General features: G+C 36.5%; 2 protein-coding genes and 2 non-coding genes across 4 annotated transcripts; 1 reads left to right on the forward strand and 3 right to left on the reverse strand.

Annotated features, from left to right (window-relative positions):
• Positions 1–12,162: 12,162 nt before the first annotated feature.
• Positions 12,163–12,266, reverse strand: LOC112760309 (small nucleolar RNA R71). The gene has a single exon (XR_003180756.1). It is a non-coding gene; the product is annotated as a small nucleolar RNA R71 (small nucleolar RNA).
• A 6,673-nt stretch (positions 12,267–18,939) lies between these two features.
• On the reverse strand, positions 18,940–19,047 carry LOC112760455 (small nucleolar RNA R71). The gene has a single exon (XR_003180894.1). It is a non-coding gene; the product is annotated as a small nucleolar RNA R71 (small nucleolar RNA).
• Positions 19,048–35,414: 16,367 nt separating this feature from the next.
• Positions 35,415–38,446, forward strand: LOC112754476 (growth-regulating factor 3). Its single transcript, XM_025802128.3, has 4 exons — positions 35,415–36,037; positions 36,353–36,535; positions 36,770–37,067; positions 37,778–38,446. The coding sequence occupies exons 1-4, from the start codon at positions 35,806–35,808 to the stop codon at positions 38,280–38,282; spliced, it is 1,218 nt and encodes a 405-aa protein (XP_025657913.1). The 5' UTR covers positions 35,415–35,805; the 3' UTR covers positions 38,283–38,446.
• Positions 38,447–38,790: 344 nt separating this feature from the next.
• On the reverse strand, positions 38,791–55,190 carry LOC112754475 (1,4-alpha-glucan-branching enzyme 1, chloroplastic/amyloplastic). Its single transcript, XM_025802127.3, has 22 exons — positions 54,724–55,190; positions 53,074–53,228; positions 52,045–52,319; positions 50,892–50,990; positions 49,917–49,959; positions 49,149–49,208; positions 48,767–48,847; positions 47,412–47,528; positions 45,877–45,960; positions 45,195–45,316; positions 44,894–45,013; positions 44,606–44,735; positions 44,395–44,505; positions 43,619–43,747; positions 43,265–43,368; positions 42,442–42,586; positions 41,923–42,070; positions 41,702–41,802; positions 41,498–41,575; positions 41,071–41,226; positions 39,673–39,747; positions 38,791–39,532 (listed from the first exon to the last, which is right to left on the reverse strand). The coding sequence occupies exons 1-22, from the start codon at positions 54,848–54,850 to the stop codon at positions 39,320–39,322; spliced, it is 2,673 nt and encodes an 890-aa protein (XP_025657912.1). The 5' UTR covers positions 54,851–55,190; the 3' UTR covers positions 38,791–39,319.
• Between the last annotated feature and the right edge of the window lie 16,899 nt (positions 55,191–72,089).

The raw sequence follows: 72,089 nt of genomic DNA on the forward strand, positions 1-72,089 counted from the left end.
ACTAACGTTGGGATGGCTAAGAATGGCCACGTTAGAAGCCACGTTAACCTAGTTAACGTGGACTCTAACGTGAGGTCTAGGGGCACATTGGAACGTTAGTGACAATGTTGAGTGTCACTAACGTTCTCGAAGTTTGGCAAGGCCACGTTAGAAGCCACGTTAACCTAGTTAACGTTGGCTTTAACGTGAAGCGAAAAGGGGCACACTGGAACGTTAGTGACAATGTTGAGTGTCACTAACGTTCTTGAAGGTTGGCAAGGCCACGTTAGAAGCCACGTTAACCTAGTTAACGTGGGCTCTAACGTGAGGCAAAGGGGTGCATTGGAACGTTAGTGAAAATGTTAAGTGCCACTAACGTTCTCGAACTTATACTTTCACTAAATGTTAACACCTCTAACGCCCTGAGCTAAAGTCTCTGCCCACTTAGCACTTTCTCTCTGCAAGTAAAGCCAAGCCCAAATGAAGAAAAGAACTGCTTCAAACTCAAGATCCAAAGGCCCAAGACTTGAAGAGCAAACTAGAAGCTGAGAAGAGTAGTATATATAGGAGTAGCTTTGAATTGTAAAAGAAGTTCTGGGAAGCTGGGAAAAAGAGAACTACTCTCTGAATTTTACCTTCTCTGCAATTTCTAGTTCTATGATGTATTCTCCATCTTTGTTTTCATTTTCAAGAGCTATGAACAACTAAACCCCTTTCATTGGGTTGGGGAGCTCTGTTGTAATTTGATGGATCAATACTAATTTTCATTATTCTTCTTCTATCTTTTCTCTTGATTTTACTTGAAAGCTTTCGATCTTCATCCAATTGAGTAGTTATCTTGGAAGAGAAGCTGTTCAAAACTTGGATCTCTTTTGAACCTTGAAAGAGGAATGAAGGGATCAAGCTAGAAATGCTTTCTCATGCTGGACCAAATTGGGTTTGGATGGGTATGTGACTATAACCCTCTCAATACTTGATTTGGGAAATGCATGTGGTATAATCAGTGACCATACTTCATCTCTTCTCATGAGCAATTGACCAAGGAATTGGCTATTGATCAAGATTTGAGAGATTGAATTGCAAGAAATTGTAATTCAATCACTTAAGATTGCCAAGGAGATCAATGAGTGCATTGATTGAGGAAGAGATGAAAATGAACTTGATCCGGAGAATTGCAATATCTCCTAAGCCCAATGAACCCCATCTCTGATCTTACCCATTCTCTCTAATTTCTGCCATTTACTTTTATGAGCAAATCCCCCATTCCCATTTACAATTCTGCAATTTATTTTCAGTCATTTACTTTCAATCCTTTAATTCTAGCATTTACTTTTCTGTTATTTATATTCCCGCCATTTTATTTTCTGCAACTCTCAACCCAAATTTTGGATTCGCTCAACTAGAACATTCTTCTAATTAAAGTTGCTTGATCAATCAATCCCTGTGGGATTCGACCTCACTCTATTGTGAGTTTTTACTTGACGACAAATTCGGTACACTTGCCGAAGGGAGATTTGTTGTGAGACAAGTTTTCCGTGCATCATTGGGATAAAGGTGTATTTTTGTATTTTTATTGAAAATCTTAGGAATTGGGCACATACTCATGTATTAAATATGTAAAACCATATGCATTGATAAGTTTGTATATACTTTAGTGAAAAAAATGAAAAAAAAATAAAAAGAAAAAAATATATTAAAAAAAGAGAAAAAGAAAAGCAATAAAAAGGAGACAAAAATGTCCCAAAGCAAAGTAATAATAACAATGCATATAGAATGTGAATTAAAGAGAATGCATGAGTATGTGAAAAAAAAAAGTGAGAATCATGGGTAGTTAGGTGGTGTATTAGAATTGTATAGGTTGTTATATGTGTTTGGTGAGAGTTTAGGTTATTCAAAGATGCAAATTTCAATGTATGCATGCATGAATAATTGTTGATTGTTAGATAAAAAATAAATCTTGGAAAGCGTGATTAAAGGAGAATTGAGTGAATCGACCCTATACACTTGAATGACTAGAGCAGATACACTTCCGGTGAGGGTTCGATACTCAATTCCTTGTTCCCGGTTTTCATGAGCTTTCTTCTTGCAAGTCTATTTGAACTTCATTTTAATATTTGAATTGGTGAAATTCATGAATCATCATACTATATTAGCCCTATATATTCATATGTGTTCTTGGAGATTGATTTACTTTTAATCAAGTAGGTAGAAGCATTTTGCATTTAGTTGCATGCATGTAGATAGGTGCATATAGTTTAATTGCATTGAATAAATGTTCATACACCATTTCTTGCCTTTCTTGGTTTAGCATGAGGACATTCTTAGTTTAAGTATGGGGAGGTTTGATAAACCCCAATTTTGTAGTTTATCTTGTGTTAAATTCAGGGGATTTTATCAACTTATCTCACATTTATTCAATGAAATAACATGGTTTTGTGAATTTTTTCTAATTTGTGCTTAAGAGTAAAAACAGGCTTTTTAGGCCTTAAAATTGATAAATTTAATTCACTTTAATTCCATTCGATGCCTTGATATATTTGTTAAGTGATTTCAGGTTTAGAAGGCAAAGATTGGGTTGAAAAAATGAAAAAAAAGTATGCAAAAATGGAGAATTCATGAAGAAAAGAGATTTTGGTAATCTGTCCAGCGACGCGTGTTCGTGGCCCACGCTCAATCGTCAAGGCGACGCGTACGCGTGACCGATGCGTACGCGTGATAAGGAAAGTTGCCAGTGACGCGTACGCGTGACTCATGCATACGCGTGACAAGCGGCACGTTACCTCATTAAAGGCAATACGCTGGGGACGATTTCTGAGCTAAAGAAGGCCCAAATCCAACTCATTTCTGATGTTTTTGAACCCAAGAATTGTAAGGGAATAGGGGGAGTAGTCATAGTATAGTTTTCATCATGTTTTAGGTTAGAATTCTAGAGAGAGAAGCTCTCTCTTCTCTCTAGAATTTAGGATAGTTTAGGTCAAATTTTCTTAGATCCAACTTTTAATTCTTGTTTTTAGTTCAACTCTCTTCATATTTTATTATTCTATTGTCTTAATCCTCTTAGTTTCTCTTGTTAATTTCTTTCTATTTCCATATTTACTTTTATGAACTCTTGTAGATTTTGATTCTCTTTTAATGCAATTTTATGTTTCCATGTCTTTTTATGTTTATCTTAGTTGCTATTGTTGATTTCTTGCTTTTGTTAGTTATAACTTTTATTAATTCTTGCATTTTATGATGTTTACTTTTATTGCACTCTATGTGTTTGATAAAATGTTTCCACTAGTATTAGAGTAGTTTTCTATACTCTTGGCGTAGGCTAAGGGAATTGGGTGACCTTGAGTCATTGGGTCTAGTTGAATTGGTGATTTGAGAATCCTTAGTGGTCAATTTGATACCCATTAACACTAGCCTACTACTAAGTCCGTTAGTAGCTAGGTTGGGACTTATGGTTTGATGTTGATCAAGCCTATTTGACTTACTTCAAGCATAGAAGTAGACTTGATTTGTTGGTCCCTCATAATTGTCAATATATGGTTTGTAGACAAGGATGGTGATCTCAATTTTCATGCCTTATCCCAGAGTTCTTTTCCTTTTCTTTGTTAGTTAATTGTCATTTACTTTCTTATTATTTACTTTTCTTGTCAATTGCCAAATCAAACCCCCTTGTTCCTTCATAGCCAATAATAGAGCACTTCATTGCAATTTCTTGTGAGACGACCCGAGGTTTAAATACTTCGGTTTATTTTTATTGGGGTTTATACTTGTGATAACCATTATTAAACTTTGATGGAGAATTATTAGTTGGTTTGGAACTATGCTAAAAACGAAGAAATTCTTTTTCTATTGAGAAATTCTAGACCAACAATAATTCGCATATCAAGTTTTTGGCGCTGTTGCCAGAGAATTGCAATGGTGTTATATTATTGGCTATTGTGAATATGTGAATATTGTGAATATGTTTACCTTTTGCTTGTTTATTAGTTTTTGTTAGGTTTAGGGCTTTGTTACTTACTTTTGTTAGCTTTTGTTTTTATTTGCCACTATGAATTCTCACCCTTTTAGCTATGAGTGTGGTCGCAATTATGTTGTAGGGAATGGGAATCACAATGACAACATGCATCAAGGATGGAACAATCAAATATAGGAGGAGCCTCAAGGAATTGATCAACTTTCTTGCAACAACCTCCCCAAATGTATTATGAGCAAGAACCATACCATGATGCATTCCAATCCAATAGCTATAGTGGACCTCCTTATGGTTATCAACCACAACCACCATGTGCCTATGAGCCCTCTCCTCAATATAGCCCTCAACCACCATACTCACAAGTCTCATACCACCAAACACCTCCATATGATCCCAATCCATATCCACCATACCAACAACCATATGAGTCATACACACCATCATAGAACCACCCCAATTCCACCATTAATACCTTCAAGAACCACCACCTTTATGCCATTATCAAGATGAACCACCTCTCATGTATGAGAACTTTCAACCACATAATGAATTCTTCTTTCCACCACAACCCTCCATGAAAGAATATTCAAATCCATTGGTCCAAGAGCAACATGATCCTACTTATGTTAGTCAAGTAGAACAAGAGCCAATGGATCGTTTCAAGGAAGCAATGGATCAACTTCAAGCAATCATCCATCAAAAGGAGCAAGAGGAAGCCCAAAGGACGAACAAAGCTATCGAGGCTAACCTTGCCAAAATTAAAGCCAACTTGGACTCATGGGATTCATACCATAGACAAAGCATCTCCACGGATGAATGTGAGAAATCAACCGAAGAGTGGAGTATGAAGGAGATTTTAGAATCCCAACATGAGGACAAGGAGATGGGATATGTATTGCAACAAGTGGAGGAGGAAGAGATCTTTGAAGAAGAAGAAGTGGTTGAAGACCTAGGTGAAGTTGAACAAGAGGTGAAATTCAAACTTGAGAACACTTCCACACTAAGTGATGTTATTGATTGATTTTATGGAAGTTGTTCAACCTTCTTCCATTGAGCATGAAGATGATGTTGAGGAGGATAATGTGTAACCTCCTAGGCATATTGTGGATGATGAAAGATTGGAAGAGGTTGAGCAAGCGACAAGTCATACCGTTGAAGATAATTCCACACCAACTAATGTGCTATTTCAGATTGTTAAACCTTCCTCATTGTGTTGTGAAATTGATGTTGAGAAGGTTAAACCACAACCTCTAACACATGACTTGAACAATGAGAAATGTATAGAAGAAGTTGGTGAACAAGGAATTGGAATTGAAGAAGCTTACCAAGAGGTGGAGGTAATCAAAGAATAGCACAAGGGAGTGGAACTTGCAAGACCATTGGAGACATGATGATGACCAATTGCACGGATTTGGATTTTCACACTAAAAGTAGAATTTGTCCGTTGTAAGTATAGTCCAAACCCAACAATTGAGAATCAATCAAATAATAAAGTCAATACAAAATAACCGAGAGTATTTAGCTCCCGGTTCGTTCCTCCCTAGGAGTTGCAATTAAGTGTAATGTTATTGTCTATGAAGGAGGAGAGCATGGGGAATTGGGAGTTATGAATGCAAGAGAGCAAGGCAATGTAAATAGCAAGAAAGTAAATGAACATGCAAGGAATGTAAATGGCAACTCTTGGCGAGAATTGGGTAATCTAGACTTCCTATCCTAGTTGTGGACCACAAACATGGCAATTGTGTGGAAGTAATACAAACTAGTCAATCCTCCTTGAGAGTTAGTCAAAAGGTATAATTGATCTCAATCCATAAGTCCTAGTCAACTCACTAATTACTTAGTGAAAGACTAGCGTCAATAGAAACCAAATCAATTAACCATTCTCACACAATGCGGAATGGACATCCACAACTCAATTCCACCCAAACATCCAATTTCTCAACCAAGAGTGTGAAAATTAAACATGCAAGAATTTAAACATCAAAGCAATAAAAGTCAACACAATAAAAGTCAAAGCAATTAAATACAAGTAAAGGAAACTTAAAATGCAAGAAACCTCTTGGCAAGTAATTGAAGGCTAAGGCTACCTATCCTAATCATTGACCACAAACATATGATGATTATGAAGAGTTAATCCTACTTAGTCAACCTTACATCGAAGATAAGTCAAATAGGCATAGTTAATTTCAATCCCTAAGTCCTATGTCAACACTAAGGGGTCACATAGAGTCAAGAAAAACCAAATCAACTAACTATTCTAATATATCAAACAAGAATGGACATCAATGACTCAAGGATCACCAAAGTCAACAATTTCAAGCCAAGAGTGGAGAAAAACTAAGTGAAAATTAAGCCAAGCATTTTATCAAACACTTGGTGTGCATGAAAATAAAATAATATTAAAATGCAATAAAGTAAATTCTAAAGCTACCAAAACAAGAAAATGACAATGACAACTAAAGAAAACAATAAATGACATGGAAACATAAAATTGCATTAATTAGAATTAAAATGACAAAAGTATTCATAACATGAAAATGAAATAAAAGAGAAAACAACAAAAGAGATGAAGAAGATAAGGACAAGAAATCATAGAAACATAAATGAAACTGCACTAAAACAAGAATTAAAGTGCTGAAATTAAAAGAAAACTAAGCTAAAAACCCTAATTCTAGAGAGAGGGGGAAGCTTCTCTCTCTAGAAACTAAGAAAAAACATCATAAAAACTAAACCTAATTTCCCCCCTCCCCCCTGTTTCCACTTGAATTGGGGTTGAAATAGCTTCAGAAATGAGTTGGACTGGGTTTTAGAGGCCCAGAATTTGCCCCCAACGATTTGCAATTAATGAGCTGACGTAACTCGGGTCACGCGTATGCGTGGGTCATGCGTACGCGTCATTTGCACAAAAATCCATCCACACATATGCGTGGGTCACGCGTACACGTCGCTCACAAATGTTCATTGTGCGTACGCACACGTGCTGAAACTTCCAAACTCCATTTCTTCATGGTTTCTTCCCTTTTGCATGCTCTTTCCTCACTTCTTCAACCCATGCTTGCCTTGAAAACCTGAAATCACTTAGCAAACACATCAAGGCATCATACGGAATTAAAGTGGATAAAATTTAGCAATTATAAGGCCTAAAAAGTATGTTTTCACTTTCAAGCACAATTTAGGAAGAAATCATGAAACTATGCTATTTCAATGAATAAGTGCAAGAAGAGTTGATGAAATCCACCCAAATAGAGCAAATAAATATCATCAAATGTGGATTCATCAAGACGTCCCTTCCTAAGTCACCATCCAATACAACATTCAAGTGGGTAAAACTCTTATCCCTAAGCTTTACTTTCCCACTCAAATATGGTTTGCTTGAGACGGATGGGCAACTTAGAGCTCTTTGTGGAGTTAAGAGCAAGAGAGAATTGGTTAATGGGTGAAAATGCCAATCAAGGTTCCTTATGGTTGGAAACTCAAAGTCTAAGTGCAATGGTTGGTTTAGGGTCTAGGAAGATGCTTTGGTGTTTACTTGAAAATTTGGATCACTTGCCACCCAAATGGAATTGTCTTGATCAACTTGAAGATGGGTGTAGAAATAAGATTTGGGATATAGGAATATGTGAAGATCAACTTTGGGAGCCCTTAGCTTGTGTGGAACTTCATCAAAGCTTGGTGCTATTGATTTTGAATTTTGGAGCTTATTAGAAGTCCAAGCATTGGTGGAAGTTCAAGGAAGAGTACAAGCACAAGCCACCTTGACAAAGAGCCTCTCTATAAGTCCAACTTAAGGACAATAAATAAAAGTGCTAGGTGGGAGACACCCCACCATGGTAAACTCTTTCCATTCTCTTGTATATATATATAATGAATGAATTGAGTTGCCATTGTAGGTAGTTTTTCTTATTTTCTATACTCTTGTACAAATTGCTTTGATTGCTAGGTTGCTTATTAGATTCATATTTTGATTAGAATAGTTATTTTTGAATTGCATCTTGCTTGAAGTACAATTTTTGTTTGCATTGTCTTTGAAAAAAATTTCAAAAACTAAAAGATTTTTAGTTAGATTTGAATTTTGGTTAGTTTAGAGTGTTTACAGGTTAGGAGAGTGTTTAATTCTATTTTAGGCTTCTTTAAAAAAAGGGGGGGAGCTCCACGCGTGAGCGTGGACGACGCGCACGCGTCGTATGCTGATGTTGGAACTCCTGGTACAAAAACTAGAGAGTTGTGCTGGAGTTGTGCAGTTTTTGTGCGAAGAGCACAATTTACGACCACGCGTACGCGTGGGGGACGCTTACGCGTCACTTGCCCTTCCTGCTTTTCACGCGCACACGTGGCCCTTGCGCGCGCATTGCTTTCGCGCTCTGTTTCTGCCCTCTTTTTTTTTCTTTTCTTTTCTCCTTTTTCTTCTTTCTTCTTTCTTCTCTCTCCTTTCTTCTTCTATTTTCTTTCCTTCTCCCATTTCTTTTATTTCTCTTCTTTTTACTTCTCTCAACATTTTTTTTTCAATCATTTTTCTCCACTTCTCCTTCTCCCTCTTTTTAAATTTTCACTTCTTATTTTTCTCATCTTTTATTTTCTTTTGTTCATCACATTTGCATACTTTCATTCATTACATTTTAACTTGGTTTTGTAGGTTGTTTTTATTTTATTTTCCAAGTTTGCTATTTCTTTCATTGGTGTTGAATGTTCTTACTTAACTGTTGAATATTTCTTAGATCATTTTGGTGCTTCTTGACTTATTTGATATTGATTGGGTGGTAAAATTTTTGGGTCAATGCTTAATTTTTTATAATGTGCATTGATATGAACTCATATTGTCTTTCATGACCCACTCTTTCCTATTTGAACTTGATACTTCTGAGTGTTCTCTTCATGCTATTTACTTATGCTTAAACTTTACTCTTGCATCAAGTGTTAGTTGATAGGCCCTTTGCTTATATTGCTCTCTTACTTACATATTGTAGCTACCATGTAGTTGAGAACCTGATGCCAGGGCATTTTGGCCAGTTTCACTGACCTTTTCTTTACTATTTTTAGGGTAGTTTCATGCATTTCCTTAGGAAATAAGCTCGTTTTGGGTAGATATTCACTTACATCTTGATTCAAGCATACATTGTGCACTTTACATGATTTCATGAGGATTTTGCATGAATTTAAGGACAAATTGGATGTTGCATTTCCCATGACTTGGACTAGAACTTTGATGCACTTTATTGCTTGATTTCAGGACAAAGGAAGCAAAGAAGAACCACATTATTGGCTACATTAGTTACACTAACGTTAACACTAACGTGGAATGGGAGTAACTTGCAAAGTTAATGAGAAAAGTAATTGCCAATAACGCTCTCGAAGCCATCATTGCCCACGTTAAGAGTCACGTTAACTAAGTTAACGTGAACTCTAACGTGGAAGAAAGGAAATGGAGCCAACGTTAGTGACACTTAACATTATCACTAACGTTGGACCAAGCTCATAAGTGGCCACGTTAGTTGCCACGTTAACTTAGTTAACGTGGCCTCTAACGTTAAGAAGTAAAGGGGGACGCCAACGTTAGTGTCATTCAACTTTCTCACTAACGTTGGCCAAGTCACAAGAAGCCATGTTAACTCCCACGTTAACCTAGTTAACGTGGAAGCTAACGTGAGAAAACTAGGTGGTCGACAACGTTAGTGACACCAAACATTGTCACTAACGTTGGAAGGAGCCAACACAAGCCACAATGAGCCACATTAACTCCCACGTTAACTTAGTTAACGTGGAAGCTAACGTGAAGAGAGGGATGATGAGCCAACGTTAGTGACATTCAATTTTGTCACTAACGTTGGAGATGGCTAGCACAGCCACGTTAGAAGCCACGTTAACCTAGTTAACGTGGACTCTAACATGGGAGCTAAGGGGTACATTAGAACGTTAATGACAATGTTAAGTGTCACTAATGTTCTCGAAGGTTGGCAAGCCTACGTTAAAAGAGCCACGTTAACTAAGTTAACGTGGACTCCAACGATGGGAAGGGGAAGGCTTCTCAACGTTATTGGGAAAGTTGAGTCCCAATAACGTGCGCGAAGGACAAAGAGGCAACGTTAGTGGCAACGTTTGTGCCACTAACGTTGAGGTTAACGTGGCTCTTACTTGGGTGAGGAACGTTAGTGAAAAAGTTGAATGTCATTAACGTTCTCGAACCCATATTTTCACTGAACGTTAACACCACTAACGCCCTGAGCTAAAGTCTCTGCCCACTTCACAATTTCTCTCTGCAAGTAAAGCCAAGCCCAATGAAGAAGATAACTGCTTCAAACTCAAGATCCAAAAGCCCAGACCCAAAACTTGAAGAGCCAACTAGAAGAGTAGTATATATAGGAGTAGCTTTAAATTATTTACAGAGTTGGAAATTATAGGGAGCCTCTGGGCATAGAACTACTCTCTATATTTACTTCCTCTGCACTTCTAGTTTTCATTATGTATTCTCCATCTTTGTTTTTATTTTCCAGAGCTATGAATAACTAAACCCTTTTCATTGGGTTAGGGAACTCTGTTGTAATTTGATGGATCAATACTAGTTTTCATTATTCTTCTTCTATCTTTTCTCTTGATTTTACTTGAAAGCTTTCGATCTTCATCCAATTGGGTAGTTATCTTGGAAAAGAAGCTATTCATACTTGGATCTCTTCTGAACCTTGAAAGAGGAATGAAGAGATCATGCTAGAAATGCTTTCTCATGCTGGACCAAATTGGGTTTGGATGGATATGTGACTATAATCCTCTCAACACTTGATTTGGGAAATGCATGTGGTATAATCAGTGACCATACTTCATCTCTTCTCATGAGCAATTGACCAAAGAATTGGCTATTGATCAAGATTTGAGAGATTGAATTACAAGAAATTGTAATTCGATCACTTAAGATTGCCAAGGAGATCAATGAGTGCATTGATTGAGGAAGAGATGAAAATGAAATTGATCCGGAGAATGCAACATCTCCTGAGCCAATGAACTCCCCATTCCTGATCTTACCCATTCTCTTTAATTTCAGTCATTTACTTTTATGAGCAATTTTCCCATTCCCATTTAAGATTCTGCAATTTACTTTCCGTCATTTACATTCAGCTTTTTATTTCTAGCATTTACTTTGCTATTATTTACTTTCCCGCCATTTAATTTTCTGCAATTCTCAACTCAAATTCTGATTAGCTCAACTAGAATATTCCTCTAATTAAAGTTGCTTGATCAATCAATCCTTGTGGGATTCGACCTCACTCTATTGTGAGTTTTTACTTGACGACAAATTCGGTACACTTGCCGAAGAAAATTTGTTATGAGACAAGTTTTTCGTGCATCAAGTTTATGGCACCGTTGCCGGGGATTGATTGTGCATCAACAATGATTAAATTGGAGGATAACTAGATTGAGCATTTTATTTTTGTTTGATTCAATTTTCTAGTTGAGTCATTTACTTTCTGTTTTAGTTAATTTCTTCCCTTCCCCCACTTTTTCTTTGTTATTTACCATTCATTTCACTAACCCACTAACTGTTTGAGATATTGCATCACTCACACTAATAGTAATTCTGACAGATATACTTTCTGCACCTATTCCCTTTGCTTGTACTTGTTGGTTGTATGACAGGGAGAAGAAGCGGGGCTTCAACTTCCTTTGATTCTGAACTTGAGAGAACCTTCCTTAGACTAAGGAGGGAGGCAAGAGAAAAATGTGTAGTTGGTGCTGAAGAAGAGGAGGAACACTTTGAGGAATACTTTGAACCAAACATAGAAGAAAACATGGAAAACCATCATGAAGAAGAGACTCACAACCATGGCGGAAGAGGTCGAGCAAATCATGCTGGGGAGGATAGAAGAGTTCTAGGCTCTTACATCAATCCAAACCCAGGAAACTGTGGAAGTAGCATTCAAAAGCTAACCATCTATGCCAACAATTTTGAACTAAAACTACAGCTTATCACCCTTGTTCAGAACAACTGTTTGTTCGGAGGAAGTGTCCAAGAAGACCCCAATCAGCATCTAACCACCTTCCTGAGAATATGTGACACAATGAAGTCTAATGGTGTTCATCCTGATGCCTATAGACTGCTCTTATTTTCATTCTCACTCAAGGATAAGGCAGCCAAGTGGCTGGAGTCTTTCCCAAAGGAGAGCTTGACAACTTGGGAAGATGTGGTGAACAAATTCTTAGCAAGATTTTACCCCCCTCAACGAATCAATAGGCTGAGAGCTGAGGTCCAAACTTTCAGGCAACAAGATGGTGAGACTCTGTATGAAGCATGGGAGAGGTTTAAGGACCTAACAAGGAGGTGTCCACCTGACATGTTCAATGAATGGGTGCAGCTGCACATTTTCTATGAAGGGCTCTCTTATGAGTCAAAGAAGGCCGTAGACCATTCATCCGGAAGTTCTTTGAACAAGAAGAAGACTATTGAGGAGGCCATAGATGTCATTGAAACTGTAGAAGAGAATGACTACTTCTATGCTTTCGAAAGAGGGAACACTAGAGGAGTGATGGAGCTAAACAATGTAGATGCTCTGCTGGCTCAGAACAAGCTCATTACCCAGCAGCTGGCTGACCTCACCAAGAAGATGGAGAGGAACCAAGTACCAGTAATCACCACTTCATCAACAAACCAGGAAGGAGTGAATGAAGAAACAGAGGGTAGACAGGAGCAAGCCAACTACATTGGGAATTCACCTAGGCAAAACCATGATCCATACTCCAAGACCTACAACCCTGGATGGAGGAATCACCCAAACTTTGGGTGGAGAAATCAACAAGACCAAAGCCTTGATCAAAGACGCCCAAATCCCAACAATGCAAGCCACCAACACTTCACATCTAGACCATATCAACACCCCAATAACAACACCTCTCCACATCCACATCAAAACCAAAATAACTTACCTCATCCTTCCACCTCTAATCATGATCTACAATCGTTTGATGATAGACTCTCAAGGATTGAGAATCTACTTGAAGGCATAGGAAAGGAGATTCAAGACAACAAGGTGTTCAAGGAGGAAGTGCGAGCCAGTTTCAAGAATCAGGGAGACACAATCAAGAGGTTGGAATCTCAAGTTGGGTATCTCTCTGAGCAAATTCCCAAACCCACAGATGGATTTCCAAGTGACACAGAGAAGAATCCGAGAGGTGAAACAAAGAAAGTAAGATGGGAAGATTGCAAGATGGTCACTATAAGTGATAAGGAGACTAAGGACAAGCCAAGCAAGCTGTCAGAACAACCTGAAGATACCTCAGTAGAGAAGAAGAAAAAAGATCATCAAGAACCAGAAATCTCACAACAGAAGCTGCTGAGACTCTATGCACCTTTTCCCCAACTGCTCAATGGTGTTGTGGAGAAGAGAATATACTCAAGGTTTCTAGATTTTTTTGCATCTCTGCATGTCAACATACCATTCATCAAGACTATTCAACAAATGCCTGCATACATCAAGTATATGAAGGAGCTGCTTCCCAGGAAAAGCTCACTCAAGGGAGGCCAAACTATAGTGATGAACAAGGAGTGCAATTCCCTCATTCAACCACAGTTGCCTACAAAAAAAAAAGATCCAGGGAGTTTTTATGTCCCCTGTGCCATAGGAGAAATAATGTTTGATAGAGCACTCTGTGATTTAGGAGCAAGCATCAACTTAATGCCCTTATCCCTGGTGAAGAGGCTGCAGATCAATGAGATATTGCCCACAGATGTAGTCATCAGCCTGGCTGACAAAACTCAAAAACAAGCAATAGGGGTGGTGGAAAACATGTTGTTAAAGGTTAGGAAATACTTTCTTCCCACAGACTTTGTCATCTTGGACATGGAAGAGAGTCACACTCACCCAATCATATTGGGAAGACCATTCCTAGTTACAGCCAGAGCACTCATAGATGTGGAGCGAGGGGAGCTAATATTGAGGATCCATGATGAACGACTCAGCTTTAACGTCTTCAAACTCTCACAAGAAACAGACCAAGAAAACAAAGAACCAAGCAATGATCATAATGAGATGCTGACAGAGGAAGCAAGCACTGAAGCACAACCAGCCCATCTGGGAAAGCCCTTGGTTGATGAACAAGGAAATAAGCAGTTGTCACAACTCAAGGAAAAGCTGGAGGAACCTAAACCACCAGAGACATGTGAAGACAACAACAAAATTCCCATAGAAGAAGAAGTCACCAAGAGCAAGGCAACATCAAAAGGGACAAAGAAGAAGGTACTAAGGGGGTGGAGGAATAAGAAGATCCCTACAGAAGACTTCTCTCCAAGAGATAAAGTGATCTCAGCTTACTTCCCAGATATCCCCCTAATCTCCCCACTGTACCATCTCAATTACCTAAGGTCTTCACTATCAACAGAGTTCTCTCCTTGGAACATGTAGAGATCATTGATACAACCAATGGATATAAGTTCAAGGCAAGAGGGGAGGACTTGAAGCATTATCAACCTCCCTGATGAAGGAGAAACGTCAAGCTAGTGACGCTAAAGAAGCGCTTCATGGGAGGCAACCCATGTTTTATGAGCTTTTACTAGTGAATAAGTCAATATTCATGAATTCCAACCCAAACTTGACAAACACTTGGTGAAATCCTTATATTGCAGTATATAGTGAAGAATAAGTTTGGTGTTCAAAGCGTGCCAAGAAACCATGAATGCAACTGAGAGCATGCTAGTCTTGGAGCTTTGAACAGAACTTTTCATCACAGTGCTCCAAACTAAGTTTGGTGTCACCCCATGGTGCCACCAATGTGCATATAAGGATACACAGTTAGTTAGTTAGTTGGAGTTCATGAATAAACAAAATCTTTTCTTCTTTTTATTATTCTAGCCGAAAAGTTTAAATTGTTTTTTTTTATGATGATTAATTCTTCCTTTTCTTCTTTTATCTTTTTAGGAAAAGGAGAGGCACTGATGAGCGGATAATTTATACGCTTTTTGGCATTGTTTTTAGTATGTTTTTAGTAGAATCTAGTTACTTTTAGGGATGTTTTCATTAGTTTTTATGTTAAATTCACATTTCTGGACTTTACTATGAGTTTGTGTATTTTTCTGTGATTTCAGGTATTTTCTGGCTGAAATTGCGGGACTTGAGCAAAAATCAGATTCAGAGGTTGAAGAAGGACTGCTGATGCTGTTGGATTCTGACCTCCCTGGACTCAAAATGGCTTTTCTGGAGCTACAAAACTCAAAATGGCGTGCTTCCAATTGCGTTGGAAATTCGACATCCAGGGCTTTCCAGCAATATATAATAGTTCATACTTTGGCCAAGTTTAGATGACGTAAAAGGGTGTTGAACGCCAGTTCTACGCTGCTGTCTGGAGTTAAACGCCAGAAACACGTCACAAGCCAGAGTTGAACGCCAGAAATACGTTACAAACTGGCGTTCAACTCCAAGAATGACCTCTGCACGTGTAACACTCAAGCTCAGCCCAAGCACACACCAAGTGGGCCCCGGAAGTGCATTTAGGCATCAATTACTTACTTCTGTAAACCCCAGTAGCTAGTTTATTATAAATAGGACTTTTTACTATTGTATTAGACATCTTTGGAAGATCCGGGATTGTATTTTTGATCCTGTGATCTTGTTTTGGGGGCTGGCCATTCGGCCATGCCTGGACCTTTCATTTATGTATTTTCATACGGTAGAGTTTCTACACTCCATAGATTAAGGTGTGGAGCTCTGCTGTTCCTCAAAGATTAATGCAAAGTACTACTGTTTTTCTATTTAATTCAACTTATTCCGCTTCTAAGATATTCATTCGCACTTCAACCTGAATGTGATGAACGTGACAATCATCATCATTCCCTATGAACGCGTGCCTGACAACCACTTCCGTTCTACCTTAGATTGAATGAGTATCTCTTGGATCTCTTAATCAGAATCTTCGTGGTATAAGCTAGATTGATGGCGGCATTCATGAGAGTCCGGAAAGTCTAAACCTTGTCTGTGGTATTCCGAGTAGGACTCTGGGATTGAATGACTGTGACAAACTTCAAACTCGCGAGTGCTGGGCGTAGTGACAGACGCAAAAGGAGGGTGAATCCTATTCCAGTATGATCGAGAACCTCAGATGATTAGCCGTGCTGTGACAGAGCATTTGGACCATTTTCACAAGAGGATGGGATGCAGCCATTGGCAAGGGTGATGCCTCCATACGATTAGCCATGCAGTGACAGCGCATCGGACCATTTTCCAGAGAGGATTAAAAGTAGCCATTGACAACGGTGCTGTCCTTACATAAAGCCAGCCATTGAAAGGAGTAAGACTGATTGGATGAAGATAGCAGGAAAGCAGAGGTTCAGAGGAACGAAAGCATCTTTATACACTTATCTGAAATTTTCACCAATGATATACATAAGTGTTTCTATCCTTACTTTATGTTTATTTTGTTATTAAATTTCGAAAACTCCATAACTATTTTATATCCGCCTGACTGAGATTTACAAGGTGACCATAGCTTGCTTCATACCAACAATCTCTGTGGGATCGACCCTTACTCACGTAAGGTTTATTACTTGGATGACCCAGTGCACTTACTGGTTAGTTGTATCAAAGTTGTGAATGAAAAACGATTTATTAAGACGTGCGTACAGAGTTTCTGGCACCGTTACCTGAGATCACAATTTCGTGCACCAAGTTTTTGGCGCCGTTGCCGGGGATTGTTCAAGTTTGGACAACTGACGGTTCATCTTGTTGCTCAGATTAGGTAATTTTCTTTTTGTTTTGTTTTCAAAAATTTCTCCTTTGTTTTCGAAAAAAAATTTAAAATAAAAATGTTTTCAAAAATATATTTTTCTTCAGAATTTTTAAGAATGAATTCTAGTGTTTCATGAAACATGTTGAAGCCTGGCTGGCTGTAAAGCCATGTCTAATTCTTTTGAATAGGGTATGTCAGGCGTGTCATGTCTAAGTTACATACTAAAGCTTGGCTGGCTATTAAGCCATGCCTGACCCTTTGATTGGAGCTTTAGACTAAAGAGCATAAGATTCCTGGAATTCATATTAAAAATTTTGGAATCCTTATTTTTCTTTTTCAAAATAATTTTCGAAAAAAAAATTTAAAAGAAAATACAAAAAAAAATCATAAAATCATAAAAATCAAAAATATTTCATGTTTCTTGTTTGATTCTTGAGTCAAGTTGAAAGTTTGGTGTCAATTGCATATTCATCTTGTATTTTTCGAAAAATTCATGCATTCATAGTGTTCTTCATGATCTTCAAGTTATTCTTGGTAAATCTTCTTGTTTGTTCTTGATGTTTTCTTGTTTTGCATCTTTTCTTGTTTTACATGTGCATTTTTGCATTCATAGTGTCTGAACATGAAAGATCTCTAAGTTTGGTGTCTTGCATGTTTTCTTTGCATCAAAAATTTTTCAAAAATATGTTCTTGATGTTCATCATGATCTTCATAGTGTTCTTGGTGTTCATCTTGACATTCATAGCATTCTTGCATGCATTCATTGTTTTGATCTAAAATTTCCATGCATTGAGCATTTTTAGTATTTTTCTCTCTCATCATAAAAATTTAAAAATCAAAAAAAAAATATCTTCCCCTTTTTCTTCTCATAAATTCGAAAATTTGAGTTGACTTTTTAAAATTTAGTTGTTTTTTATGAGTCAAATCAAATTTTCAATTTAAAAATCTTATCTTTTTCAAAATCTTTTTCAAAAATCAAATCTTTTTCATTTTTCTTATTTATTTTCGAAAATTATAAAAATCTTTTTCAAAAATCTTTTTCTTATCTTTATCTCCTAATTTTCGAAAATAACATCATCAATTAATGTTTTGATTCAAAAATTTCAAGTTTGTTACTTTCTTGTTAAGAAAGATTCAAACTTTGAGTTCTAGAATCATATCTTGTGATTTTTTGTGAATCAAGTCATTAATTGTGATTTTAAAAATCAAATCTTTTTCAAAACTAATTTCAATCATATCTTTTCAAAAATATCTCCTTATCTTATCTTTTTCAAAATTTGATTTTAAAATATCTTTTCTAACTTCTTATCTTCTTATCTTTTTAAAAAACTGATTTTCAAAATTTGTTTCAACTAACTAACTAACTTTTTGTTTGTTTTTTATCTTTTTCAAAACTACCTAACTAACTCTCTCTCTCTAATTTTCGAAAATATCTTCCCTCTTTTTCAAAATTTCTTTTTAATTAACTAATTATTTTAATCTTATTCCTAATTTTCGAAAAAAATTACTAACCTTTTTCAAAAACTATTTTCGAAAATCACTAACTCTTTTTCAAAAATTATTTTCGAAAATTCTCTCTCTCTCTTATCTCCTTCTATTTATTTATTCATCTACTAACACTTCATCTCACCCAAATTCGAACCCCCTCTTCCATCTGTGTTAGAATTTTTTCTTCTTCTTTTTTTCTACTCACACAGGGACCTCTATACTGTGGTAAAAAGGACCCCTATTATTATTATTTTTCTGTCCCTCTTTTTCATATGAGCAGGAGCAAGGACAAGAACATTCTTGTTGAAGCAGATCCAGAACCTGAAAGGACTCTGAAGAGGAAACTAAGAGAAGCTAAATTACAACAATCCAGCAAGCACCTTTCAGAAATTTTCGAATAGGAAGAGGAGATGGCAGCCGAAAATAATAATAATGCAAGGAGGATGCTTGGTGACTTTACTGCACCTAATTCCAATTTACATGGAAGAAGCATCTCCATTCTTGCCATTGGAGCAAACAATTTTGAGCTTAAACCTCAATTAGTTTCTCTGATGCAGCAGAACTGCAAGTTTCATGGACCTCCATCTGAAGATCCCTTTCAGTTCTTAACTAAATTCTTGCAGATATGTGATACTGTTAAGACTAATGGAGTAGATCCTGAAGTCTACAGGCTCATGCTTTTCCCTTTTGCTGTAAGAGACAGAGGTAGAGTATGGTTGGAATCTCAACCTAAGGATAGTCTGAAATCTTGGGATAAGCTGGTCAAGGCTTTCTTAGCCAAGTTCTTTCCTCCTCAAAAGCTGAGTAAGCTTAGAGTGGATGTTCAAACCTTCAGACAGAAAGAAGGTGAATCCCTCTATGAAGCTTGAGAGAGATACAAAGGACTGACCAAAAAGTGTCCTTCTGACATGCTTTCAGAATGGACCATCCTAGACATATTCTATGATGGTCTGTCTGAATTAGCCAAAATGTCATTGGATACCTCTGCAGGTGGATCCATTCACCTAAAAAAAATGCCTGCAGAAGCTCAAGAACTCATCGACATGGTTGCTAATAACCAGTTCATGTACACTTCTGAAAGGAATCCTGTGAATATTAGGACGCCTATGAAGAAGGGAGTTCTTGAAATTGATACTCTGAATGCTATATTGGCTCAGAATAAAATATTGACTCAGCAAGTCAATATGATTTCTCAAAGTCTGAATGGAATGCAAGCTGCATCCAACAGTACTCAAGAGGCATCTTCTGAAGAAGAAGCTTATGATCCTGAGAACCCTGCAATAGCAGAGGTAAATTACATGGGTGAACCTTATGAAAACACCTATAACTCATCATGGAGAAATCACCCAAATCTCTCATGGAAGGATCAACAAAAGCCTCAACAAGGCTTTAATAATGGTGAAAGAAACAGGTTTAACAATAGTAAACCTTTTCCATCATCCACTCAGCAACAGACAGAGAACTCTGAACAAAATACCTCTAATTTAGCAAACTTAGTCTCTGATCTATCTAAGGCCACTGTGAGTTTCATGAATGAAACAAGGTCATCCATTAGAAATTTGGAGGCACAAGTGGGCCAGCTGAGTAAAAGGATCACTGAACTCCCTCCTAGTACTCTCCCAAGCAATACAGAAGAAAATCCAAAAGGAGAGTGCAAGGCCATTGAATTAATCACCATGGCCGAACCTGTGAAGGAAGGAGAGGACGTGAATCCCAAGGAGGAAGACCTCCTGGGACGTCCAGTGATCAATAAGGAGCTTCCCTTTGAGGAACCAAAGGGATCTGAGACTCATCTAGAGACCATAGAGATTCCATTGAACCTCCTTATGCCATTCATGAGCTCTGATGAGTATTCCTCTTCTGAAGAGAATGAGGATGTTACTGAAGAGCAGGCTGCCAAGTTTCTTGGTGCAATCATGAAGCTGAATGCCAAATTATTTGGTATTGAGACTTGGGAAGATGAACCTCTCTTGTTCACCAATGAACTAAGTGATCTGGATCAACTGACATTGCCTCAGAAGAAACAGGATCCTGGAAAGTTCGTAATACCTTGTACCATAGGCAACATGATCTTTGAAAAGGCTCTGTGTGACCTTGGTTCAGGGATAAATCTCATGTCCCTCTCTGTAATAGAGAAACTGGGAATCTATGGGGTACAAGCTGCTAAAATCTCATTAGAGATGGCAGACAATTCAAGAAAACAGGCTTATGGACAAGTAGAGGACGTGTTAGTAAAGGTTGAAGGCCTTTACATCACTGCTGATTTCATAGTCTTGGATACTGGGAAGAATGAGGATGAATTCATCATCCTTGGAAGACCCTTCCTAGCCACAGCAAGAGCTGTGATTGATGTTGATAGAGGTGAATTAGTCCTTCAATTGAATGGGGACTCCCTTGTGTTTACAACTCAAGGTTATCCTTCTGTAAACATGGAAAAGAGGCACAATAAGCTTCTCTCAAAACAGAGTCAACCAGAGCCCCCACAGTCAAACTCTAAGTTTGGTGTTGGAAGGCCACAACCAAACTCTAAGTTTGGTGTTGAACTCCCATATCCAAACTCTAAGTTTGGTGTTGGGGAGTCTCAACAATGCTCTGAACATCTGTGAGGCTCCATGAGAGCCCACTGTCAAACTATTGACATTAAAGAAGCGCTTGTTGGGAGGCAACCCAATTTTTATTTATCTAATTTTTATTTTCATTGTTTTTCATGTTTTATTAGGTTCATGATCATGTGGAGTCACAAAATAAATATAAAAATTGAAAACGGAATCAAAAACAGCAGAAGAAAAATCACACCCTGGAGGAAGACCTTACTGGCGTTTAAATGCCAGTAAGAAGCATCTGGCTGGCGTTCAACGCCAGAACAGAGCATGGTTCTGGCGCTGAATGCCCAAAATGGGCAGCATCTGGTTGTTTGAACGCCAGAATTGCACCCTGGAGAAGAGCTGGCGCTGAACGCCCAGAACAAGCATGGTTCTGGCGTTCAACGCCAGAAATGGGCAACAAATGCGCGTTCAACGCCCAGAACAAGCACCAATCTGGCGCTGAACGCCCAGAGTTGTGTGCAAGGGCATTTTGCATGCCTAATTTGGTGCAAGGGTTTAAATCCTTGAACACCTCAGGATCTGTGGACCCCACAGGATCCCCACCTACCTCCACTCACTTCTTCTCACCCCTCTTTCACACAATCCCATAAACACTCTTCCCCAAAACTCTTCACCAATCACCTCAATCTCTCTTCCCTGTCACCACTTCACCACTCACATCCATCCACTCTTCCCCATAAACCTACCTCATAAACTCCACCTACCTTCAAAATTTAAAATTAATTTACCACCCAAAATTGACCCTTATGGCCGAACCTTACCCCCCTCCCTTCCCTATATATAGCCCTCCATTCTTCCTCATTTTCACACAACACAACCCTTTTTTTCCCTTCTTGGCCGAAACACATCTCCCCCATCTCCTCCATATCTTCTTCTTCTTCTATTCTTTCTTCTTTTGCTCGAGGGCGAGCAACATTCTAAGTTTGGTGTGGTAAAAGCATAGCTTTTTTATTTTTCCATAACCATTAATGGCACCTAAGGCCAGAGAAACCTCAAGAAAGAGGAAAGGGAAGACAAGTGCTTCCACCTCTGAGCCATGGGAGATGGAAAGATTCATCTCACAAGCCCATCACTAAGAAAAGGATAGAGCAAGTAAGAGAGCCCATTCATGGAGCTCAAGAGGCGCATGAAGCTCATCACCATGAGATCCCGGAGATGCCTCAAATGCATTTTCCTCCACAAAACTATTGGGAGCAAATCAACACCTCCCTGGGAGAATTAAGTTCCAACATGGGACAACTAAGGGTGGAACATCAAGAGCACTCCATCATCCTTCATGAAATAAGAGAAGATCAAAAAGCAATGAGGGAGGAGCAACAAAGACAAGGAAGAGACATAGAAGAGCTCAAGGACATCATTGGTTCCTCAAGAAGGAAACGTCACCATCACTAAGGTGGACTCATTCCTTGTTCTTACATTCTCTGTTTTTCGTTTTCTCTATGTTAAGTGCTTATCTATGTTTGTGTCTTCATTACATGATCATTAGTATTTAGTAACTTTGTCTTAAAGCTATGAATGTCCTATGAATCCATCACCTCTCTTAAATGAAAAATGTTTTAATTCAAAAGAACAAGAAGTACATGAGTTTCGAATTTATCCTTGAACTTAGTTTAATTATATTGATGTGGTGACAATGCTTCTTGTTTTCTGAATGAATGCTTGAACAGTGCATATGTCTTTTGAAGTTGTTGTTCATGAATGTTAAATATGTTGGCTCTTTAAAGAATGATGATAAGGAGACATGTTATTTGATAATCTGAAAAATCATAAAAATGATTCTTGAAGCAAGAAAAAGCAGCAAAGAACAAAGCTTGCAGAAAAAAAAAATATATATATATATAGGCAAAAAAAAAAGAAGAAAAAGCAAGTAGAAAAAGCCAAAAGCTCTTAAAACCAAGAGGCAAGAGCAAAAAGCCAATAACCCTTAAAACCAAAAGGCAAGGGTAAATAAAAAGGATCCCAAGGCTTTGAGCATCAGTGGATAGGAGGGCCTAAAGGAATAAAATCCTAGCCTAAGCGGCTAAACCAAGCTGTCCCTAACCATGTGCTTGTGGCGTGAAGGTGTCAAGTGAAAACTTGAGACTGAGCGGTTAAAGTCAAGGTCCAAAGCAAAAAAAGAGTGTGCTTAAGAAACCTGGACACCTCTAATTGGGGACTTTAGCAAAGCTGAGTCACAATCTGAAAAGGTTCACCCAATTATGTGTCTGTGGCATTTATGTATCCGGTGGTAATACTGGAAAACAAAGTGCTTAGGGCCACGGCCAAGACTCATAAAATAGCTGTGTTCAAGAATCATCATACTGAACTAGGAGAATCAATAACACTATCTGAACTCTGAGTTCCTATAGATGCCAATCATTCTGAACCTCAATGGATAAAGTGAGATGCCAAAACTATTCAAGAGGCAAAAAGCTACAAGTCCCGCTCATTTAATTGGAGCTATGTTTCATTGATAGTTTGGAATTTATAGTATATTCTCTTCTTTTTATCCTATTTGATTTTCAGTTGCTTGGGGACAAGCAAAAATTTAAGTTTGGTATTGTGATGAGCAGATAATTTATACGCTTTTTGGCATTGTTTTTAGTATGTTTTTAGTAGAATCTAGTTACTTTTAGGGATGTTTTCATTAGTTTTTATGTTAAATTCATATTTCTGGACTTTACTATGAGTTTGTGTGTTTTTCTCTGATTTCAGGTATTTTCTGGCTGAAATTGAGGGACTTGAGCAAAAATCAGATTCAGAGGTTGAAGAAGGACTGCTGATGCTGTTGGATTCTGACCTCCCTGCACTCAAAATGGCTTTTCTGGAGCTACAGAACTCAAAATGGCATGCTTCCAATTGCGTTAAAAAGTCGACATACAGGGCTTTCCATAAATATATAATAGTCCATACTTTGGCCAAGTTTAGATGACGTAAAAGGGCGTTGAACGCCAGTTCTATGCTGCTGTCTGGAGTTAAACGCCAGAAACACGTCACAAGCCAGAGTTGAACGCCAGAAATACGTTACAAACTGGCGTTCAACTCCAAGAATGACCTCTGCACGTATAACACTCAAGCTCAGCCCAAGCACACACCAAGTGGGCCCCGGAAGTGGATTTAGGCATCAATTACTTACTTTTGTAAACCCTAGTAGCTAGTTTATTATAAATAGGACTTTTTACTATTGTATTAGACATCTTTGGAAGATCCGGGATTGTATTTTTGATCCTGTGATCTCGTTTTGGGGGCTGGCCATTCGGCCATGCCTGGACCTTTCACTTATGTATTTTCATACGGTAGAGTTTCTACACTCCATAGATTAAGGTGTGGAGCTCTACTGTTCCTCAAAGATTAATGCAAAGTACTACTGTTTTTCTATTCAATTCAACTTATTCCGCTTCTAAGATATTCATTCGCACTTCAACCTGAATGTGATGAACGTGACAATCATCATCATTCCCTATGAACGCGTGCCTGACAACCACTTCCGTTCTACCTTAGATTGAATGAGTATCTCTTGGATCTCTTAATCAGAATCTTCGTGGTATAAGCTAGATTGATGGCAGCATTCATGAGAGTCCGAAAAGTCTAAACCTTGTCTGTGGTATTCCGAGTAGGATTCTGGGATTGAATGACTGTGACGAACTTCAAACTCGCGAGTGCTGGGCGTAGTGACAGACGCAAAAGGAGGGTGAATCCTATTCCAGTATGATCGAGAACCTCAGATGATTAGCCGTGCTGTGACAGAGCATTTGGACCATTTTCACAAGAGAATGGGATGCAGCCATTGGCAAGGGTGATGCCTCCAGACGATTATCCATGCAGTGACAGCGCATCGGACCATTTTCCAGAGAGGATTAAAAGTATCCATTGACAACGGTGATGTCCTTACATAAAGCCAGCCATGGAAAGGAGTAAGACTGATTGGATGAAGATAGTAGGAAAGCAGAGGTTCAGAGGAACGAAAGCATCTCTATACACTTATCTGAAATTTTCACCAATGATATACATAAGTGTTTCTATCCTTACTTTATGTTTATTTTGTTATTAAATTTCGAAAACTCCATAACTATTTTATATCCGCCTGACTGAGATTTACAAGGTGACCATAGCTTTCTTCATACCAACAATCTCCGTGGGATCGACCCTTACTCACGTAAGGTTTATTACTTGGACGACCCAGTGCACTTGCTGGTTAGTTGTATCGAAGTTGTGAATGAAAAATGATTTATTAAGACGTGCGTACAGAGTTTCTGGCGCCGTTACCTGAGATCACAATTTCGTGCACCAGGCACATTGAAGGAGATTGATTGGACAACTAAATGAGAAGGGTTCGGCCACTTCATGATGAGAAACTACACACTTATTCTAAAAAGGGAAGGCATTGGAAAATGTTGCCATGCAACATTGAAAAGGATGGGACCCTTGAAGACCGAGCAATCTCCATCATAAAGTGATGATCCTTGTCCTTTCTCCATGCACAACCCCAACCGTCCATCAAACAACCACTCCATCAATCCACACCCTCCGTTCACTCACAACCTCTCTATCTAAGTGATCCTTGTTCATACCCCACTCTGCACACCTCTCCATTTCGATTTCCCCTTCACTCCCTTCATTGCACTCAACCCTAAACAACCAAAAGTCTCCACACCATTGCCAACTTCACACATTAACCCTCATTCATGGCATCTTCGAGCTCTAAAAGAAGGAAGGGAAAGGAACCTATGGAGTAACACCCGTATGATGAAAAGAGATTTAGAAGCTTGCACCATGCATTGCAATACGGGTGGATGGTGGATAAGGAGATCATTTATGAGCTGGGATTTCAAGTTAGGAAAACTGAGTGTCCCGAAATCACAAAGAAAGTAGAAAAGAGAAGATGGAAGCTCCTCACTGATCCGGTCATTAAGGTGAATGCAAATCTTATAAGAGAGTTTTATGCAAATGCGGTCCGATATGATAAGGCAGATGAGTCATATACAAGCTTTGTGAGAGGAAAGATTGTGGGATTTGGTCCCATGAGTGTCATGAAGGCATTAAAACTGCGGTCCATACCGTTTGAAGAAGAGAGTTATCATTCAAGAATGGACAATAACCCTAATCATGACCAGATTGTGCAAGACATTTGTGTACCAGGAGCTGACTGGGAAAGATATGCAGATAGGAGACCAAGGTTCATCAAGAGAGCAGATCTCACTCCGGAAGCAAATGGGTGGTTCGAAATTGTAAGGAGGTCCATCCTCCCAGCAGCGAACAACTCGGAAGTGAATCTCAAGAGAGCCACACTGGTACACTGTATACTCAAAGGAGGAAAAATCAAGGTTCATGAACTCATAGCAGAAGGCATTAGAAAAATGGCAGAGAAAAGCGACTCAAGAGGAACGTTAGGTTACCCCAGCACTATTTACCGACTGTGCAAGAAAGCTGGGGTGGTGTTTGAAGATGAGGACCCCATATGGATAAAAGAGGGCATTCCAATAACTGTTGGACGAATGCATGCTACCGCATCCCCCCTACCTCAACGAAAGCAAAGGAAGAGGACAGCCCCTCAAGTAGTGGAAGGACAAGTCTTAGAGGGGCAAGCACCAGCCACCTTGGATATGCACGAATTACAGGAAGCCATTGATGGACTATCTCGACAATATTTGGAAAGCCAAGGAGCACAGAGAGAGCTTCAAATACAGATGATGGGGCAGCAAGAAGAGTCGCTCTCAAGATGGATGACTCAACAAGGGGAGTGGCAAAAGCAAATGATGGATCAGCAACTGAGTCAAGGGCAACGATGGGGTGAAACATTCCACAGGATGGAACAAAGGAAAAACGAGCAACAAGAATCCATCCAGAGGCTAATCAACATCCAAGCACATCAAGGTGCACATATACATGAGATGCATCAAAGACAGATAGAACAGGCAGAACTATTGGACGAGCAAAGGGCATTCGCAGAACGAGTTTACCTGAGCGAGACTGGGCATCATATAAATACTCAAGCCAGGCTCGGTTACTTGGTAGGACAACTACCTATATTGCATCCAGGAATCACAAGGTATGAAGAAATGAGGGATGAATTAGCACGAGAAGAAAGACAAAAGGTGGAAGAGAGTCATGAATCAGTGAGGAAGGCACTTGAGGATTGGAAGCAAGCAAGATTGGCACGGATGCGAGGGAATGCAAGAGGACACAAAGAAGACAAACAAGGAGAAAAGCATGGGCATCCACAAGAGTAAATGGTGGTGACGTTCCTTCTTTGGTCCATCTTCTTCCATGCTTTGAATAAGGAAGATCTTGTATGAAATAGAACTTGCTTCCATGTTATGTTTGAACCTTTTTAAATTCTGTCTTTTAAGTTTTTGTGTTGAAGAGGTCTCTGTGTGCTAGTCTTTATGTCACGGCATCCTCTCTTTACTTACTTGTATGCTTGTCCCTTTGAATCAAATGAAAAAGATAATGAGTGTTTTTAAAGACCAGAAAAGAGTTCATACTATGGAGTAAGTTCATGAGTTTATGGTATAGTCATAAGTTAGCTAAGTTGGTTCAACCACAAGGTGGGAGGACAACTATCTGTCATGAATACTATGCTTGAGACACACCCCATGAGACTAGCTAAATAAGAAGATCCTAATAAGAAAAAGGGAAAGAACAATAAAGGTTGAAAAATAAAAGAAAAAGAGTAAGCAATAAGGCTAGGCACCAATGGTTTTAATCTTGAGGCATGTGTCTGTGGTGCTCCTGTGTGAGGGATCTACTTGGATGAATAAGCTCTTAGGGGTGCCTTATCACTTGGTAACTTGGGTTAACTAACTCGGGATTATCAGCTGAAAGTCCACTATCAAGAGTAACTCTCACTACAGAGCATTTAGTAACCCAAAGAGGTGCTGGACACTAAGGTCTCAAGAAAAGAAAATAAATAAACTATATGTCGGTGGTGTGTATGTATGGGGGAGAGACTTGAGCAAGTAAGTCCTTAGGGGTGCTTCAACACCTAGCACCTTGAACCAACTGGTTCGGGAGTGTTGGCTGAAAGCTTATTTTAAAGAGTTGTCCCCTTACAGAGCACTTAGCTTAAGAACAAAAATAAGCCCTGAAATAATAACAAAAGGATCAATGAATAAAAGTCTCATGGGATGCAACCACAGTGAGTATTCTAGGACATGATAAAGGTCTGAAAGCCAGGAAAGAACCTAAGTTGCTATACATGAAACCACCATAAAACCAGGGACATGACTTCCAAAAGAATGACTCATTTCTCTTGGCATTCCATTCATCATTCTCTTGTTCCAATACTAACTTAGGGACAAGCAAGCTTTAAGTTTGGTGTTGTGATGCTAGGACATTTTGGCCAGTTTCACTGACCTTTTCTTTACTATTTTTAGGGTAGTTTCATGCATTTTCTTAGGAAATAAGCTCGTTTTGGGTAGATATTCACTTACATCTTGATTCAAGCATACATTGTGCACTTTACATGATTTCATGAGGATTTTGCATGAATTTAAGGAAAAATTAGATGTTGCATTTCCCATGACTTGGACTAAAACTTTGATGCACTTTATTGCTTGATTTCAGGACAAAGGAAGCAAAGAAGAACCACATTAGTGGCTATGTTAGTTACACTAACGTTAACACTAACGTGGAATGGGAGTAACTTGCAAAGTTAATGAGAAAAGTAATTGCCAATAACGCTCTCGAAGCCATCATTGCCCACGTTAAGAGTCACGTTAACTAAGTTAACGTGAACTCTAACGTGGAAGAATGGAAATGGAGCCAACGTTAGTGACACTTAACATTATCACTAACGTTGGACCAAGCTCATAAGTGGCCACGTTAGTTGCCACGTTAACTTAGTTAACGTGGCCTCTAACGTTAAGAAGTAAAAGGGGACGCCAACGTTAGTGTCATTCAACTTTCTCACTAACGTTGGCCAAGTCACAAGAAGCCACGTTAACCTAGTTAACGTGGAAGCTAACGTGAGGAAACTAGGTGGTCGACAACGTTAGTGACACCAAACATTGTCACTAACGTTGGGATGAACACACACTATCCCCAAGAAGCCACGTTAACTCCCACGTTAACCTAGTTAACGTGGAAGTTAACGTGAAGAAGAAAGGTTGTCGACAACGTTAGTGACACCAAACATTGTCACTAACGTTGGAAGGAGCCAACACAAGCCACAATGAGCCACGTTAACTCCCACGTTAACTTAGTTAACGTGGAAGCTAACGTGAGGAGAGGGATGATGAGCCAACGTTAGTGACATTCAACTTTGTCACTAACGTTGGAGATGGCTAGCACAGCCACGTTAGAAGCCACGTTAACCTAGTTAACATGGACTCTAACGTGGGAGCTAAGGGGCACATTGGAACGTTAGTGACAATGTTAAGTGTCACTAACGTTCTCGAAGGTTGGCAAGCCTACGTTAAAAGAGCCACGTTAACTAAGTTAACGTGGACTCTAACGATGGGAAGGGGGAGGCTTCTCAACGTTATTGGGAAAGTTGAGTCCCAATAACGTGCGCGAAGGACAAAGAGGCAACGTTAGTGGCAACGTTTGTGCCACTAACGTTGAGGTTAACGTGGCTCTTACTTGGGTGAGGAACGTTAGTGAAAAAGTTGAATGTCACTAACGTTCTCGAACCCATATTTTCACTTAACGTTAACACCACTAACGCCCTGAGCTAAAGTCTCTGCCCACTTCACACTTTCTCTCTGCAAGTAAAGCCAAGCCCAATGAAGAAGATAACTGCTTCAAACTCAAGATCCAAAAGCCCAGACACAAAACTTGAAGAGCCAACTAGAAGAGTAGAAGAGTAGTATATATAGGAGTAGCTTTGAATTATTTACAGAGTTGAAAATTATAGGGAGCCTCTGGGCATAGAACTACTCTCTGTATTTACTTCCTCTGCACTTCTAGTTTTCATTATGTATTCTCCATCTTGGTTTTCATTTTCCAGAGCTATGAACAACTAAACCCCTTTCATTGGGTTAGGGAGCTCTGTTGTAATTTGATGGATCAATACTAGTTTTCATTATTCTTCTTCTATCTTTTCTCTTGATTTTACTTGAAAGCTTTCGATCTTCATCCAATTGGGTAGTTATCTTGGAAAAGAAGCTATTCATACTTGGATCTCTTCTGAACCTTGAAAGAGGAATGAAAAGATCATGCTAGAAATGCTTTCTCATGCTGGACCAAATTGGGTTTGGATGGATATGTGACTATAATCCTCTCAACACTTGATTCGGGAAATGCATGTGGTATAATCAGTGACCATACTTCATCTCTTCTCATGAGCAATTGACCAAGGAATTGGCTATTGATCAAGATTTGAGAGATTGAATTACAAGAAATTGTAATTCGATCAATTAAGATTGCCAAGGAGATCAATGAGTGCATTGATTGAGGAAGAGATGAAAATGAAATTGATCGGGAGAATGCAACATCTCCTGAGCCCAATGAACTCCCCATTCCTGATCTTACCCATTCTCTTTAATTTTAGTCATTTACTTTTATGAGCAATTTCCCCATTCCCATTTAAGATTCTGCAATTTACTTTCCGTCATTTACATTCAGCTTTTTATTTCTAGCATTTACTTTGCTGTTATTTACTTTCCCGCCATTTAATTTTCTGCAATTCTCAACTCAAATTCTGATTAGCTCAACTAGAACATTTCTCTAATTAAAGTTGCTTGATCAATCAATCCTTGTGGGATTCGACCTCACTCTATTGTGAGTTTTTACTTGACGACAAATTCGGTACACTTGCCGAAGGAAATTTGTTATGAGACAAGTTTTCCGTGCATCAGAACCCTACTCTTATTTGGCATTTTCCCCCACCTATGTTCTATTTGCTTTGATATCTTTGTTATGGGCTTAATGTTCTTTCCTTTTCTCTCCTTTCAGGCTGGCCACCAAGAGGAGAATGGAAAAGCGTCTAAATGGGGTAACAAGCAAGTCTCTCTGCACAACCTTTTGAAGGAGCTCATCAGTTGTAGCAACCAATCCACCTTGCTCTTCCCTGCATGCACCGAGGACGGTGCAATCTTTAAGTGTGGGGAGGTCGAGGACCGACCTCCGTGGGTAACTACTCCCTTTTTTCAACACCAATTCTTAATTTTCTTTGTTAGTTAGTTGTTGCATTGCATGATAGGTTGCATGATAGTTAGAGTTTGTATATATTCCACCACTTCTTTCTTGCTAGGTCTACTTGGTTAAAGTGATGATTTCTTGTCTAAGAAAACTGTTTTAGGGCACCCTACCAATTTGAATAAAAAATTTTTGTGTTGAACTCGCTTGAAGGAATTAATTTTGGAACATGATTTTTGAGCTAAGATCACATAAGCATGTGAGTTTTGAGCCCAATTGTGTGGTTACATCATATAACCACTTATTTCCATTCTTGTGTGCATTATTCTCTTTCTATGATTGCAATCTTTGATTTGTTTTATTCTTTATGTCCATTATTTTGTGTATGAATGCATTTATATGATTGAGGCCGTTATTTCATTGAGCTCACTTACCCAAATAGCCTTACCTTTTATCTACCATTGTTAGCCAATTTTGAGCCTATGTTAAATCCCCTTTTTGTTCTTTAATTTAGCACATCACTGCCTTAAGTGAAAAACAATAAATGTCCTTAATTTGGATCTTTGATTAACTTAGGTTAGTGAGAGTGTTTAACATTTAAGTGTGAGAAATTTGGGAATATTGGTAGAGGTAAAAGTGTGTTCTTATACTTTTATCGAAGATATTGGGAATTGGGTATATACTCATGCATTAAATATGTAAAACCATATGCATTGATACGTTTGTATATACTTTAGTGAAAAAAAATGATAACGATAAAGAAAAAAAAATATATTAAAAAAAGAGAAAAAGAAAAGCAATAAAAAGGAGACAAAAATGTCCCAAAGCAAAGTAATAATAACAATGCATATAGAATGTGAATTAAAAAGAATGCATGAGTATGTGAAAAAAAAAGTGAGAATCATGGATATTTAGGTGGTGTATTAGAATTGTATAGGTTGTTATATGTGTTTGGTGAGAGCTTAGATTAATCAAAGATGCAAATTTCAAACTCATTTAGCCATATATATATCCTTACCTTTACTCTAACCCCATTACAACCTATGAATAAGTCCTCATGATAAACGTTTGCATGCATTGAATAATTGTTGATTGTTAGATGAAAAACAAATCTTGGAAAGCATGATTATAGGAGAATTGAGTGAATCAACCTTATACACTTGAGCGACTAGAGCGGATACACTTCCGAGGAGGGTTCGATGCTCAATTCCTTGTTTCCGACTTTAATTGGCGCCGACGATATTAAAGAAGCCATGTTTATTGTCTTTGTACTTTTGTGTACTCCTATAAACTGTTGGAGACGATGATAATTACTTAAAAATTTAAATTTCGTTCTCAATCAAAGATATTAGGAAAAAGTTGGATGAAGTTCGCTGGAAGGTGGGACGAATTCTATAAAATTATAGAAGTTCGCTCGAGGTTGGACGAACTCACCAAAACTAAAAAAAAAAATCACATTCCAAAAATTAAAGTTAAAATAATAAATTTGTAAAAATAATAATTTTTTATTTTATTTCAGGAAAAAAAATCTATAGAATAGTACGCGTCAGGAACATCTCTAGTCCCCAAGAGCAATATTCCTCTTGCAAAATGCAAATGTTGGAGTTGAGTATACAAGCCCCTCAAAATTCAGAGCAGTACACAATTACACTACAGTAATAAAACCTTGACTTGAAAGCAACAGCTGCTTAATTAGATTAATACTAACATTTGACGTTGAGGAGCGCTTCAAGGAATGACAAAAGCGAGCGAATAACGAAAATCCTCTCAGCCACATTATCAACTTCATCTGCAACAAAACTGCACACTCAGTATTCATTTGTATTCATTTGGTGTATATCAAAATCATATTATCACATGTGCCTCTTCCTTTATATTGTTTTTGCTTCTATTTCAGACGGGAGATGTTAGTGGATTGGATTCATCCAAAACAACACACATCTTCCGGAGAAGAAGGTAAAAAATATAATAAAAATAAAATAAAATAAAGAGTGATTTCTTTTTAAATACTTCTTAGTAAAATCTTTAAAAAGGACCAATCCTAAAATATTCGCAACAGGGACAAATGAAAATAATATTATATTCTAGGTTTTTCTAAGCTCATTATACGATTGTAGCTAGCAAATGTCTTTAAATGTCTTATATACTTATTGTATTTATTGAAGAAAAGATATTAACATTATTTAATTAGAAGATCTTAAGTATTCTAAAAGTAATAATGTTTTAGTGCTTTTAGCTGTTGATTTTTAGTATATATATAAAATTGAAACACTAAAATTAGTAAAATATTTAAAAAAATTTCTATGTTATTTTGTTAGCAAAAAGCTACTCATAACTATTTACGGTTTGAGAAATCCTATGTAAGTAGGATAATATAATGTGGGTATGGTAGGAAAAATAAATAAAAAACAAAAATATTATGTATATATAAAAAATTAATTATAAAATTATGAGAATTTTTTTTAAAAGATGTTAAAATAATATTTTTTTTATTTATAAAATATATATTTTTTTCTTTTATAATTTTTAAAAAAAAAAAATTTAATTCATTTTAAAATTTTTGTGTTAATAAATAATATCAACTTTACTCATTTTTTAAAAAAAAAAGTTACTTTTATAAAATATTTTTTAACAAAAATTTTATTTTTTGTGATTAAATTTTGTATATCAAAATATCTTTTAACAAATCATTTTTCTAGTGATTAAATTATATTTTTTTTAAAATATCTTTTAAATATTTTATAATGATTAAATTATTTTTTACCAAGATACCCTTCAATATTATTTTTCTAGTGATATTTTGAAATCAATGTATATTATTTTAACAATAAATTAAAAAAAATTCCTATGAGACTAATAGCAAAATATAAAAAAATATTATACCAAATTTGTAAAATTATGTTTAGTAATATGCATTAATATCATGAGATTAATCGTAAAACATACAAAAAAATTATTGTTAAAGAAAATTTTGGAAAAATTATAATTTAATAACTAAAAAATTATTGAAGGGTATCTTAGTAAAAAATAATTTAATTATTAAAAATTATTTTAAAAGATATTTTGGTAAAAATAAAATTTAGTTACTAAAAAATAATATGTTAAAGAATATTTTGGTAAATAAAATTTAATTACAAAAAATTAAATTTTTTAGAAGTGGTATTTTAGTAAAAAAATAGATAAAATTGATAATAGTTAACACAAAAATTTAAAATGGGTTAAAGAATAAGTTTTTTAAAAGTTATAAAGAATGAGAATATATATTTTATAAATAGAGAGGAGAAAAAATGTTATTTTAGTATTTTAAAAAAAAGAAGTAAAATTTTTTCTAAAATTAATTATTATATATTTATATATAAATATGTGAAGTTTAAAATATATTAAATAGTTAATAGTTAATATGGGTATTTTATATTTTAATATATATTTTATATTAATAGTTAATTTTAATGGTTGATTTTAGTATATATTAAATATAATTAAAAATATTGATATAATATAAAAATATATAATGATTATGTTACAGAATTTTTTTATAAATAAATAATTTAATTATTTTATTTAACAAAATATATAATTTGTAGCATATTTATCAATTTATATCATATTAATTTCTTTCATTTATAGTATAAACGAAATAATTATGAATGTATCTCGTTTAAACAAGATATCTTCATAATTATTTCGTTTACACTGTAAACGAGATAGGTATATTATTATTAAAAAAATAAACGAGATACATTTATTATTATTTCATTTACACTGTAAACGAGATATGTATATTATTATTAAAAAAAGTAGTTATAAATGTATATTTTTTTATTTTTAATATTGGGTAAACAATGGTGTTTTTCTAAATTGTGATATATTGTGGTATTTTTCTAAAATATGAGATGATTTAGTTTACGGAGTACAAATCAGACCGTCCAATTTTTAAGAGGTACAGAAATCTGACCGTCCGATTTGTGTACCCCAAATTTTAAAAATGTGTACCTCCCATAATTTTAAAAAATAACAAAAATTACACGTTAAGCTATAACACTCATCCTACTTCTATATCCAAATTTTTTAGCCTATAAATATATCTCGTTTATACTATGAGATATATCTATTTTTTTCAAATTTTATATATTTTATTTATATACATTCATAATTATTTTATTTACATTATAAACAAAATAAAATCAATGTATTACCAATTGATAAATATGTTATAAATTATATATTTTGATAATTAAAATAATTTAATTTATTTATAAAAAATTCTTATGTTACGTATAAATTAAAAAATAACTACTAAATTATTTATAAATATAAAATATGTATTAAAATATAAAATATATATTAAAAATAATTAAATAATATATTTATTTATAAATATATAATAATTAATTTCTTAATTTGTATATAATATTTTTGAACATACAATGAAACTAAAATATTTTTTAGTTTTTAATTTTTTTATTTGAAATGACACCAGAAAACAAAATTCTTATTTTAAAAGAAATATCCTTTTAAGCAAACAAGTGCTATTTCCAAAGCAAAGGCACAGAAGGAGAAGGACAAAGACTGCAGGGTTTTCTCTCTCTCTCTCTTTCTCTCTATCCATCAATCCAGTTGTTCTCATATTATTTTATTGTAAATATTTCTTTGTGAGGGCTTCTTCTTTTTCCCCTCACTGTCTTGTCTGACTGTCTTTTTCTCAAGTGCTCTCTAGGGCTTCCCCACTCCCTTCAAAACAAACTTTGCAGGCTTTGCTGTCAGAATCCTCTCACTCCCTCACTGCTATCTGCCAAACATTATAAAGGAACCCCACACACCTCACTGCTCACCCCTTTCTTTTTTTCTTTTTTTTCTTCTTCATAAACTTGGTCTTTACACATCCAACGTAACATAACATTACACCATACCTAACCAGAGTTAATTAAATTAAGCCCGCTCCACATAATCGACCAAACTTAAAAGCTCTGGTTTCTCTTTCTCTCTCCTCTCTATTTCTCTCTCTTCATGGACTTCCATTATCTGAAGCAATGGAGAAACCAGGATGAGTCAGAGGAACAACAACATTCTACAAAGATGCCAAAACTTCTCCCACCAGAATCCCATCAACAACAGCCACCATCACCTGCCTCTGCTCTCCCCTTGTTTGTACCTGAACCCAACAGCAAAGTCACCTGCACCCTGTCAGATTCAACACTTGCTCCTCATACTACTACTACTACTACCACCAAATTCCCCAGTAAGTATTTCTTCCTTTTCACAGTGTTTTCCTTTTTCCCTTCCTCCCTTATACTGGAAAAAAAAAGTCAGAAAGTATGATTATATCTTATCTTCTGGCCTTGAGTTGCTTACTTTTCGAGTTTGCTGTTGCTAGCTCCTCCGAGCTCTCACCTTTTTCTTCTTTTGGATTCACCCCTTCTCTCTCTCTCTCTCTCTCTCTCTCTCTCTCTCTCTCTCTCTCTCTCTCTCTCTCTCTCTCTCTCTCTCTCTCTCTGTGCCTTGTCTTTATCATCATCATCATAATCCATTCCATCATGTGTGTTACTGGTTATAGGAATGGGGAGTTACTTCAGCTTGTCACAGTGGCAGGAGCTTGAGTTGCAGGCTTTGATATTCAGGTACATGTTGGCCGGTGCTGCTGTTCCCCCTGAGCTCCTTCAACCAATCAAGAAAAGCCTCTTCCATTCTTCTCCCTATTTCCTTCACCACTCTCTCCAACACTATCAACCTGCAGCTCGTAAGTTCCTAATACTATTCATAACCTCTATTGCTAAAATTGCACCTTTTTTGGTCTTTCCTGTTATTATTGAACACCCCCTAAGGAGATTTATCATCCGTATTTTCATGCAGCATCATCAGTAGCTAACCAAAGTTTACATTTTTGACATGCTTGTGGATTTTGGTACAAATCAAGATAAAGGGTATATTGTGGACATGTTAAAGTTTGTATTTTTGTTGGTTGCATGTGCAGTGTTGCAATCAGGGTACTGGGGAAGAGCATCAATGGATCCGGAGCCAGGGCGGTGCCGGAGGACTGACGGGAAGAAGTGGCGGTGCTCGAGGGACGTGGTGGCCGGTCAGAAGTACTGCGAGCGCCACATGCATAGAGGTCGAAACCGTTCAAGAAAGCCTGTGGAACTACCCACACCAACCACTGGTGGTGGAACTACTTTAGGCGTTGTTTCATCATCTTCTTGTATCTCTTCACCGCCTCTTGCCACTGCCTCATTGAAATCCCCTTTTGATCTCATTCACCTTAATAATGAACGGTAATAATAATAACTATGATCTTCCACTATTTCTGTACTTATAACAATGAGTTATTATTATTGGGTTTGAATGATGGTACTAGACTACTAGCTAGTAGTGTACTGTGCCGTGTGCATTAATTGAATGTTTTACTTTGAAATAATGATAATTAGTAGTAAGTACTATTATGTTCTAATAAAAGGCAATCAGTGTGGTGTACTATCAGAATAAAGTGCAATCAGTGAGTGAGGTTTTGCTTTGGGAAATGGTTACTAAAACTATTGCTTCTATGTGTGTTTGATGTGTAGCAATATGGTGGGACATACTTTTTGCTTCAACAATTTCTGTTTTTACATATTTTCCTTGTCTGTCGGTCTTGTTTCTTAAGATACATGGAAAGGTTTAAGTTTGAAGTTTGGTTCTAGATTAAACAAGTAATCTAATATTAGAGATTGTTTCATTGTTTGTTTGGTTCCTTTGGTTGATTGACTGATGCCTAACTGGTGGGATAGGGGGGCCCGCAAAATTATGTCTCTTTAAGTCTTACGTTTGTGGAAAAAGGAAAAAAAGCCTTAGATTGTGCCTAAATAATCCCCAACCTTTTCTTTTTAGACGAAATATAGAAATAATGTTGTGCTGGTGTTCCCAGAGCCACAATCTTGCGTTGTATGATGTGTGCCCTAGTTGATAATTTTGTTTTGGTTGTGTTGTTGGATGGGCCACTGTGTAGGTCCTCTGGGAGTGGAGGGACCAAGGAAGAAGAAAACAAGAGGGTGTTTGAAAATCAAGATAACCATCATCATGTGGGTGGGGATGGTGGCAGATCAGGTGGGCACATGCTGAGGCATTTCTTTGATGACTGGCCACGCTCACTGCATCAGGACCCTGAAAACGCTGAAAACAATGGTGGTGGTGGTGGGAGTGGGAGGATAAACTCGGCCACATCACTCTCAATTTCAATGCCTGGAAATAATGCTGCTTCTTCAGATGTATCACTAAAGTTGTCCACTGGGTATGGGGAGGATCCGGGTCCAAGAAATGGGAATGGGAATGCAGAGGCAGAGCAACTGCAGTTGAGTTGGGCCGGAGGCTGGAGTTCGGGGAATCAAGTGGCTTCAATGGGAGGGCCACTTGCTGAGGCACTCAGATCATCCACTTCCACTTCATCTCCCACCAGTGTTCTGCATCACTTGCCTCGTGCTTCTGCCTCTCAGACCAGCTTCATTAGCACCTAGTTTTTAACTCAATTGGTGCTCCCATTTACTGTCTGGATCTTTTTTTTTCTGCTTGTTTATTGGGTGGGATTTTATTTTCCACTTTTGTGGCCATTGTTGGACACTGGACATGCTTGTAACACTTTTGAGTCAATCCTATGGAATGCATCTGTTGTTTCCAAGAATAGGGGCATGAAACCTAAGTGGAGGGAGTTCATAATGCGACGTTTCCTCTATTCAAGCCACTATTTACGTATATTGAAGTTAAATCTACGAGGTATTAAATACGAAGAAATTCACAACTTTGGAACAAAAAAACCGATCGCCTGTTAAAATATTTAGAACGTGTAACTTTGCAAATCTAATTAGTGTGAAAATCCATTGTTGCCACTTGGCCAGGCAAGTCCACAAGAAGAAAATGAACGAGGTGAGCGTATTAGTTATTGTTATCTTCAAAAAGATGACACAAGGAAATAAACAGTACTGCGACAGATAAGCAACTTTTCCTTGGTGAACGAATATGATTTACTTTTGTTTGCACAAGCATAAAAGTTTTTGCATTGAACCAATCAAATGTGAAACACTGCTTATTGCTACAACTCAACTAAATGTGACGGAGACATTTACAAAAGCAAAAGCCTCTCGCAAAATTTTTCAGGGTAAGATCCCTCGGTACCTTTGCAATTAGGAACGATTGATTGGTGAATGCTGCTCGGGTACAGTGAGGGTCGTGGACAGATGTTTTGCTGATTCACATTCCTCAAATGTGATACGATCCGTAGAGGTCAAACATAAAACCCTAAAAAGTAAAAACATAAAACTCTGCGTGCTATGCATAATTTTACCTAGCAAGGCACAAGTACAAGATTTTCACGTTACTATGCTGCCTCGCTTAAGATTAAATAGCGGTTCACAATGAACGATATTCCGACTTTTTTACTTCAGCTTCTTAGCTTTTCAGCGTTACCGACAGATATATTTGTTGGCTAGTTTGACTTGGAGTTGTTATCGCATACATGCCATGCAGCACTAGTCACATTTGTCCCAGAAAATAGTCATCAGGGTTCAACTTCTGCTTCAACTGGCTCTGGCTTTGACTCTGACTCTAGCACTTGCTTTGGCTCTGGCTCTAGCTCTGGTTCCATCACTAGCACTTCAACTGGTTTTAGCTTTGGCTCTGGTTCAGCTTCATCTGCGAGGGCATACACCACAGCTGTTCTAGAAGGTGCATACACGAGAAAAGATCGGGGTCGGTCGTCATACCATCCATCCTGTAAGGAATCAAGGAGTTGATGCCCACATGAATATTAAAATCCGTCAACAGAAACACACAATTAGGACAAAACGGAAAACTTAGCGCTCCACACCCAAGCATGAGCACATAAAAGGAAGTTTTAGACAAGTCACGTACAGAGGTGAAGTACTCGGCTGTGGGATTGAGTCTATTGAAGCCACCAAACAAGGGATCATCTGAATCCAAGACAATCTGAGAGCAAGAAAAAACACAATCCATTACACAACATGCTAAACTAATTCTGGAAACATAGTATTTGGCAGAATTTTGATGCCACTGACAACCAGTGCCTATAATATAGCCTTTCTTGAAATGGGAATGTGATATATCATGATACAAGTGCAGAGTTTTTTCTAGCTATCAGAACAGATGTCATATTGATGATACACACGAGACAGAGAAAAAAGGAGCAGAAGGCTTTACTACTTCGTTGGGGACTTCTAGCTCAGTTATTGAATATTCACTAAAATTCACTCATACAAACTTCAATTATTTAAATTTGAGAGAACAAAAATGATTCATTTTTGTAGTAGAATAATATTAACATGCACTTCACCTTCACACTAATACAAAACACTCATAATTGGTTCAATTGAGAGTATACTGTTAAGAAAGGAAATAGTTAATCACTAAACTGCTTTGCTGAATTCGTAAACTAACCAGACAATGATGAAAAGGAGTAAACGACGTTCCTCAGGTTTAAAAAACAGGTGGTAGCTTTGCATTGGTATACACGAGAATTTCATGTTCTAATGCTAGCAACATTGTCAATAGTTTCAAATTATAGGGGTCATATACAGCACCTTTCTCTCTTCCCTCTCTAAGAAAAGAAGAAAGCATAATGCACTTTTGTGGAGGGCCGCTGCCGCCACAGCCTTTCAAGGCAGCGGAGGCCCTCCCCTGTTCCTTCATGTTGTTATATCTCTCCTTTTGTGGTGTTTCTTGTTTTTCCTTTGTGGATAGTTAGTCTATTTTATAGATCTTGGAGAGTACATCAAGGGAAGATTTGATCAAAAAGTATGCTCAGATTTGCTCAAAAAGAAAGGGAAAAAATATTTTACTATGTTGTGGCACTTTCTGTGAAAGGGTGCCTTGGGACAATGGTCGAGTTGTCTCCGTATGACCTAATTAGCCATATATGTAATTAGCAGGTTAGGCTGCGTACATATACCCTTTTGGTGTGGCCCTTCCCTGAACCCTTATCGCGGGATGCTTGTGTGATACTTGTTTACCGGGCTGCCCTTTTTTTATTGTAGCACTTTCTGTGTAGATTTAGAAACTTAAAAAAGCCAAATTTGACTTTGTTTCCACTGTTTAAGATTCTTTGTAACTGAAATTGTATTATTCTCGGGCTTTAGTTCAACATAGAAAATGTCCAACTTTCTTCTTTAGATCTAAATCTATTGTCTTTGTTACTTGTAAATGATGTTTGACGTCTTTTATGAATAAAAACTTATTTCCTATCTATTAAAAAAAATGTTATCAACATTGTCTTGTCAGAGTAGCAGATCATACCTTGTATTTCCCTGGGTTTAAGCATCCAACTCTGTAATCTGAATAGCTGTTGTACCAATGAAAATTGAAGACAAATACAAGTTTGCCCCTTTCGAACACTATAACTTTGTCACCCTCATGTTTCCGAGAAATATATTGGTGCTCAGAAGTCATGAACTGCAAAGTTAAATATAGTTAACTTTCTATAACTGCTTCCCCTAAGGGGATCCAAATTAGATCAAATGCCATAGTACTCTATAAAGAACACAAAAAGAGAGCATAAACATTCCGATAGAACCTGCATCAGAAGAATTAAAAATAAAGAATGGCTCACACATTTGTTTTAAATATTGTTGCCATAGTCAAAACCAACTTCCCACAAGGTAACTCCATTGATGAGAAATAATACAATTAAATCCCAGTAAGTCAGGAAAAAATGAACACTTACACCAAACCTTTCTTCCAGATGCTGCATAGCTTGATCAAATTCTTGCATCCCCCTATATCTAAGATAGTCTGCATCCCCCTGATTAAACAAGGGTATAAAGATAATTTTGTTAATCTTATGAACTATTTTCTTTGAATCCCCCACAAGGATAGACAGTGAGAATGTGCACAAGTAATGTGCGTAATGTGGATACCAGGAACTTACCAAGTCAAATCTACGCCTACATTTATCATAACTGTAATTATTCCCGGGAATTACTGCACCAGTAGGAAGATGTTGATCACCCCTTGGAAAATCAATCCATTCTGAACAGAAACAACAAAGAGCAAAACCCCTTTTCTTGTCAACATTAAATGCAACTGCTGCTCAAATTATTTTTAAATCCTTACATTAATAATGACAAAAAGCAATTCCCATATGCTTACCAGGATGGCCAAATTCATTCCCCATAAAATTCAAATACCCTTCCCCACCAAGACCCATTGTGATAAGCCTAATCATCTTGTGTAGTGCTATACCACGATCTATGAGAGGAGTAGATGGTCTATCTAAGGCCATGAAGTCATACATATCCTGAAGCAACCAAACAAAATATTATGAAAAAAGTAGCTAAAACACAGCAATGTATAAAACAAGGGTCCTTAATGATTTGACAAGAGAATTGAAGGATGCCATATTAGATTCCTATAAGCTACAAGAATTGTCCCCAATATCAGGAGTGTAATGCAAATGCAGATGATAGATTTCCACATGATTTATATTCATCCACCAATTATTCGTTTATGTATAGCAGCTACAAATAAAAAGAACTCCCAATGCAGTATATGCACAGTCAACACTCAACTGGATGAAACTCCATTTTTTTATCTTTTCAAAGCAAGCAGTTCTTCAGAATAAACATTTTCAAGTAATTGAGAGAGACAGTATATGGAAGAGCTAAACACCTTGTCCATCAACCAAAATGCAATTGTCTTGTCCCCAACCAAAGCTTGGTCATGACTTTCAGCATATGCTACACATTTTTCTAGCCACCTTCTGTTTGTGAGAGAGTGAACTATATCACCCATTTCCCAGTCTTCATCTTTCTTCCTACATGAAAGTGAACATGGCCGAAATCAGACATAGTTTTTTTTTTTTTCCAACCTTGTAATAAACCATAAGATGACGATGGCCTATAGAGGTGGAATGATAAAAGAGACACAATTTGACATTGCCTAAAATAGTAAAAATGTTAAGACACGGGAAGTGTGCATTTTCCACATGCAAAGTCTCCGCTTACACTCTAAGGAGCTTAGTAACATTGTAAGTGAATGACTAGCATTAACTTCAAACATAATCACCCCAGTTATGTTCGATTACTCCTTACAAGTAGAAAGTATCAGCAATTAATTATTTGACTTAAGAATTCTCCAAAGTACTAACACATTCCATGCATTTGCTGATAACTTAACCTGTGTCATATTTGAGTTGCTTGTACTATGGAACTTCAGATTGATACTCTTTTCTTTTATAGACATTCCAATTGGGATTTAACCTAAAAGGTTATTTCATAATCCAAATACAATACTAAACAAAGGATTAAATAATCCTGGTCTTATTTTTCCAGCCGTTCTTATGTTATTTTTATCATTTTACAGCACCAAGCCATGTCTCTTTCAGTTTCACGCAAATTCATCATATACTTTATATGTAAGCATAAATATCCACAATCAACACTACTTAAGAAGGAAATTTAACATGTCGGGTTCCAGATTAAAATAAAGTTACTTGAGAATCTCAATCCACTTGTCTGCTATGGCCATGTGCAGGCGGTAGTCAAAGCCAACCCCACCATCTTGTGTAGGAAGGCAAAATGTTGGCATTCCACTGACCTGTAAATGAAAAGATAATTGTAATGTTAACCGCAGTTTTCATTGAGTCAAGTAGATGATTCAGCCACATTATTTTTTCCAGTTATTTTTTACTGCCATTGGGTTACTTACAGGTTTACCATTGACAAATAATCAAGTTTTGAGCAGTGGCAAATGCTAAACTCAAGTCACATTTCAAGCAGGGCATAACAGAAGTAACATAGTTTCTAAGCTGTTAACAAAATTTTAAACATACGAAAGGTTAGCATACATCTTCACCAATAGTAATAGCTTCAGGAAAGAGCCCATGAATGACATCATTAACCAGCATCAGGTAAACCACAGCATCAACATCAGTTGCAAAACCGAAGTACTCATTGTAATTTCCAGTAAAACCAACCTGCATCATGAAAACATGTTATTTTGTAACATATGCTGAAGAACATGGAATGCTTTTTCTTTAAATATCAACCTCCTATCTATTAGTTGTTTAATACAGTTCCCTTTGTATATCTTGTACTTATTTTCTTTCTTTTACTTGTTTCATATCATATATAACCAGAAGCCAGTACTATTCAATGATTGATTCCAGATCATTTCTTCTACTATTGAACTGAACTGAACAATGAGAGGTGACTATATATTCTACTTTCAGTTGGGCCCTGTCATTTTGATTCTCCCAACAAGGAAATTTAACACTATATTATTGAAATTCAAAGCATATGTAAATATTCCATTCAATAATGATGAAGTAAAAAAAATTATGATCACAATTATTTCCAAGCCAAGAAAGAAATTCAATAGCAAGACGAGGCTAAGACATTCTTCACAACATAGGCAGTGTAGCATAAGCAAACAAGCTAATGAAAACAATAAAGGTCTCCAGTTATCAGCATTGTGGAGAAAATAGTCAAAAGCCATTATATTTTTCATTCACATGGTGGTCTAATTATCCTTCATGATAATAGTCTATAAGTAAAAACAGAGACAAGTTAACCTAAAATGTTGAGACAAAGACAAATCACAAAAAAATCAAGTATCACATACCCCCAATCCATGATGAGTATACATCATTGATGTGACACCATCAAATCGAAACCCATCAAACTTATATTCTTCCAGCCACCATCTTGCATTTGAAAGCAGATACCTTAGAACCTATATTAAGAATTAACAATATGGCATTACTCTGCAAGGGTAAATCATAAGGAAAAATGCTGACAAAAATGTTAATGAATTCTGTGCAGACAGCACTTACCTCCCAGCTTCCATAGTTAAAAAGACGAGAATCCCACATCCAATGATAACCTCGTGACCCACCATGGAAGTAATGAGTATCAGTTCCATCAAACATGTTCAGCCCATCCAGTGTATTATTTGATGCATGACTGCATTCACAATATGTTGGTTGTATTAGCAGCAATTTTAAAAATATGGCACAACAAGATCATGAATGTAACAAAATCCATATAATGATAACTTGAAGAAAAGGATGAAAGACAAGATTCATAGATATTGATCGAAACAGAATATTAACATCATTTACCTATGTACAATATCCATCAGAACAAGCAGGCCTAATTCATGGGCTTTGTCTATGAGAGACTTGAGATCATCCGGAGTTCCAAACCGGCTGCTAGGTGCAAAGAAATTTGTAACATGGTACCTGATTCATGCATAACAGCTTTTTAACTATCAGGTCATCAATTTTTAGGAGGAACACAATAAGAGACAAAATAAATAAAATATAGCAAAAATGGATGTTATTCTTTGAATCACAAGCCAACAGCAATTTGGGATAGGGAGAAGGGGAAAAAGTTGGCAACATCAGATTGCACAAGAATTACCCAAAGCTAGCATAATAAGAATGCTCTTGAATAGCCATAATCTGGACAGCATTATAGCCAAGCCTTTTAATGCGAGGTAGCACTTCATCTCTAAAGTTGACATACGTATTGATTTTTGGTTCCTGCACCTCAAAGTCGATAAGTTAGTTGTAAAGAACAATTGAAACTCTACCGATGCACTTAAATTTTGATAGATTTAGTCTTTTTTTTTTGGTGACTAGATAGATTTAGTCTGACATTATGCAAAACATTCAGGTATGCAAATAAGATTGACAGCAATTATCTGAAAAAAGACCAATGCAATAAAAAATCATCTAATGAGTTTTCATTTTGAAAAAAACCAAAAAGGGTAAAGCCCACTGCTTGTTATAATATGCTTTCTCTTAGCAGCTACCAAAGAATTGGCTTACTAAAATTGTTTTTGTTAATTTGCTAACGATAAGATTATTTAACTTCACGTAAAAAATACATGAAAGAATTGTGGAGCAAGTATCAATTTGAAGTTTGACATATTTTAGATACTCTTCTTTGATAGTCTTGCAACATGGATCCTCAAAATGTCATGAGATCAGTCCAGTACTCCAGTCACAGTTGCCTCAGTTTAATAAAACTTGGTTGTGGATGGTGTCTAAAAATTAGACTTCCTTTACTCATTCCTTAAGAAAAGTGTAAAAATGCTCACCGAACTACTCATTCCAACATGTGATTCATATATTCTAAGTGATTTTGGTCTCTTTGGCTGTGGATATTTGAAGACATATTTTTCCTGCATAGAAAAGAAAACCAAAACAAATTTAAAACAGGAATGCATGACTGAGAAATCAAACATTATTAGTTCAACAAACTTTTTTCAAAGTAGGTTACCATATACATAAGTCAATGATTACTAACACCTGTATGGATAGCTAAGCATACTGTTATCACTAAATGATTATTTTCGTTTCATTTACTTAAGAGTCTATTACCATAGACTAATTTTCATGACACATTTGACAAACATGGTTAAACTGAACATTGCAGTCTTGTCTACCATTCTTTTTTTAAGGCACAAGAATATGGCATTATACTTTAAGCAAAGTACATCTCATGCGTTCGGAGAAGGGGGCTTGTGAAATCTTTGGCATATAATGTTAGGTATCTAAGGAAAGTGGGAAACTACGCCTTAAAAGCTAGCTGTTAAGGGGGAAGAACCACTCTCCTTATATACAACATCAAGCATCCCATACTACTAGATGTGGGACTTCGAGCACCCATAATACCCAAGTCCCTAACAATACACCGGCCCTGAGAGCCGACGTCCACGGCGGCTTCACTCTATCGACACTGACCCAACGGTATCCACTTTGCTACGGTCTATCAGTATTCGGTATTCACCTTAATCCAGCCTATAGGTAGCCCTTTCTATGGCGCCGACAACCACGCTCTGATACCAGTTGTTAAAACTGGTACCAACAGAATGCTCTCACAGCACTCGGTAAAACAAAAAAAAACAAACTGAACAGGTTACCCTTTAGGCAAAATACTCTCAGCTGGGATTTATTGAATGGAAATGCAGAATTACAATAGAATAGAAAATGATAGCAGAGGAATTTCGAGAGTCCTCTTCTCTCCTAACCTAGGCCTTTCCAAATCTTTTCCTCCCTCAATACCTATTCGGTTCCTTCTTTTATTGCCTCACCCTCTCTCTAATCGAAATCTTCACAATCATGCAGTTCCCTGATTCTCCTCTGATTGATTCAATCAGTTATTGCCTCCTAAAATCATGCAGTCCCTGATTCTCCTCTAACTGATTCAATCAGTTATTGCTTCCTAAAATAAATCAGTTATTTAAATCAGTTATTCCTCCCTTTCCTTTATTATTTCGTCTAGAATAATGATAAGGTAAAGGGATTATTATCTTCCCTTTTTTAGCTGCCTGCACTGCTGACTCAGCATTCTCCTCAGGGTATGTAACATATAATAATAAGAAAACATCAAGACAGAGTGGCAGATCAGCAGTGGCATACAATACTACAAACTTGTCTACCTCTTTGCATATCATATTATAATACATTATATTATAAAAGTAATAAAATTTTCCTTGAAGAACGATCATATATCACCCAAGCGAGGGAAAAAATACAATTCCATTCTGTAACAAATGCTAGAATGGAAGGGGGGAGAGAAACTACATTTTTCATTTCGGTTGGCATAAATGAAAGAGACATTGAAACCTACCTCTTCTGGTGGATCATAGTATATACCATTATATGGAATTTCACCAGGAGCCTGTACAGAGAACTTTATCCAAGCAGGGATTGAATCTTTGATTCCAGACGGAGTTTCCATGCGGATCTACAAATGTGTTTTAGAGATAGTTAGTTCACAGAATAAACCCACAACCATAGTTCAAGCCATCTATCAATGTTTTTCATATATGGTACCCCACTTTTTATACAAGTTTTATAAGACAGATAAAGTTGGGTATTACATTAGTCAAGGATAAGATATCCTCAAAAGAAATAATTAATATTAAAATCAAAGGAATGGAGAAAGATGCCGAAGTTAGCCAAGTCACCAATCTTCATTATAACCAGTCATTTGATTAAATGCAGTTAGTGAAATGCCTACTTATATGCTGACAAGGAGTTGGATGCCATACTTTCTCTAAAGTCACTAAGATGATGCTAGCAAGAATAAATAGTAAAGCTTCTTCGGAACAAGACAAAGAAAGATCGTTTCCACAGAGCTTATTATGCTACACTGTATACTGCACTGGAAAGGTAAAAAAAGTTTTCAACGAAGAAGGTTCTTGAAGCATCATCAATGAACTTGTAAAATTGGTCTAATCTCAGGTAGATAGGGGATTTCCTAAAGATAGCATCCCTAATTTATGGATAAGAAATGCAGAAATACCTCAAATTTATTTATTTATCTTATTTTTTATTTTGTTTATTTATTTATTTTAAGAAAAGAAACTAAATATCACTACAGAAGAGATAAGAATCTCTGTACATCAGTAAGATCAATACGTTAATCTCCTGCAGTTATTAATTATTTAATTATTTATTTTTGTCACGCAATTTCGAGTATACATAAATGCATAGGCCAGATTGTCAACATTGAAACAAACTCAACAACACATCACGATGTCTGAGCAGTTAAGTATTGCAGACACTAGCACCACCGCATGAATCACTAAAATTTCTTTTGTAAGCTTTTCAATAATAGGGGATAAAATTTCATACATCCTTCAATAGTTGCTTCATTGCTTTTGTTATAACAGAATTCTCATTCTTACATGCAAGGGTTTTGTCTAATCACTTGCAGTAATTTGCAAGAAAAAAGATATATAAAGTATAAACATACAAGTAAAGATTATGTTTAACTATATTTCACATATTGTAATATTAATTGTTGCTAATTGGGATTCAAGATTCATTGCCTACACAATTACTCAATTTGCCAACATTAAAAGAATAACAATTGTGGGCCTAGGCCTGTTTGAAAGTAATAAAGCCATTTGTTGATAGTGAATAAAGTAAAGATCACAATCAATTAACTAACCATACAATGTTAAGGAGAAAAACTACCTTGACTCGAGAACCATGAGGAATTGGCAGTGAACCATCCACATTGTTTGGCAAGAAGATCTCCCATACACCAAACTCATTCTGTATATATATATATATATATATATATTTGGAACAAAAAAGGCAGGAACATTTAGAAAGGAAGAAATTAAAGAAAATACCAAACAACTCATACAAGGAATGAATAGGAAAAAGGTACATCAGGTAGCGAGGAGGCATATACACTAGATTCTACATCAAACGTCAGGAAAATATTTGGAAGATAAAAATCCTCAAGTTGGTAAATCTGTGCTACACTAGTTAGTTAGTCATTACTTTATTCATGACAGAAGCATCCTAAATTGCGTGTATAAACTTCAAAGGATGATTACAGATAACATACCCGAGTCATTACATCTGCATTTGGATTCCAGTTGTTGAAATCTCCAATTAATGCTGCTGACTGAAAAGCATCCAATAATATCCATAATTATTTGCAGTGGAAATAAAATACCAACTATATATAGGATTGATACGATTTTCTTGATAGTTTAAAGTCAGCAAAATCCAAAACTAGATTATCTACAAATATTATTTGAAGATATATAATGTATAGAGTAGGAAATAGGAAGGACATGAGGAAAAAGACATCACTGCTTCAAAAATTGTGTTAATGCTTCCTAAGGTAGATCTTGAAATTGATCTATAGAATGCTTTTAACATTTCTTTTCTACCAAATGAATGCAATCATAGGTTCAGTAAATTTGAGATTACTATCATAATTATATTGACAATAAGTCAGCAACCATAAGTATAGTCAACTCTATAACTCTAGTATAAGTATTGCCTATTGTGCAAGCATGGTATAAATGGCAAAGGAATAAAGAGAATAGTTCAACGAAGCAACTCACAAGCTCCAACACATCCTAATTAACTCAAATATTATATGGAAATGTTGAAAGCCGTTGCAATTAACTTATTGGGTGCACTGAAAACCCACAACAGTATTTCGACTAAAATGTATAGTAAAGCAGAAAGTTGTTTTATGATATGAAACTCTAGTGGCTCTGGACTCCCTTCAAAGCTTATGCTTAAAAAGGATACAATTACAAAAGATTTTGATTCATAGAAGAACTAATCTTGATTCAAAAAATTAAGATAAAGAAAATACCGTTGCTCCAGGTGCCCACTCTCTGTAAGTAATGCCTGTAGCACTGCAAACAAAGTTTATAGTTATTAAGTTTTGGCTAATATTTACTGCTAAATTATCTTGTATTACCTCTAAACTCTAAAGTACATTGTGGACTCAGACACTCAGTCATCTAATTAAGAACCATCTCTGATATATATATATATATATAATCTGCATTGTAACCTGTGTCATTGTGTGTCCATGTTAAGTTAAATTTAGTTCTTGGAACTCTATATGTTCCTCATTTTGACCATTCTTGCCCCTATTCCTCTATAAGAAGTTCAGAACAAGGTGATCTGTGCATTATTGGGATCTTCTTCTTGAATAAAAGGCATGTGTTAGATATAATCAAATGCTAGAAGCATGACCATGAAACAAGGATTTCATTGTTAAAAAATTTGAAAATTTGGAGTTTGGTAGTTCAAGTCTTGGGAATTTCTCGTATCATTAGTTAGAGCAAAAATTCAATACTTTATTCCCTATAAAGGTTTTACTTTTGTTGCCCCTTGCAAGATTTCTTGTTTGAGTAACACATTCAGTCAATCACCATAAACAATGGAATGCAAGGCACAAAATGACATGATGTATTTAATAGAACATATGTTTGGTAATTGTTTTTAAAAAGAATGGAATGGCAACATAAGAACTACTGGAACCCTCTTTGCATTCACTTTTCACTCCCTCCAAATTGAAGAGTGAAGAAGGGATTTTACTTTTTAAACGATCAGAGGTCTTTCCCTTCATTACATAATCAAATCAAACAACAAAGTTTTCACATGCATTCTTGTATTCCATTGTTAGCTTTTGTTTATTATTCTATTATTGGTGATTGCTTTTCAATTATCTTTGAAGCTAAATTCCCAAACATACCCTTAATGTGCCATCAGTAATTCATGGGGGGAAGTTGTTTGATGTGAGCAGCATTGACCTCTAAAAGTAAGTGCAATGTAATACCTGCGGGTGAAGCCAAATTTTTCATAACCACGAGAAAATGCATCCAGACCACCTTCATACTTGTTAATTTCTTCATGCAATCTCTTATATTGTCCATAACTGTGATTTGAGACATAAGTATTTCAAAAAAAAAAAAATAATTAATGTTCCCATTTAGTTACAGTACCTAGTATTCAGAGGTACAAAAATTAAAACATGCACAGTTTAGGAACAACAAAAAACAGCATATCAAACCATATGTTAATCATCTTCCCGAGTGTAAGCAGAAATGAAAGATAAAGTATTTGAATAATTTAGTAATGGCAGTAAGAAAAATATCTATAATACCAAATGCAAAAGAACTTTACATCTACCAATATCCAAGCCTAGATAAATTACTTTGAGCCACGTCGGCCCATAATAGGGATACACCTATCCTAGTTCTAATTTCTTCATTACAATACCAATCTAGTTTAATAAAATATAGGGTCAAACCAGATCAGTTGACGTAACAAAATATTTTCAAAGGAAATTCCAACACAAAGGAGATAATCGTTTTTGTTAAAGGGTAAACACTAGAGGCCAAAGCCCAAAAAATGCTGCCTATTTATCCATCATATTCTTTTGAATCACAAGTTCGTACAGTCAATAATTACTTCAAACTATTTCTCTTTCAATTTCGATGTGCATCAATTGCAATAGCTCATACAACAATAACAATAAAGACTTATCCCACTTGGAAACTGGTAGAATCAGCTAGACATATCAATAAACTAATAAATTTTAAGAAACACATGTAAAAAAAAAAAAAAAAAACTGTGTAATGCAAAAACAGTCAGTGCTTCATGATCTGGAACCAATTTCCAAGCATGAAACCCTAGTAAGATCTCTTCGACATGTCACACATTGAATTGCAACAGGAGATACTAGCCAATGAATTTAAAAGATTCGGGGACTTCATAGCGTTGTACATCTCACCCTCCAACCTAGCCACCCTCATACATTGTAATTTTTTTTTTTTCCACATAACAACATGAAACATGAAAATGAAATTATCAATAAAAGGTCAATATAGCCTCATTATTAAAACATTACACATCTTCAATCCCTACTCCATTTAAAACATCAGGTACTTGTTTGACCTATAAGAATATTGGTCAAGAAGTTAGCTTACCGGAAGTCAAGATGAGCACGGTGAGCTTGCAAAGATGGATCAATCTCATATATTTTATGACCAGTGCCAGGTGGGGCAATGATCTTTGGTCTAGCTTCCTCACTTTCGACCTTCACTTTCTTGTTTATAGATACTGATGTATTCTCAGCTTGAGTATTGGTGTCAACATCCACATGTGATGACAAAACATGACCTTGCCCATCCTTGTCATCTTTGTCAGTGCTAACTGCTTCATAATCAATTTTCTCACCTTTCATGGTTAACTCTTGTATTTTCTGAAAATGCACAACAATGTAAAGAAAAGTATCATTTCCAAGAAAGCCAATTTATAGATAAATAATAACGAACAACCAGAAATTGTCAATCCATAACAAAAAAGCAGCATTCGTACTAGGCATGCTGCATATTGAAATACAATACAAAGAATATGCCTACATTCAAAGGCTAAGAATATTACAAATGACTTCCGTAAAACAGTAATAACATCTCCAAAGGGCTCCAGAGCAAATTTTCTTTCAAATGATTAACAATGATGTGCATACAAATAATTACCACCCAATTATTCAAGAATAAAGACAAATTTCAATGTTGCTCCACCTTAAACTCAGTTCATCTATTCCATTAATCCAAAAAATCATCATGCCTATTCTGTTATTAGTTCCATTAACATCCTCAAAAACATGAAAAGCATACAAGAATCTGGATCATAAAAATACTTTCTACCTTCACTTCTGTTTTGTATATGTTCACAGTTTAGTAAGTAGATAGTTAACTTTGATAACAGTATATTATTCAGAAACTCCATTACATTTTTACTAGACACAGCAAGAAAAGTGAATAGCAGTTATATTCCTCTTTTTTCCATATATAACAATGAAGTTTATCCATTCTCTTCCACCTCCAGATTTTTCTCATAGTTAAAATCAACAAATGACGAGTACAGTGAAACTCAACCAAATGTAACATTTTTGGCATAAAAAAGAAGCACACATTTCATAGATACTCCAAATACACGACAACAAAAAGCACCTGCGGATCCTCTGAAGTTATATCAGGAGCTTCAACTTCATCAGTCGTGGTTGAAGAGTTATCGTGACCTTGAGGAATAAGTACTTTATCAGATTCAGCAACCGTGGAAGATGACAAGTCAGAATCATGGGAACATTTTACAGCGAGACTTTTCCCTGAAAAAGCGAATGTACATCAATGAGGTGTGTTCATGCCTGTCAAGTATTCCTGGTTCTGCATGCCAGCTAGAAACTTTACATTCATCCCATGAAAAAGATATTATCACAAGGTTGTGTTTTCTCAGGTCAATGTTAATATGTTGATGTATAAGTAAACTCATAAATCATTGAATATTGATAGCCATTTTTACAAATCAACTGATGCTAGTTTCACATTGTTATAATGATTCGTTCAATCATTACCACTCTAATTACATACTATTGCCCTATACCAAATGTTCCAAACCGAAAATCAGGAATAGGAATTGGGTCAAGCATCAGGAGATTATCTAATTCGGTTAATGAGACAAAGGAAGAATTTGATGGCCTTTCTTGGGCCCATCTGGTAGAGGCAAGCGGAAAATACCCCAAGATCAGTCAAGGGACCTCCGTGGGAACTATTCTCTCTTATCTGGATCGGGGTCTAAAAGGTGATTTGATCCTTTCAAAAGTACCCCATACAGCATCTTGGAGAGTGATACCACTGTCCTTGTGGACACTCTGCTACCATGTCAAACAGCTCATCTGCCTCCTAGGGAACCAACCCAGATACACCAATTGCGGAATCATTCCCCGATAGCCCAAAAGTGTAAAAGAACAAAAGCTCTTCAGCCCGTATGACATGAACTTGTCCCTTCTACAAAAGCACTAGCAACACACTTTATGTCCTCACTAAAGTTACCAACCAAGAATATCTTAATATTGTTTGTCTCCCTAAATACATACTGCGCACAGTTAAGATTCAATTCATATTCTCAACAAACAATGAAGAGTAAGGTAGCATTACAGCAGGATTTGGTTACAACTTTTACACATTTTTCTAAAACAAAAATATGCAGAATAAATTATTGGCAATACAGGTTTACAAGCCGAACTTGTTGCAAAAGAAATATAGAAAATCCAATTACTTTCCCCAACATTGCAGCTGCAACTGAAAGAAACAAAAGATATCTACAGTGAACCTAAAAGAACGCTATGATTATTAACAACTGATTATTTTATATTCCATCATTCTTGTTCAAAAACTGCTGGATTTCACAGATATGTTAATTTAACGCGGAAATACATACAAAAATTATCCAACCAGTCACACAAACACAATTATTCGATCCAGACTCCAGAGTCCACAACATTTAGTATTCTATTTCGTAACAGATGCATCTTGCATGCAACCGCACAAAACAGAGCAACGCAAAAGTCGGTCTCCACTCAGCCAAAGCAAACGATGTCATCTAATGATCTAAATTTGGTGCTTCACTCATTTACCGTTTCCTATTCATCAACCGAACAGTTTTTCATTGATTCACAGCGTAACTACCGGGGAAAAAAAGAAGAAGAAGAAAGAACTCACTAATCAAAGTTCAAAAATAGCAAGCACTCCTCACACAACTGACAACTCCACAAACAAACAAAAAAACGGAACCATCATAAGAATGAGAGAAAGCTTATTTACGAGAGAAGGAGTTCCTGTTCAGGAGAAATGAGAACGAAGCGCTCCTTCGATCGTGGAAGCTCAGCTGCGACGATTTCTGCAACGAAGGAACCGAGGGGAACCGAATCCCCGAGACGGTGTAAACCATTTTCCTCGATCACTAGGGTTCAGATTAGGATTCAGAAAACAGAGTGTGCGTGTTATTGAGTGGAAGAAGAAACGGAAAGAGATCCAGAATCGAGAGCTGTGAATTTTTATACTACTTTATAAGGCGAGAGAAGCGTGACACTGACCACTGACTGGGTTTGGGTTCGTGTGTGTGTGTGTGTGTGAGATTTCCTCTTTTGAAGCACTAAATGGAGTTTATTAAGTTTAATTAATAATTGGGAGATGGATTTGTACGGTGAAGAAGTGGCACTATCTAGAAGGCAGGTAGCGATGAAACTCAAACGAAGTGATGGACTGTTACATGTGTTGCGTTTGCGAGTGCAGTCAAGTGTTGCATGATGATTGGGATTATGGGGCCCACTGGGCTTATTGTTGCTTGCAATTTCTGATCGTCCATTCTCTCCTTAAACAAGTAAACATGGACCAGCTTCGGATATGAATTGATAAGCCATGAACGTCGCATATAATTTCTCTTTTATTTTATTCTTTTATTTTATTCTTTTATTTTAGACTCTGTTTTGTTGTGTAAAAGGAAAAAGCACACGGGAAAGGTTCCTTTTGAGGTGAGTTAGTGAGTATATGCCCCTACTTCCCCTTTTGGAAAGAAATGCTGAAGTGGAATGGAATTAGTTATAATATTTAATATTTAAATTAGAAGCAAAGATTCTAACCTGTTATTAAAATATAATTGCAATATTAATACTATTACTGCTTAATCAAAATAGTAATAATAATTATGATTGTAGTATCAAATGATCAAATGATTATTTATATACCAAGGCAGACGCGATAAGCATATAATAATCTCGATGTAGGCCCATGATGTCTGCTCATTAAAACAAATATATCCGGTCCATTTTCAAAAGTTTCTTCGCTCGCAATTACAAAGGTTTGGGAGGTTTGTTTTGTAAAAAAAAAATGATTGAAAGGAAAAAAAATATCAGGAATAATTATTCAAACTAGTTTTTAAAAATTTTAAAAGTGGATATTTTAATTTTTAAAAGAATTAATATACGGATTAATTTTTATCGTTTTTTTTTTTTTTAGACATAATAGTCTCTAATATATTTTTTAGCGTGACTTACTAATAGAAAATATTGAGTTGCCACGTTAACTTGTACACATAGCAGTTAAGTGTCTATATATGCGAGAAGGATAAAATAGTCTCTGACTTTGTAATAAAAAATGACATCGTATTAATAATGGTATGAAACGATGTGTTTAGCACCCAGTAGCAGCACTAAGCATAGCAGCAGCACTTGAACATTTCCTTTTTGGTGATCCCAAAACCCTTGGAAGCTCAATGAAGCAGTAATAATGACGAAAGTAAAATCGAAGGAGAAGCCAAATACACCCTTCTCGAATCTGCCTCCACCATCCTCGACCTCTACGCCACCCCCAGAGGATGGATGCAGGTTGCCATCAAGCACATCCCCATCAACCACCTTGTCATTGACGTCGACCTTGTTTCCATCCGTGGCGCCATCGCCATCCAGGAGGATATCACCAGGCCCAAATGTGAGCCGCATCAAGAAGCTCATGACCGACTACGGTTGCACCGCGTTTGACGTCATACTCAACGACAGTTCTTCGAATATTGGAGGCGCTTGGGTGTAGGAAACCATGTCCCAGAATGCCTTTGTCATCAATGCCATTAAGCTCGCAACTCAGTTCTTGGTTATTGATTTCTTATGTCTGATTTTGTTTTTTATTTTTGGTGTGGTAGGTTTTTAAGTCGCATGATTATAATTCTATGCTGTATTACTTGAAGCAGGTGAGTGATTATTTTGTTTATTATTTTGTATGTGGTTGAGTTATTAACTGAGAATTGCATTTGAGGATTTTTCTTTGCTAGTGTGGTTACAGTTGTTTGAGAAGGTTCAAGTAAAAAAGCCAGCTGCTAGTCGTTCTGAGTCAGGTCATACAACGACATTTTTTATTACAAGGCTAGGGATTGCTTTGTCCTACTCACATACGTAGACACTTAACGGCTATATGTACGAGTTAATATGCCAACTCAGCATTTTTTGTTAGTGAGTTATGCCAAAAACTACATTGAGGACTCTTATATCTAATGGAGAGAAACGATAGAAATTGATCTGTGTATTAATTTTTCTTGGATACTAAAATATCTACTTTTAAAATTCTTGAGGGCTAATTTGGGTAATTATTCAAATATTAGCGACAATTTCTGTACAATAATGATCGTTGATCAGACTTATGCAAAAAATATTAAATTTTTCCATAAGATGGTAATGAGCGGATATTTTATACGCTTTTTGGCATCATTTTCATATAGTTTTCATTATATTTTGTTTAAGTTTTATTATGTTTCCATAGGTTTTAGTGCAAAATTCCCATTTTTGAATTCTACTTTGAGTTTGTGTGTTTTATGCTGATTTCAGGTATTTTCTGGCTGAAATTGAAGAGCTTGAGCAGAAGTCTGATTCAGAAGCAGAGAAAGGACTGCAGATGCTGTCAGGATCTGACCTCCATGCACTAGAAGGAGCTTTTCTGGAGCTGCAAAAGTTCAAATGATGCACTCTCAACAGCAATAGAAAGCTAACATCTAGGGCTTTCCAGAAATATATAATAGTTCATACTTTGTTTTGGAAATGAAGGCCCAAAACTGGCGTTCAACGCCAGCCACCAGCCCCATTCCTGGCGTCCAGCGCCCACAGGGGAGCAGCTGGCGTCCAACGCCCAGGATGGAGTCCCTAGCCAGCGTTCAACTCCCCTAAGGGCTACTAGCTCATGGGAGACACTTAAGCTCAGCACAAACACTCACCAAGTGGGCCCCAGAAGTGGATTTTTGCACTACAAGACTAGTTTATCTTATTTTCTGTAATCCTTAGTTACTAGACTAGTATAAATATAACAAAGATCACCATTGTTAAGAACTTTTAGATCTTTGCCCATTCAAACCTTTCATTATTGTTTTCTGTACAGTATGAGTCACTAACCTCCTAAGGTTAAGGTTAGGAGCTCTGCTGAGTTTCATGGATCAATAATATTACTGTTCTAATTCAATATGTCTGATTCTATTCTCTTACGCAACCTCGTTCTTCATCTTATGAATTGAGGGTGACCCGTGACAATCACCCTTGTTCTACATGGGTTTCATGCGATTTCTGACATGGATAGCGTTGAACTAAAACTAGAGATTACATTGCGGATTCCAATAGAGCACCTGAGCAAATTTGGATATGTGACATATAATCCCGTTAACTATGGGTGCGTAAGGTCTCTATGGCGTTAAGGCTAGAGTTGGAGAAGCAGCACTTTTTGATCTGGAAGATCTGCCTTGTCTGTGACACCTTGAGTAGGATCGTGAAAGAGAGTGGATTGCTTAGAGTTTCATCTTCTGCTACAAAGAGAAACCTAGAGGTTGCTTAATGAGAGGACATGAGTCATCTCAATGTGGTGGATTGTTGCAGTAGAGGAGATTAACTTGATGAGAGGACATGAATTAATCACTTATGGCTGCCATTGAAGGAAACAGAAGGTTATTGAAGAAGACAGTAAGAAAAGTTAATCTAGAAAGACAAATTATCTCCAAAGCCTCAACCGTTCTCATACCATTGAATTCTTATCTATCTAGTAACGTTCTATTTATCTGTTTTATATGCTTTTCGTGACAAACTATAATTTCTATCCGCCTAACTAAGATCTGCAAGGTATCTACTGCTTGCTCAAACTAATAGTCTCTGTGGGATCGACCTTCACTCACCTGAGGTATTACTTGGATGACCCGGTATACTTGCCGGTCTATCTGTGCGAATTTTACGGAGCCAGTTTCGTGCACCAGATGGTAAATAATAATTATATAATAAAAAAGTTTTTGTGCGAGAGAATAAAAAAGAATGTATAAATTTCTTTAAAAAAAAATAAATTGACACATTTTTTAAAATAAAAATGTAATTATCTATTAAAGTGAATTTTTATTGTTTTATTATTTTTCCTCTTTATCATAGCATGCACAATAATTAAATACGAATATTAGTGTTCTCGTGTAAAATATTACAAAAAATTCCAAAAGTTAATGTCACGTTTTTTTAAATTAATTTTTAAAATAAATAAATTTTTATTTAATTTTTAAAAAGTTAATATTATAATTTTAGTTAAAATAGACTAGCATGACAACAGTCAATTATTATCTAATTAATTGAATTGAAGTACCAAATCATCATAAAATAAGGAAAATTCACACATTATTTTTAAAGTAAATAATACTTAAAGCTAAGATTTAGTTAATATATGACCTTAAATCTTGATTACATTAATGTTATTGATTCACGCATTACCTTTAGAGTAAATAATGTTTTGGTATAGTCAACAAGTTATAATTCAAATGGCATAGTCTCTTCATTCTTATCTAAAAGTTTTAGATTTAAATTTCACTCCTAACTTTAAAAAAAAAAATATTTTAGTGTTGCTTCTTGATTTGGTATACCGATTACTTTATATATACGAATATAATGAATTATGTAAATGAATAAACAAAGACATGTAGATTATATTTATTCTTGTTATTATTTATTTTTAAGGTATAGTATTATTTTAGTTTTTAGGCTATGTTTAGTTGGAAGGAAAGAAATAGAGAGGAAGAAAATAAAAAGGAAAGAAAGGAAAGGAAAGAAATTGTGTGAATATTTATTTTTCTTAGATGTGTTTGGATGAAAGGAAAATAAGAAGGAAAAAAATGTTATAAAAAGACAATTTTACCCTTATATTATAAATTATATAGAAAAAAATAAAGGGGTAATATTGAAAGTAGAGAAAGAGATTTAATTTTTTCAACATTTTCTTTCCATTGTGGGAGGAAAAAAAAATTTGGTGGGTCCCACCAATATTTTTCCATCCATTTTCCTTCCTCTCCCATTTCTCTCCTCAACCAAACAAGGAAAAATAACTATTTTCCTTCCTATTTCTTTCTCTCCATTTTTCTTCCTCCCATTTTCACCTCGAACAAACACACCCTTAATGTTTGGGTTGAATTCCGATTTGATTCCTAATGTTTTAAATGTTCTATTTTAGTCCCAAAAACTTTTAAAGGTCCTATTTCAATCCTAAAAAAATTTTAAGCGGGTTTAATATTGTCCTACCATTAAATTTAACTTAAAAAATTCGCATATTGAAGAGTTAATAGCATTCAATTTTTAGTATGTAAGTAAAAAATCGATCCACCAATGATCACTAATATAAAAGTTTTTCTTCGATTTTGAAACGTTGATGATCGTTAAGATTTGGAGTTTTATACCAAAAGAAAATTGAGGAGAAGAGGTGTTACAAGAATTTTTCTAACACATGGAAGAAGATATGACTTAACTAAAAATGTTATAAATGTTTACGTCACTCATTTCGTTAACTATTAGTGTCAAATTTAATAATAGGACAATATTAAACCTGTTTAAAACGTTAGGGACTAAATTAAGATTTGATCCAAACTCTTGAAACCAAAATAATATTTTACCCTTATTTTGTTTACTTTTTGAAAAAAAATAGCACACATATTAAAGTTACTAACTAGTATCTACGGATGCAAATAGCAGCAAATGACAGATCTGTGAGAGAGAAAAAAATTGGTGGTGTAACATCCTAAGTTTTATAACAAAATAATTTTTAGAATTTTGATTTTTCTATGGTTAATTCCAGTTTGACGAACTGATCCCGAATCTCGAGAGAAGATAAAATAATAATTATTATTATTATTACTACTATTATTATTAATTAGATTTGCTAATACTTCATCATATATCTTCTATCTTTATGATAATCATATTACTAATGTCATTTATGTTAATAAGTCATATATATTCATTTCATATATATTATTACTTGTGTTTTAATATATCTATTTTTTTTAATTATCCGTTTAAGATATTTATAACTTGAATTCTTGACTCAACAGTTTCGAATCACGACACTGTCTCCTAATATGACACATGCCCCTTATAAAACACATCATCATCATTTAGTATCATTCTTTCATTCATTTCAACAAACCAAAAGAGAAAAGAAAGAGAGGGACCGTGAGAGAAAAAGAAAGAAAACCATGGAACTGTAACCTTTCGGGCTTAATTTCTTGAGCTTTGTAACTTTGATAAAAAATTTAATCTAATTAAAGTGTTCGTATCTTCTTCCTTTTCACTACGGTACCACTTTCCATCGGAAGGAGCAACAAGTGGAGCTACTGTCCCCCTTGCATGATTCGGCCGAGTGAGTTCCAGAGGTGGAGTAGTCAATTTTGACATTTTCTTCTCCGATTTCTTGGTCGAAAACTTTTCAGGAACTTTACTTGTGGTTGTTATACGGAGATAAGGATTGGTAATTTTGTAATAATTAAATGTGTTATTAATGTGTGATTAATAAATTGATGTTTGAGGTTTGATTTTGATTGATTTAGTGCTTGAATTTTGGTGAAATTTTGTTGATTTATTGACTTGTGGCTCGGCTTCAAGAGAACAGCAAGAATAAAACTGTTTTGATTGATTTAAGAACTGTTTATAAGCTTAATTTTGATATAAAAAAAAAATTAATAAGATTTGGTGGTTGAAAGGTTAAGGTGAACTCTGTGAAAAAATCGGTAACCAAAAATCGTACCCTAAGGAGCAAAACCATGCCCAAAAAGAAGTAAAACCGGAGCCCAAACCACCAAGCAAAGACGTCCGGCGGCTGCACATGCAAGCCCGAGATCCCTTTCCTTTAAACCACGCACGCACCAACGTGCGTGCATGGAAGCCCAACGGCCATAAACTTCTTCCATCACAAGCCCGACGTGCTCCACTCCAAGCCCAGTGTGAAGGCCCCTTTGGAGGTGCAATTGGGCTACACGCCCAAATTGAAAACTCTAAGCCTAGCGTGAAAATAAGATACAAGATTATTAAGGCCCAATCTGAAGCATACACATTATTAGAAGCCTTAATCACATCCAAAAGATTCGAGACTTAAGAAGATTAGTTATTAATTCTTTCTAGAAACATAACAAATTTGGTTGTTAGGATTTATTTCTAGAGTAAAATTGAATTATCGCTTTGATTTAAATTTGAAGTAAGTAGTTAGTTATCTTATCTTTTCTTTCTGGAAAAAAATATTAGGATAGTTTTAGATTTGAATTCTAGATTTAGGATATAAAGAAGTGAACCTTGTTTACAGAGAGGAGATCCAACTTCCTTGGCATAGTTTTCTTTTCATTGTTGTTTTTCATTCTTACATGAGTAACTAATCCCTCTGTCAAAGGGTTAAGAGCTCTATTTATGCTTTCTATGGATCTAATCTAAATTATTTTATTTTGAAGTGTTGCATTGATCTGTTTCATGATTGAGTTATTCGTTCTTCATCCCTTAAAGGATTAGTTATAAGAATCAGGGTTTTTGCGTAAAACCGCTTTAGTATAGTAGAATAATTTAATTGTCCGGAATAGGTTTGAAAATATAAAAATATTTTTTTTAATATAAAGGTGAGATTCGGATTCAGTGGATTTTTCTGAGTGGAAAAAATGTTCTCTTTTGAAAATTTTCACGTAAAAACGCGTACCAATAGATTAGTTGGCAGTACTGGCTTAAGTCTGTCCAGTACTACATGAGAGAGAATAAAATAGTAGAAAAACTTAGAAGAGTTTTTGAAATAGCAAATCAGGCACTTATTCTAAAGGTTTTGGCCTAAAGTTGGGTCAAACAAACCAAAAATCCTACACAGTTGGACCGGGCCCAAGTTGGGCCCAAGCCCAACACATATACACCCTTTAATGAGCCTTTTTCAGTTCATAACCCCCCCCTCCCCGCACACAAAAAGGGGCGTTGGTTTTGAGAGAAGATAGGAAGAAGAAGAGTACTATTCATTTCCTCCTTTTTTTGGCCATATCTTGAGCTACGGAGCTCTGATTGACTAGCCCTTTGCAGCCACGCGAAGCTCTCGTCAAACTCTTTATTTCTATTTAAACAAAGTGGTATGAAACTCACTCTTTCTTTCCCAGTTTCTCTATCCTATGTCATTTTTGAAAATGGCTTTTGGGTTGTTAAGTTTCTTTGTGTTCTTGTTGTTTAGGTGTAATGTAGCTTGGGTGAGTAGTGGATTTTACCCTAAAACTCGTTGGACAAGGTAAGATATTACTAAAACCTTTTGTTTAGTTGTATGTCATAAATCCTAGCTTTAATTCTTGTTGTTTTCTATGTTATAGAGTGTTCTTGGTGTTGTTGGTGTTGAGTGAGGGCTTGAAAGCTTGTGGTGAAGTGGTTTTGAGTGTGGAAGATAATTGGTCAAGGTGTGGTTTCGGTTTTTTTTATGTAATATATAATATTTCATGAAACTTAGGCTAATGGCCCTTAAGATAGGTTTGAATAATGTGATTGTATGATTAATTGTATATAAATGTTATGCTTGATGATGGTTTGGATGGAGGTTGAATGAGTTTGAATATGATGACATATATGTTGGTAGATGATGATGATGATTGACAGGTATGATAACTTTGATGAGTTATGATGGTAGGTGTTGAGGCTTGAAGATGAGTTTTCATGATGATTTTTTTTAATGCTTGGATTGTTAAGTGTTGAAGGAGTTGATAAATTGAGATACTAAAGGTTGGATGTTGTATAGTTGAGTAACGATGGAAATTTATAAGTATTTGAGTGAATTAGGTTGAATTTAGAGTTGGATGATGTGAGTGTTAAGTGGTTTAGATGGTTGAATGATTGATATGGTCGAAGAATGCTTGGTTTGGATTCTTGAGTGATTTTGGTATGGTTGGGTTATGAATAGTTTGGTTTTGAATTGAGGATTTTGGTAAATTTGAGGTTTAAAAGTTTTTGGTAAAAACAGATTTTTGGCCAATTTTGGCGGATCATATCTTGAGTCTCGATTTTTGAAATTTATTAGATCTTGCATCAAATTAAAGATAATTCAAATTCAAAGAGCTTTAAAACGGTATAGATTTCATGAAAATCGGAATTTTGTAGAAAAAGATATGATCATTGGAAGTTGGTGTCAAAAATTTAAAATCTGTGATGTTGCAGAAAATTGTGAGTTTTAGTTTTTGTGCGCACGCATACACCTGTGCCTACGCTACGAGAAGAACGAGTGTTGTCACTCGTGCGTACGCACAAGGGTGTGCGCACGCACACCCTATGAAATTTGCAAGTTGTGCGTACGCACAACATCATGCGTACGCACAAGCCGTAAAGAGCCTTTTGTTGGGAGCGCCGGCACGTATTCATGCTTGTGCTCAAAAAGGGAAAAATTTACTTATGCGTGCACGTAGACCTCTATGCGTACGCACAAGTTGAGAGAAATCTTCTGGTGCGTGCATCTGCACAACCCTGTGCGTACGCACAAGCCCTGTTTTTCATCTAAAATCCTGTTTTTAACTGTTTTACTTTTCTGGCAAGCTTGCAAATTTCCATAACACTTGTTTAAAACCTTTTTGCTAGTTTTTAGGCCTTGAATCAAGGGAGAAAATAATAAGTGAATAAAAAGTGGTATTCTTGGCTATGAGCTTAGAAGATGGTGACTTAGGCTTGGGAAGTTCTATGGATGGAATAGTTGAAGTGTATGGGTAGAGTGTTGAGGTGATCATGACTTGAGAAATATGAATGATTATGGTTAATGGAATGAGTATGGACAGTATTGTGCTATGAGTTGTGCTGTATTACTGAATTGTTATGATTGGTAAGTCTCTATGCGCCTCGGGCAAGGGTTGTGGCAGTCTTCCGTTTGTCGAGGTAGCGGTGCTGGCGTAGGGGCCGAGGTAGTCTCCCGCTCACATAACCTTTCTACCGCAAGAGTGAACTCGGGCACTATAACCCGAAAGAGTGTGTCGGACACTATCTCCATGGGCCAATAGTGTGCAGGGCACTAAATCCCTGGCATGGCAGATTTTTCTGTTGCAAGAGTGTGCATGGCACTATATCCCTAACGTGGCAGAGAAGCAACATCCTCAGAGATGTGTCAGGTTGGAATTTTGAACCGACAAGTGATATCACGAGCCAAAATAGGGTAGACATTCATGATATGCATCTTCACTCTGCTTGTTGATGAGAGGACTTTTGACGGTTTAGAATTCACAAATGAATTCTCGTTGCAATATAGTTTCTAAACCAACATCAATCCTTTCATACAAAAATTTTGTTTGACATTAGAACAAATCCCTAAAATCTATAAACCGAAATATTGAACCTCGGGTCGTTCTCCCTAGGAATTACAATAAAGTGTTCTTGTTATTGGTTATAGGATATGTTTGGGGTTTTTGAGATTTTAGACAAGAAATATAAATGGCAATAAAAATAAACTAACAACTAACAAAGCTCTTGGCTAGATATGAGAACTAGAAGTCCTATCCTAATTATCCTCCTCAATTGTGACCATAAATTGTCCATTGCTACCACTTAGTTAACCTCTAACCATGGAGGAAAGTCAAGTGGATGAATCAACTTGATTCCACAAGTCCTAGCCAACTGCCAAGGGAAAGACTAGCTTTAGTGGTATCCAAATCAATTAGCAACTTCTAATTGTCAATCAACAAAGGAGTTAGATAATTCAAGCATCACTAATTACTCTACCTAGGCCAAGAGGAATAAAATCTACACTAAAATCCAACCAAGCATTCCATCAAACACTTGGAAGGCATAAAAGGAAAATAAGGTAAATTGGTAACAACAATAAAATCTAACAACAATTATTGCAAGGGATTAATAACAACAATAAAAAGAAACACAATTATTATGAATTACCTCAAATTGAATTGGAAGAAAATAGAAGGAACAAGAGTAGATCTACAATAAAGCATAGAAACAACATAAAGGAAATTACAACAAAAGAATAGAGGAATCATAAATGCAACAACAAAGAATTGAGAAGAAGAAGAAGTAGAGAGCATGAATCAAAACCTAGATCTAAGAACTAAACCTAATCCTAATTCTAATTCTAGAGAGAAGTGAGAGCTTCTCTCTCTAGAAACTAACTCTAACTACTTCTAAAGCTTAAACTATGACTAATGATCAAAAGTATGTTAATTTTCCTTCAATCCTTGGCTTAAATAGCATCAGAAATAAGTTGGATTGGGCCCACAAGGCTTCTAAAATCGCTGGCCATGAGTTGCATTAAGTAAAGCATGTGCAACCATCGGTGCGTACGCGTACCATGTGCGTGCACGCCCCTATGCGCAGTGCAACTATGGCAAATCTTATATTATCTCGAAGCCTCGGATGTTAGCTTTCCAATGCAACTAGAACCACATCATTTGGACCTCTATAACTCATGTTATGGTCGATTAAGTGTGAAGAGGTCGGCTTGACAATTTTTGCGATTCCTTCATTTCTTCATGAGTTCTCCATCTTTACATGCTTTTCCTTCATTCCCTTTGTCCAATCTTTGCCTCCTAAACCTGAAATCACTTAACAAACATATCAAGGCATCTAATGGAATCAAGGTGAATTAAATTTAGGGTTAAGTTTAATTTTGGTCCCTAACGTAGGGGTCGAAAATTTGTTTCGTCCCCAACTTTTTTTTTGCTACAAAATGGTCCCCAAAGTTTGAGTTTGTTTTAAAATCGTTCGACGGATGAAAATACCCCTCCCTCCCCTCTTTTTCCTCAACACCCATCTTCTTCCTCAATATTAACCAGAAACCAAAAGCATATGCACAAACCCAGAAGAACAACAATGGATCTAAGCAGCATCAAAATTCCAAATTCAAGCCAAATCAGAACTCAAAACTCAGAAAAATCATCATCATCAAAACTCAGAACTCAGAAAAAATCATCATCTGAACTCAAACAAACAACAATAAAAACAGCAATAAATAGAAGAACAACAATGGAAACGAAAACCCAGAACTCAAAATCATCGTCATCTTCAAAACTCAGAACCCAAAATCAGAAAAACAAAAACCCATAACTTAGAACTCAATGAATAATGGAATAAAAAAATCAACAACAACACAGAAACCAGATTGATAATCATAAGCATGCAGAAGCAGCAGAACCAGAAGAAACCACAAGAAACCAGAAACCAGAAACCGGCGAGGAACAGCGACCCCGGCGGCCGAGCGAAGAGCAGCGGCGTCCGTGAAGACCGGTGGAGGCGGCGAGGACCCTTCCCCTTCCCCCTCTTCTTCCCGAAACCCCCCTTCCCCCTCTTCTCTCTTCGCGTTCCCTTTCCCCTTTCCCCGAGGAGCAGAGCGGCGGCGGCAGCAAAGAGCGGCGGCGGCAGCCAAGAGCGGCGGCGGCAGCACAGAGCGGCGGCGATAATGAAGACCCGTGGCGGCGGCGAGGAGAGAAGAAGAAGAAGAAGAAGAAGAAGAAGAAGAAGAAGAAGAAGGTGGTGGTGGTGGTGCGGTGGTGCGGTGTAGTGCCGGAGGGCGGCAAGGCGGCGGGTGGCGGTCCCCTTCCCTCCCCCCTCCCCCCTTCCCCTTTTTTCTCTCGCCCCCCTCCCCCAACTGCTTTCCTTCTCTCCCCACCCCCTTCTCGTATCCCTTTCTTCTTTTTTTTTTATTTATTTTATATTTATTTTATTTTATAATTTTTTAATGAGGGGTAATTTGGTAATAAAAAAATAAAATTGGTAAAAATGACGATTTTAAAACAAACTGAAACTTTGGGGACCATTTTATAGCAAAAAAAAAGTTGGGGACGAAACAAATTTTCAACCCCTACGTTAGGGACCAAAATTGAACTTAACCCTTAAATTTAGCTATTCTAAGACCTAAAAAGTATGTTTTCACTCTTAAGCACAATTAAAGGAGAATAACAAAAACCATGCTATTTCATTGAATAAATGTGAGGAAAAGATGATAAAACCCTCTACATTCAACACAAGATAAACCCTACAAATGGGGTTTATCAACCTCCCCACACTTAAACCAAGCATGTCCTCATGCTTAAATCAAGAGAGAAACAAGGGGTATTAACATTTATTCAATGAAGTCTAACTAAATGCAATCTACCTATATGCAACTATCTACATGAATGCAATTGCTTGGTCAAAATAAGTCAATTCCCAAGAATACATATATGCACAAGGGCTAAGGGTATTAACAACCATGCCAAACCACAATTGAATTGAACTATTAAATATTTTTACAAACTTGCATGAGGAGTGATGATCATAGGTGGAAAACATGTAATTGAGCAATCGAACCCTCACCGGATGTGTTTGCACTCTATTCGCTCAAGTGTTTAGGGTTGATTCTCTCAATTCTCCCCTAATCATGCTTTCCAAGATTTGTTTTTCTTCTAACAATCGACATTTATTTCATGCATGCATACAAGTATCATGAGGTCTTTTCATTGGTTGTAATGGGGCTAAGGTCAAGGTCGGATGCATATATGGTTAAGTGAGTTTGAAACTTAAATCTTTGATAAGCCTAGACTTCCCACCTACCCTATGACATCCTATACAATTCAAAGGCTAACCTAACTCCCCATTCTTCACTTTTTTTAACATACTCATGCATTTTCTTTTCATTTCACAACTCATATGCATTGATTTTATTGGGCTTTGCTTTGCTTTGGGGCATTTTGTCCCCTTTTTATTTCTTTTCTTTTTTCTTTTTCTTTCTTTTTCTATTTTTTTTCTTTTCTTTTATTTTTCTCATTTTTTTTCTTTCTAGATACAAGAACATCAATGCATAAGGCTTTACATTTATTACACATGAGCATGTACCCAATTCCCAATATTTACAACAAAAATACAAAACTACCATTTTATTCACCCAATGTCCCAAGATTTCTCACACTTGAATGTTACACACACACTAGCCTAAGCTAATCAAAGATCCAAATAAAGGATATTTATTGTTTTTCGCTTTAAGGCTTGTAATGTGCTAAAATTAAGAACAAGTGGGTTAATCGTAGGCTCAAGTTGGCTAACAATGGGAGATAAAAGGCAAGGCTATTTGGGTAAGTGAGCTAAATGAAATGATGGCCTCAATCATGTAAATTCATGAATATACAAAATAATGGACATAAAGAATCAAACAAATCAAAGATTACAATCATAGAAAGAGAATAATGCACACAAGAAGGAAAATAAGTGGTTAATAGATGTAACCACACCATTAGGCTCAAGTCTCACTTGCTTGTGTTCTTAGCTCAAAACATGATCCACACAATATATAATTCAAGCAAGTTCTATGAAAAGTTTTCACTCAAATCAATTGATGCCCTATAGATAGAAATCTTGAAAAATCTCATTATTTTGACTAAGCTTATTGTGTATATATATGCAAAAATAAGAAAATGAAACCAAAAATCCTAAAAAACCTAAAAAAAATGAAATACAAAGGTGTTGAGATTAGAAACTTGTCACCCAAAATCGCCGACCGGTCGGACGACCTCCCCACACTTGAAGATTGCACCGTCCTCAGTGCATGCAAAGAAGAGCAATGTGGATGGGTTGTTACAATTGATGAGCTCATTCAAAAGGTTGTGCAGATGACTTGTTTGTTGCCCCATTTAGAAACTTTCCTTTTCTTCCTTCTTGGTAGCCAACCTAAAAGGAAAGAAAAAGAAAGAAAATCAAATAGCAAAGATATCAAAGCAAATAGAGCATAGGCGGAGGCTAATGCCAAATAAAAGTAGGGTTCTCACTACATGTTAGCTATGCATGTAAATGAGAAAGCAATATAGGCAAAGGGCATATCAACTAATACTTGATGCAAGAGCAAAATCAAAGCATAAAGAGCACTCAAAAGCATCAAGTTTGAACAAGAAAGAGTGGGTCATGAAAGAGAATATGAGGTCATATCAATACACAAAGACACAAGTGTCATAAAAGATTGAAGTATTGATTTAAAAGTTTCATCACCCATCAATATCAAACAAGTCATGAAGCACCAAAGTAATGCAAGAATGCTCAACAATTGAGTAAGAGAATTCAACACCATTATGAAAATAAGAAACTCGAAAAAAAATGAAGTAAAAACAAGCTATAAAAACAAAATGAAAATGTAAAGAATAAAAGTATGCGAATGTAATGAACAAAAAAAATGGAAGATGAGAAAAAAAAGTCTTTTTTTTACCGGCGCGGACGCGTCCTGCGCGCTTACGCGCCGATGTGCATTTTGGCCAAAGGGCGCATACGCGTACAGTGCGCGTCCGCATGGTGTGAGTTGGGCCAAAGGCTTAGTGCTAGCCCAGAGCTGGCACAACTCTCGGGTTGTAGGCCTAGAAACTGCATCAGTGGATCGGCGCGCACGCGGCATGTGCGCGGGTGTGCACATTGCAAAAATAGGTGTATCGACGCGTATACGCGCAGTGCGCGCACGCGTGCAAGCGGTTATGCCCTTGGCCTAGTGTTGGCGCGAGAGTGGCCCAACTCTCTGGAAAATGTATGGGCCTATATCCGCGTATGGGTGCGCGCGCACAGCGTGCGTACGCGCCCCTGACCTCCCTTTTTTCAGAAATACTAAAAACAGCCTAAAATCTCCCGAACACTACCTACAACTCCAAAATCAACTACAAATGCAAAATTATAAAATTCTTTTTGGTTGTTGAAGAGTTTTCAAAAATAAACAAGGAAACTTGCATCACAAGTAACTAACAACCAATTTATTGAAACAAGTATATAGAAAGAAAACTACCTACAATGGTAACTCAAATCACTTATTAATCAAGTCTACAAGAGAGTGGAAGGAGTTTACCATGGTGGGGTGTCTCCCACCTAGCACTTTTGTTTATTGTCCTTAAGTTGGACTTATGGGGAGCTCCTCTCAAGGTGGCTTGTGCTTGAAGCTATCTTTGAACATCCACCAATGCTTGAGTCTCCAATAAGCTCCATTCTTCAATTTTAATATCTTCAAGCTTTGATGGAGTTCTTCACAAACCATGAGCTCCCAAATTGGATTTCCCTTGTTCAATTCGGGATCCTACACCTTGTTTTGACACCCGTCCTTAAGTTGGTCATTATTATTCCATCCGGGTGGCATAACCGTAGAATTCTCAAAGAAGCTTCCAAACAACTTCCTAGACCCATGCAATTTGGTTCTCCACCAATCATTACCGTATAACTTTGAGCATGCAACCATCATGAACTTAGAGTAATGTTTTCAACTACTACACAACTCTCTCCTACTCTTAACTCCACAAAGAGCTCTAAGTTGACCATCATTTTCAATTAAACCATATTCAAGTGAGAAAGTAAAGCTTAGGGATAAGAATTTTACCCACTTAAATGTTGTGTTGGATGGTGACTTGGGGAGGGATACCTCCCCACACTTAGACAATGCGAGGTCTACTTCTTTAGGCTCTTCTTTAGTTATTTCCACCTCTTCGCAAGCTTTTTCGATTTCAACCTTTTCCCTTTGGTAGCTTTCTTCCGATTCACTCTCTTCTTCATTGCTCACCAAGGATATGGGAGGTTGTGCACATTCTTTTATAATTTCGACTTCATGTCCAATGGGAAATGATTCAATTGTAGATAGAAATTCATCCATGATTGAATCCATCTCTTGATAAACCTCTTCCAAGTCTTCAACTATGATATGCCTTGGAGGTTGCGCACCCTCCTCAACATCAATATCAAGCTTCTTGGAAGAGTGCTCTATGATGCTACATTCCCATGGACTTTCAACATCTCCTAAATCTTCAACCACTTCTTCCTTTTCTTCAATGATCATAGGCTCCTCCAATTGTTCTAACACAAAGTGGCATCCCTCATTTTCCACCAGAATTTTTAATCTCTCCTTCATGCTATGCTCTTCAATTGATTCTTCACATATGGCTATGGAAGCACCTTGAGTGTTCAAGCATTGGTAGGCTAAAGTATGCACTACCTTGGTCAAGTTAGTCACAAACTCTAGGGTGTTCCTTTACATATCCGCTTGTCCTTGAAGTAGCAAGGTGAGAGAATCATCTATTGGGACTTGGGATGGATAAGAGGGTTCATTATTTTGGAGAAAGGGTTCATAGTAGGAAGGTGGTTCTTCTTGGTACGGGTATGGAGATGGTGAGTATTGAGGTGGTTCATGGTAGTAATCTTGATAGGGTTGTGGTGGTTCTAAAGGTTCTTGCTCATAATGGTCATGAGAATATGGTATGAGTGATTGGTCATATGGTGGATATGGGTCACAAGAAGGTGCTTGGTAAAAATGGGCTTGTGAGCATGGTTGGTGGTCATGTTGAGGATAAGGTTCATAAGCATATGGTGGTGGTACTTGATTATCACAAAAAGAGTCACCATAGCCATTAATTGACATGCACTAGGATGTGAATTATACCTATAAGT

Source organism: Arachis hypogaea, chromosome 16, assembly GCF_003086295.3.
Source record: "Arachis hypogaea cultivar Tifrunner chromosome 16, arahy.Tifrunner.gnm2.J5K5, whole genome shotgun sequence".
NCBI lineage: Eukaryota > Viridiplantae > Streptophyta > Magnoliopsida > Fabales > Fabaceae > Arachis > Arachis hypogaea.

Bases quoted from the DNA above. Each gene is read 5' to 3' on its own strand.
- LOC112754476 (XM_025802128.3), top strand. From the start codon at position 35,806: ATGGACTTCCATTATCTGAAGCAATGGAGAAACCAGGATGAGTCAGAG. The intron at 36,038-36,352 runs GTAAGTATTTCT...TACTGGTTATAG, and splicing joins TACTACCACCAAATTCCCCA to GAATGGGGAGTTACTTCAGC. The intron at 37,068-37,777 runs GTAATAATAATA...GCCACTGTGTAG, and splicing joins ATTCACCTTAATAATGAACG to GTCCTCTGGGAGTGGAGGGA.
- LOC112754475 (XM_025802127.3), bottom strand. From the start codon at position 54,850: ATGGTTTACACCGTCTCGGGGATTCGGTTCCCCTCGGTTCCTTCGTTG. The intron at 49,209-49,916 runs GTATTTTCTTTA...GATGCTTTTCAG, and splicing joins AGTGGGCACCTGGAGCAACG to TCAGCAGCATTAATTGGAGA. The intron at 44,736-44,893 runs GTAAATGATGTT...TTGTGAATGCAG, and splicing joins CTGATGGATATTGTACATAG to TCATGCATCAAATAATACAC.